The following is a 72,089-nucleotide window of genomic DNA, read 5'->3' on the forward strand; positions in this document are numbered from 1 at the left end:
TTATCTTTACAAAGCGCCCATGGGCGTTAATCGGTGATAATTAGTACAAGACTGACGACAGCAGGAAGACGACATATTTATGCAAGATGTAATCATTCTCCACTTACAAACATTTTTTGACAGCGAAAAATATATGTTTGTCCGCACGTCAATTAGCGGCAACTTTAAAGCCAATATTGGCAAGGTACCCCATGGTCATAAAAAACAGAAATTTAGATGGAAATAAAAACAAAATACCTGTTAATGTAACAGGAACACAACTCGATAAGCTCAAGTAAGCAAGAGAACAAATTGAAAATAATCCATCATTTAAGTCGAAATACAATTGTTTTTTGATTTCCGCCGGTGAACTCGGAATCTTTAAAATCACCTGGGGAGATAGAGAGATAGATAGACACAGCCCAGACCCGGACGCTACTAACGTTTGTGTCCAGGCTAAAACCTCGGAAAATTTCTATTTTTTCGAAAGCCAATTAAGTACTTCGTGTACTCTTCGTGTGGCCAGAACATTCTTACGCTCATGACTCAAAGTGCTAACATTTTGTTGTTTGCCCCTTGCTGGTCTGGTTGGTCGTTGTAGATTTAGTGATACAGCTGGGGGAGCTAAACATTATTCTTTAAATTCGTGTATTTTATCAGGTAAGAATTATTTTATATATAAGTAAGAAAAGTGTGCTGGCTAGCCAGCTATCTCAATTTTTGGTGCTGACTTGGGTCTCCTTTTGATTGGTGTCGACATACCCCACATACAACCCTCTTTATAGTCGTGAAGTTACTTAGCTATCAAGCTAGCTACATAAATAGTGCTTTGTTAGAGTGCCTTTTATTATTAAAGAGCCAGCAATAAAAAGCCTTTGTTCTGCTTTGCATAATATTTCTATGGCTAGACACCGAACTCCTGTTCTTATGGGAAAAAGGGGCTACTTCTATCAGATAAAAAATATATATTCGCACATTCGCACAGGATTTTGTGGTGACAAAAGTTTATTGTTGCTTGCACCGAACAGCCAGGGTGAACTGATGATTAGCAGGTAACAGAATATATAGTTAGTCGATGCAGAATAATTAGACGCTACCGTAAGTATAATTAGCCGTTAAAAGCTTCTTTGTGTTCTTTACAGCTAACTGCGTCTTTTCCACGTTTTTTCTTGAAATCAGGTTAGTGTTGTTGTTTATTAATACAAAATGCTGCTGGCTGCAGTGAAATTAATAACTTTTTGCACAATCGTTTCTTGTTCCTTTTTTGGTTTTAATTAAGGCACAATTTTATGTGGCTAGCGAAAGATCAATAACGAAGAAAAGTGTAACAATTTGTAACGTTTTACCAATGTATACCTTAAAAGTTAAAATTATATTACATTAAAAAAAATATCTATATATATATATACAGATCATCTATTTATCTATGTAGAATAATTATATATACAAAGGCGTACAGTGTAACTAGCCGCTCATACAACTACTTATACGATAGATATTTTTTTACTTAATTAATTAATACAACTAGCTGTTTCCCGTGGAAGAATCCACTGTATTCCATTTAATTTATGTAGCAGATATATGTCCATCAAAAAACAAACAATACAGCAGTGCGCATCTTACATCTGCATTATTATATAAATGACCAAAAAAATTAAAGGTTTTCAACAACTGCAGTATTTATGTGGCATTTAAAATCTAAATCTACTAAAATTACTTGCTCTGACCATCTGACAAATGCGAAAATTATTCGGAAAGAAGTTTCCAAAAGCATTTCAACATACATCTCACCCATAAAATTTAAATCACTCAAAACGCCACATATATACAAAAAAGCTGATCAATGTCAAACACAAATCTCTCTCATTGTATATGTTAAAATCAGTTAGTTTATTGCAAACCCTGCCAAAGGTTGACACACAATGTGAAAAATAAACAATAAATTGTGCCTCTGACAGAATTTTTTATCTAAGGTGTAAAAAAAGGGATTTGCAAGGACAAATTATAATGCAATAAAACATTATTTGATATATTGCATACAGTCCTTCCTCACCAAACTTTAGACAAAATGTCAACAAAATAACGGTGTTTAAATTTAAAATTAATAAAGTCCTTTTAGCAATTTGCATGCTGTTTTACCATCAATAAAGTAAACAAAATTTCAAATCTCACATAGTATTCTGTCACAAATTTTCATAAAATATATATATAAGTCATAATGAGTCATGTTAAACAACAGCAATCAATCTGTATATAAGTTCATTTTATGTCAATTTTTGCACCAATTTTGCAACACAAAATACAAATTCTAAATAATACTAAAATCTCTTTTTTTGGTCCTTCGCATACCGACGGTCTCCCACAAAAGTTTAATCAAAATGTAAAAAATGAGAGGTAACGACAAAATCAAAGTTTGCAAAATTTAACTATTTCAGTACATATCTACTGCATATGCCCTCTAAAACAATATTTTAATCCAAAATGCCAAAGAGAAACAGTTTGCAACAAAAATCAGTTATTTCGATAATATTGCATACACTCTTTCCTCACAAAAGCTTCACAAACTGTAAAAAAAAGAATGGTTGTAGGGAGTGCTTCTGATTCAACAAAAAAAGTTTTTTGACATATTGCATCTAGCCCTTACCCATTAAATCTTACACAAAATTTCCAAAACTATATACGATTTAGAACACATAAAATTTAAATCGAGAAGGATCAGTCATTTCGATATATTGCACGGAGTCCTCCCCAGTAAGAATTTATACAAAATATAGAAAAACAAAGCTTGCAAGGTGTAAAATTGAATTCTTCTTCTGTGTATATATATATGGTCCTTCCTCGCAAAATTAACATAAAATGTCAAAAAGGTTCAGATATAACATCTAACACAACAAAAATCAGTTCTATCAGTATATGTCATGCCATTGTCTTCCACCAAATGTTCCCCTTAAAGTTTCACAGACACAGCCTGTAAATTAAAAACAACTAAGATCAGGTATTTTGGTCTATTTCATACCATTCTGTTCCAAATAACTTATAAAATGTAAAAATTGAGTGGTAAAACAGAAATGTCAAAAAGAAGAAAAAATAGCTTACAAAGAGTATAAAATTAAAATCAACAAAGTAGCTCTTTTGGTGTATTAAATATAAGCCATACGCACAAAAGGGGGATCTTCACGAAGCGAATTGAACGGCGAATTCGATGCCGAATTCGCTTTTTAATTTTCAAGACAAAATAAATAAGGCGCCAAATTCATTGTTTACATTAGTTAACCGCGTTCTGATTGGTCAAAAACTAGCAGCGAAACCTTTAGCCCCTAAAAAGTAGGAACTGTTTCTACTTTTCAGCGAAGCGAATATTTCGATGCAAAATCAAAACAAACAAAACTGCGCATGCTCAGAAGCAATTCGCCGTCGAATTCGCCGTTCAATTCGCTTCGTGAAAATCCCCCTTAAAGTTGAATGCACAGCTTAAATATAGTTACAACAAATATTGAAGTAACTTTTTAACTAGCTAGCTAGCCAAGAATGGGCTTCAACGAGTTTTATATTAACCCGTAACCACAAAGCTGAAGGAACGAATTTGAAAATGGGAGGGGACGTATTTTTTATGATTTCGTCGCCCTGTCGTTAGTATTTTTGATAAAACTGGATATCAGATCATCGTTCTTTATGGACAATGTAGCTAGTTAACTAGCCATGTTGAAGAAGCATGCAGACGGAATGTTGCTGAATGTGGTAATTTTAACTGTTAAACTTGACATTGTTTTGTTTCTGTCCTATGAAAATGTTTTAATCGATAAATGTATTGTAGGAGTTAGATATATAATCATTTCCAATGCTTCTTAAACTTGTTTTTCGTGCTTGTTTACATTTTAAGCTACCATTTTTCTTGACGACGGGCAATACCGCAAAATATCGGCCCGTCGTCAAGAGAACTAAGCCAAGCAGAATGCCTAAAAACCCGTATTTCCCGCTTGAAAATCCAGACGGTTAACAAAACTCAGTATATCTAGTGACATATTTGTTACATGTTTGTTTAAAACGTGTTTGAGAACACCACAGGGGCTTCTTTTTTTCTTGACCTATACATAAAACAAAGTGTCTGAAAGATATTTAATTGGAATATGTTTAAAATGTTCATACGTTGAAACAAAGGCTTTGAATGTGTCAACTTGTTCTGAAAGGTAATTATTCTCGTGGCATGTTTTTGTTGCCGATAGAGAGACTCCAATTTAGTTTTGTGAGTACTACCCCAAACTATGTTTCTATAGTTCAAGTAGCTGTGAATAAAAGAGTAATATAACACCTAGAAATTTGATATTTTTCACGAGGTGAACTTTATCAATTCCTACTGCCTGTTCTGGAAGTAGGTAAAATATATATTTTTTTTGTGTGGTTGATGAAAAAGGATGTTTTTAGTCTTTTTTATATTTAGCGAAAGTTTGTTTGAATCAAACCAGTCCTTTAATTCTTTAACACTTTTTGCTTCATCGTGGCAAAAAGTGTTTCTATGTTATTATGCAAGCAAATTATATTAGTATCGTCCGCGAACATAATCGGCTGGAGTATATTAGAGAAATTTATTAGGTCGTTTACGTATATTAAAAACAAAAGAGGACCGATTACACAAACAAGTAACTTTTAAACAAATCAAAGTCAGATCCATTGATACCATACACTTTCAATTTTCCCAGTAATATATCGTGATCAACAGTGTCAAATGCTTTAGACAGGTCAATGAAAGTATACTGACCATTCTCAAACGAGTTTTGTATGTCATCAATAAGTTTCATTATTGCATGCTCTATGGAGTGCTTATTTCTTAATCCAAACTGTTTTTCGTAAAATATTGCGTGATCAGTAAAATTATCTGTTATACATTATTTTTTCTAAAATTTTTGAAAATGTTAGCAAAATAGAAATTGGCCTATAGTTAATATATCTCAGTATCACATGATTTAAAAATTGGTGTCACTTTTGCAACTTTAAATTTATTAGGAAATACACCCAGTGATATTGACTTACTGAAAATTTGTGGATTACAAGTCTTATTGCTGAAAATGTGTCTATTACGACATTACTGCAAATATTGTCATAGCCAGGTGCTTTATTGCGTTTTAAGCTTTATAAAAGCTGTATCTAATTCATTTATTGGTAACGGGTAATTGTTATGTTTAAATGTACATTTAGTATGTCGTATAGTCTTTATTGTTTCTAATATTTGCTGCTAGACTAGGTCCTACGGTAACAAAGAAATCGTTAAATGCATTAGCAATTTCATTTTCATTTTCTATTACAGTTTCACTCCTATTCACTTTTTCTTGGAAAACGCTTTCAGTACTGTGTCTTTGCTATCACTTCTTTCATTACGGACCATGTCTTTTTGGCAACGGCTTTGTATTTATTTAACAGGTTTGTGTAGTGATTCTTCCTTGAAGATTTTCTCAGTTGTTCAAATAAGTTTTTATAAGTTTTTTAGTTTTCAATATCTTTAAACGACTTACACTGTTTGACATAAAGCTTTTATTTTGATGACTTTATCAAGCCCTTTGTTATCCATGGGGATTGCAGCGATTTGGTTTTAATGCAATTTTTTTTTAGTAATAAAGAATTTTTCACTTTCTTGTGAAAATATATTTAAGAAGAGCGCATATGATTGGTTTACATCCATTGTACTAAATTGGTCAACGTCAGGGAACATTCAAGGAAGTCTGCGCTGATTTTTAGCCATCACACGAATTCTATAAAGCGAAAACTACTCCGTCCAACCCTTTTCTATTTCTCTTTCTTGTGATCATTCTCCAGTTCCAAAAAACAAATGTTTATTCGAGCTTGGTTAGGTAATAAGTCGGTCGTAAAATTGAATTTCCGCGGATTTTTAACGAAATCAGAAGTAGTACAAAACCGTAGAGATAGTAGTCCTTTCTTAGGACAGATCAAGGACACAATAAAAATTGCTCACACTATCCCTGAGTATAAGGTATGTATCAAGTTATGGATTGACTTATTGTTTTCATTGTTTCGCGGTGTAATGAAACCGTTAATGAAACCGTTAGGTATCAAGTTGGAAGACGTAGCACTTGTGAAAAACCAAGAGTTTCCTGATGAAATTTTATGGACAGTCCAAGAAAAAAAAATCTTTTACATAAAAGTTAGAAAGAAAAAAAAACATGGAAAGTTTGTTAGAATTATTTTTTGACTTTCTATCTGGGCATGCTGAGATTACAGACGATGTGCTTTGGAATTACAGGGAAGCCCCTTGGAATTCAAAAAAATTATCTCATCACTCCAATTTTGACTTATGCTGGGTAGATTCGCTTTTTGGACATCATGAATGGGACTGGGATGCTATTTCCGAATCAAAAAATATAGACCATAAGTGGTTTGAAGGTTGCACCAGCCCGAACTATATATAATATTTTGACATTCTTCCTTTGTGTCTATGTACCACTGATCAAAGAGATGCACCTGTGCCTTGTTCTGGTATTGATACAATCTGCACAACCGCTTTTCAAATTGCTGGGTTAATATCTGTATATCCCAGCTTTGTGTTGGTTTCAAAATAACGCGTAAAAGATCATTTTTGGACATCGTTGTGAGATGTATTTTAAATCCCATAGAGCGCCAATACATCGATTCATCCACTTGTAATTAAGCTTTGATAGTAGCGACTTGGTTAACAGCCATAGGCTATGTTTCCTGGGGTTCAGGCTTAAATCCTCCACTTCTCCCCCTCTCCCCTGGCACCCACCGTAAAATGTACGACCCCATGTAAACTGTACACGAAAATATTTTCGCTGTCATAGCAACCACATGACGTCATTAAAATCTACTGCTGCGCATGCGCAAAACCTTCAACGATATCCAACAGATTGTGACGTCATCATGTGCCAATTAAATCAGGGAATCCCCTAATTTAAAATTTTCTGTCCGTTTGTTCGAGGATCCTAATCCAGAATTTTAACAAAAAAACGATAAACATGAGTAGTTGATTCAGAAATATCTTTGCACAATTAATCGAGACGGATCCCCTTCGACTCAAGACACAGGAACTGTGTAATAACGCAATTGAGGCAGATCGAGTACGGTCCGGATCAATTCAAGACCCAGGAAATGTGCAGCAAGGTAGTTGAGGAGTAGCTCTGAATGTTCGAGCATGTTCCGGAGGATCTAAAACACAAGAAATGTGCAACGACGGGGTTGAAGAGGATCCTTGGTTGATCGAGTATGTTCCGGAGCTTCTCATGACTCAGGAAATGTGTAACAATGCAGTTGAATGGAATCCCGATCTGCTCAAGCCAAAGTGAATCCCGGACTAGTTTGTTGCTCCGGATATGTGTAGGAAGGTTGGGGTTGAGTTTGAATTACTCCATGCCTATCGCTAGCGTAAAGCACAGAAGGTTCAAATTAAAAAGGAACTACTTCCGATAACTTGGCATCCAGATCGATATTGGGATTGATACATGCCAGAGGACGAAAAGCAAGTGATTTCCAAATTATTGGAGCCCTAATTCAAAAAAAAAAATATTGATCAAAAAAATTTTAATAAATAAATGAGTGCTTCAGATTTGTCCAGAGAAAAATATAGAAAAATAAAAAACTCCCTGTGTGATCAAGTTCCAGATGAATTCAAGGCGCAGGAAATGTGCATCGAAGTTTTGGAACGTTATTTTTGTATGATCGAGCATGTTCCGGATCGATTCAAGACTCAGGAAATGTGTAATAGGGTAGTTGCAAAAGCTCCCTGTATGATCAAGTATGTTCCAGATGAATTTAAGACGCAGGAAATGTGTCATAGAGCCCTTGAAAAAAATCCACTCCTGCTCAAGTTTGTTCCGGATAAATTCAAGTGCACATACTATTGCCTGAGAGCTGTTGAAGAAGATCCCACTCTGATTGCATATGTTCCAGATTATCTCATGAGTAAATATACATTCACGGGAGTCGTTGAAGATGATAAATAAAATAAATGTGTATCAACCGTAGATTAATTAAAGATTTGGAGGATCGGGCTCGTGATTTAGAATAGAATAGGATTTTATGTATCATTAGAAACATAAAATAAAACAATGAAAGAACAGTGCGATGATTGTGAATATGTGTTTGATGCCTATGATAGATGCAAATGTGGGAGAAAACTTATGGTGCAAGGTAAAATATTATGTTGGCATTGTTATCATGAATATACGTTGTATAACGGTGGTTTTTGTAAGGTTTTTGACGACCAAATAAAAGTATTGATCAAAAAATTTTGTATAAATAAAATAACTGTTAAAGAATGGTATATACCGGAACATCTAAACGCTGAGGAGATGTGCATCATAGCTTTTAAAAAGAACTATCGTATGTTTGAGTATATTCCAGATGACTTCAAAACGCACGACATGTGCATCAGAGCTTTTGAAAATTCAGTCTCAACATGGTTCTGCTCATCATCATGAATTTGTTTCAATGCATCTTGTATTTTTTGTGACCAAAAAATAAAAAGTATTGATCAAATAAAAAATAAAATAAAAGAGATGTTTAAATGTTTAAATTTGGAGATCAAATTATTAAATCAAAAGAATTTTACAATAATGTCACACCCCAAGTGTCGAAGATGTGAACCTTGAAAATCTAGTTGTGAGTGAGTAAATTCCGGCTAACAAAGGTAAAGATGAACGGTTTATGATTGGTTATTATGATCAAGACGCCAAGTGTGTTTTAGTGTGTTGTAATTTATTTGCATTATCTTTATATAGTTGATCAAGAACTATATGAAATAAATGAATGTACTTCGAAAGAGGCAAAAGAATTGAAAGTTCCTCATTATTCTAAACTAAGTAAGGATGTTGAGGCAATTCGCAAAGCTAAGTACAAGGATATTTTAACGCAAGCAGACGGTCCTTATTGCAAACCTTGTGTTGAAATTGCATATGAAAAAAATCTTGAAAAATATTTCCAAGATCTCGCTAAAAAATCGCGATATACGTCAATGGGACATGGTGGGAATCTACGGATCAATGCTGATACTGGTGATGTGATTGGTCATTACGACGTAGATTTTAGGGATGGCATTGTTCGTTAAGTTGGATTTCCATGAGAGTAGTAAACGAAGCTTGTCAGACATTTTCTTGTAAAGACTTATAAAGTGATGTTTTATTGACAAAGTCTGGTCGAGAACAGTCCCAAGATATCGATATTCGGTGGTTGAGTTAATTAGCTTTTCGTGATTTCCAAGTTCAAGGTTGATCCGTTTTTATTTAAATTTTTGCGAGTGCCGAATATCATCGATTCGGTTTTCCCAGCCTTCAGATTTAATACAAGTTCGTTTTCAATGAAGTACCTGTCTACGTTTATTAACTCAGTGTTGAAGCCGATCTTAAGTTGCTGGCTTGTTTTTCGTCCAATGTATAACACGGTATCGTCCGCAAAGTTTAGTACTCTAGAATGTTTCAAACAATTTTCGAAATCATTGAAGTAGATTAAAAAGAGACAGGGTCCAAGAATGGACCCCTGTGGTACACCACAAACAATGGGGTTGGGCTTAGACCATTGACCATTTACTTCACAAATCTGGGCGCGGTTAAACAAGTAGTCTGCGAACCAGTTTAGTGACAAACCTTTGACTCCATAACTTCTTAGTTTTGACAGGAGAATGGAGTGGCTTAAAGTACCGAAAGCCTTCGACAGGTCAACGTAAAGCGCACTTGTTAAAATCCCTTTGTCCATCTCCTTCCTGATTTCCTCTGTCAGATAGAGTGTGGCTAATTCAGTAGATCGTTTTTTCCTGTATTCGTATTGGTTGGGTGTTAAAATTTCATTTTCTTAAAGATAGTTCACAAGTTGAACATAAACAGCTCTCTCCATTATTTTAGATATGACGGGTAGGATGGAGATCGGTCGATAGTTTGACATTTCGTCCATTTTCCCACCCTTGTGGAGTGGGATGACTTTCGCCAACTTCCATTCAGTTGGTATGGTGACTGTTTTAGCGACAAGTTGATGATGAACGATAAGGGACTTGATAACGCTGTGGCTCCGTCTTTCAAAAGTCCTGATGGTATTTGGTCATAACCTGTAGCTTTCTTGCGCTGCAGCTTCTTCAGCTGACTTTCAACAAATACATTTGAATCGTAAGTGAACGCAAAAACAGAATTCGTATTTTCATTCACTTCACTTGGCTTACCCCATATAAATTCCTTCATTAGCAGTGCAACAGATTTAAGTTTATTTGCACATGGGGAAAATATGAACAAAAACTACCAGCTTTTGTTAAGTTTTCTGCAGCCGATGTACATGTCCCATTGTTTTCCGACTTCCCTTTTGTTGGAAAATGCTTTTAATAATTTTCCAAAATTTTCTTGGGTTATTCTTGTTCTCGATAGGGAGGTTTTTGTGAAAACTGTTCTTTGCATTTTTTATCATGTTATTGCATCGGTTCTTTAGGTTTTTATAAAGACGCCAATCAGCACTGTTGCCTGATTTCCGTGCCTTCCTCAAGACAGTATCTCTCCGAGACATAGTTCTCCTAACCTCCTTACCTAACCACGGGCACTAGCCTCCCTTCACTCTCTTTTGCATGAGCGGCGCGTGTTTATCGATTACGGTTAACAAAATATTTTTAAAATAACTCCAAGCACTAATTACATCAGTTAATGTGTACAGATGCTTCCAATTTTGTTTATTTAATTCTTTTAAAAAATCATCATGGTTGTAGTTGGTACAATTACGACAAGTAATTACTTTTTGTGGAAGTTTTGGACCAGTGTGTCTTCGAACGCAAGGGACGCAATCGTGATCGCCAATACTTAAGGTTATAACTTTTGTAGAACGAATTAGCGAGTGATTGTTTGTATAAATCAAATCTATAAGGGTGGTTGATTCCCTTGTTGTTCTCGTAGCCGCTGTTACCAACTGGTTAAATCCCTGGACAGCCATTAGCTCTCTAAATTTTATATGATCATTTTTATTTTTATAGTTAACATTAAAGTCGCCCATAATGATAACTTCTAGCGATAGGTCGTTAACGGTCTCAAGCGTGTATTGAAAATGTTCTTTCCACTTCTTGTGTAAGTGAAGTGAATTGTCCGGGGGTCGGTACATACAGCAGATTAGATAATGTTTTGCTTTTTCCGTGCATATTTCGGATCCAAATGTTTTCTAAAAATTCACATTCAAGGCCTTCTCGTCGTTTCCAGTTTATATTCTCCGATACGTATATAGCAACACCTCCTCCTAGGCCAATTTTTCGTCTCTTTTCTACAAACTGGAACCCCGGAATGCAAAACAAGCTATCTCGCTTTCGTGTACAATATGTGTCTCTGAGAGAGATAAAATTGAGTTTGTCTCTCCCGAAAATAAAGCCGTAAGATTTGGTAAACAATTTGTCAAACCTCTACAGTTTTGGTGAAATAACTTTACTCCTTTTCTGAAAGTAAAATCTGTTAATCTACCAAATTTCCATCGGCTTGTGGTCCTGGGCACGCTTCAATATCTCCGGCTATCAATGAAAGTAGCGGTTAAATCAAACTGCGTTTTACGTAAGCTAAATTCCTGCTCTTTTGATACTACCATAAACAACCAAAAGAAATTGCAGCATCCACTCGTGTTAGATTTGTTGAAACTTCACTATTTGTGAACAGTGGCTTCTTTACAAGTATACCAATAATTAAAACAACAAAAATCTTTGTCAAGATCCAACTTGCGTCCGCTCTGTCTGCCATCATGAATGAATGAAATAATAACAAGATAGCTGTACAGCTATGAAGCTGTGGAACCAATGTTAAAACGGAGCTGGGGTTTTTTTTGTTACTCTAGGATACACAAAGCCCATTTCTAATCATCGACGTATCGCAAGCCAATAAAAAACTTAAGCCCGCTTGCCTAGCATTTCCAACAGGTGATGCTAGACTAATTACTAAATATCGTGTTTTTAAACCTTCTCACAAACGCAAGACTGAAATATAATGAAATAAAGTTACATCATTTTTTGAGTAAATAAGGTTTCTAATAAAAGTTGTACCAATAAAAGCATGTTTTAATAAAACAAAATCCCTGCATAGGAGCTAGTTTATGTCAATAAAGTATATGCAGCACCAAGAAAACATTAAGCATGGAAGATAAGAAATTCATTAAAGCAACAAAAGGTTAGCATTGCAATTTAGGTTGACCACATAGTCCAGTTAAACCATTTCGCACAACCAGTGAGGAGTGCTTCCAGTAAAACATGGAGGTCTGCTATAGCCAAAACTGTCAGACGACATATTTCACTTAATCTGTTTCCCTATAAAGGTTGCAAAACTAATGTTAAACAATGACCGGTCAAGCAGTCAATACAATAAACCACATTAATTACCTCTCACAGACAAGATTGAATATGTATACATACTGTACACGCTGTTTTTTATATATAAGAAACCAGTTTTGGCTACTGAGGCTCAAGTTTCTTATTTTTTTCTGATTTTAAGGCTAAAAGTTTCTTAACAGTTCTTAATTTTGACGACATGGAAGTAGATGAGCTTACCAACGATGAAAACATTTTTGACCTATTTCTTTACAGTTCAAATGATTTTGTTTGTACACAAGTGATATATACTGGTGCTGTGTTAGTAGAATGAATATTGCTTCCTGATAATTCATATCGCTTTTGGAAATGAAGGGTTGTTTCTTTCTTAATATATAGTTCTAGTTTTGTCTGCTATTTGACCAATGCTAAGAGCTCACTGTAATATTTTCTGGAATAGTTTATGGTCTGGAGGAGCTTGAGGTACTGAGCCAAGCTAAGTTTCTTAATATTTTCAAATTTTGAGCCTCGGGTTTCTTATAAGCGTGTTTCTTATAATAAAAAAGTGTGTATCACAAAAAACAGGCTCTATTTGAGCTTACATTGAAAATACTGTATTCATAGCATAACTAATAAAAAATGAGCTTTTGGTACTTGTTTTACAGAAGAAGAATTAAACAGGCTGGCAAAATTGTAGAACCCCTCCTGTTTAGTCATTGAGCAGCAAGCTCAATAATATACGTATTTTATTCAAACTGGTATAGCCGAATTGTCATTTTGTACTAGGACGCCCGAAAAAGGGATGGCAAGTGTAAAAATATCTGAGCCAACCCTTGTTTCATGGGTTGAAGGCTAGTCCAATAGAACGCCCTTTCAGACATGGTCTGCAGAAAATTTCTACAAATCTGAGCAATTTCAGAGTAGTTTCATATATTCCCAAGATCTTTTGTGCAAATCGACAGGCAAAATAAACATGCAATAATCCGTAGACCAACCAGCCTATTACAAACTTTAATTTTGAGTGGAGGTATTTTTTGATCTGGAAATTAAAATCTAGTTGTTGCATTAATTTACAACATACATAAGTGAAAAAATGCTACTAGCCTAACAATTTTTATAATCATAACTTAAACAGTCGGGAAGAACTGATAATTAGCCTTTAAAGGACAGTTAGCCAATATAGGAAATTTTACGGTACACAGTAAAATTAGCCGCTTATGTGGCTAATTATACGGTAGACATCTTATTTCTTCAATGTCTACACTTTTCTTCGATATCGATCTTCCAATAGTCATCTACCTAGTTTCATAGCATGTTATGCTCCAATAAAAAGGAAAATAAGAACAAGAAACGACTGCGCATGAAAGATATATTCATTTTCAAACTAATACCGGCTAATTAACCTTATAAATACGGACTTTCCTGACCTCTGTTCCTTATTTATAGTGTATATTATATAATTAGCTGATTCAATTTATGAATGCTCTTGAAACGACAACGCTGAGTTTATGGAAAAACATTGAAAAGACGTAGTCAGGCGTGGAAAATATGGGGAAGGCATACCCTACAACATCGACATATTGAAGAAAATTGTGGAAATTTAGGCAAAAAAGATCTCCACCGTATTATAGCCTATCCTGTTACAAGCTAATTATCAGTTCTCCCCGACTGTTAATTTTCTTCTTCTATATAGTCTGCATTTTATTATCCCGTCAAAACGTAAACATTGAAACTCTATTGAAACTTTATACCACCGGGATAAAACATTTTATTCTGTTGCTGTGAAGCTAACACTATAAACTATGATGTATGGAAAGATACTTTGTTAAGCAGAGTATTTCAGCTAAAATTTGCAGGGTATTACAAGATTTATAGCTGACCTGAGCTGAAGCTAGCCACAAAAGTAAGGAGGCATTCCTTACTTTTGTGGCTAGCTTCAGGTTGATAAAAGATAACACAAGAAGTAATAACGATGGATAGCACAAAATGCACTTATACCAAACTAAATGAAAAACTTTGGAGAAAAGCACAAAATAGCTATAGCTACTGACACTGACCACGTTAGCTGGCGTGCTATATATATACGCCAATTATAGCCAAGATAATAAAATGTTTTTACTAAGATTCACATAGATGTGATGGTATCTTTATTAGCATATAGAAGCATAGAAAACATAGACAAAAAGATATCTTTTCCAAACCTGAGCTATGCAACTTTTAAAATCGCAGATTAAACGTCATTTTACTAACGGCGTCTGAGATACGCATATCTTCACTTAAATCTCAGATCAGGATTTTGTTCGAGAAACTAGAAGCTGTGTGTTCCACAGCTAATAATAACAACTAACGGTATTGACGTCAAAACGATGTATATAGCGTATTCTAATGTGAAAAGAGCGTAACTCTGCAGCGACTCTGTAATGAGCAGAATTACTACTGCAAAACATTCATCAGTAGGGCAAAACTACTCGTCTCGCAACGGTCCAAACCATGCTCACGTTTCCTTACTGGGTGAAAAACCCAATTTAAATTCTGCTTCGCGATGATAGGAAGATCCCACATCGAAGGGTGAAAATGTGACGACTCCATAAACGCTTGGCTGCCACAAGCCAATTATCCATGTGGTGTTTTCAGTTTTTGTTTAACATGAAAATCAAGATCAAGTGAGCTTTTATACTTTTGTGTGATTTCCATTCACACTGAACTTTTCAAGAAAGCTACGTTATCGCGAATGAAAAAGATTTAATTCTACATTTCAGAAGAATAAGGTGCATTTGGCAATGATTTCAACTCAGTAACAAAATGCGAAATTTAGTTTTTGCAAAAATGTTTAAATTAAGAGTTTGAAAAATGACGAAAAAGCTGCCTTTGTTTTAATAATTTTGTTCATGATTGTAGAAAATATGAGATATCATTTGGGTCAAGTTACGACAAACCTTACGACAAAATGATAAATGGAAGGCATTTTTTAAAATCATGTTCTATACAATATTCTGTTTTGCATGATAAACCGTCAATATGAAAATAGAGTTGTTTTATCACACTTTTGCTTTTAATTAGCGGTCTATATTGAATCGTGCCTTCCATAACGTAAAATTAGAATTAATAATCCTAAGTAACATATATACTAGAAGTCAAAAGGAGAAAACAAATAATAAAATAAAATAAAAAACGTTTACAATATGGACAGCGTGTAAATATAAACTACAAAAAAGAAGGTATTAAAACCACCTGAAAAAATCGATAGGTGCAAAAAAACACTTAGACTTTAATGATTCAACTCTTGTGTCTGAACGTTTCCGATAAAATTCTGTACAATTAAAATTGGTTATTCGGTTTCTCCTACCCACAAAATATTATTAACGCGTTAAAACTTAAATGTAAAAAATACAGAAGCAGTTTCGTACGTTGTTCGGATATCTGCTGGTAAAAATATTCATTCTAGTCAACAATTACATCACAGCACACGATTCTCTCTCCGCACCTGCTCGTCGCTAAAAAACAAAAATAAAATCTAGTAGTTAGGTTTAGGTAAAGTAGGATTTTGTGAGGAATGATAATTGATGTAGCTTGTTAAGTTGAATTAAAACTTTTTCTTTGTACTTTGATTTTTTGTAGGGCCTATCTATTTTATCCTTCGTTGTTCATATTGTAGTACACATATTTAATACAAGCCGCCAGTTTAAACAACCGTATTAAAATCTTGTTTAAGAAGCAACTTTAGTAGAAGTAGGGAATATAACCAACATATAATATATATGAACCCTGAACATATATGAACATAGAATACATTTTGCTAAACTAAAGCTCTCTTTTTTGCTACAGTCAAATTGAGTTAAATATATATCAGCATTACCATAAGGCTAAATAATGCTTATAAAAGATACTTGTGTAATGTAACATTAAACAAGACAATTGCGAGTGAATTCTGTAACTTTCCACAGGGTTTTGATAATCTTCTGAACTGTTCGATTTTCTTGTAAGCAATTGTTAAGCAACAGATCTACCACACAAGTATCAGGTGACATGTCAAGCTGCTTATAAAAACAAATGCTTTTCAATAGAATTTTCTAAATCTTTAACGTCCGTAAAAATGCATCTCGAAAAATGACGCATTAAGACAATTCAAAATCTCGACCATACCTTTCTAGATCTTCTTATATTTGGCCCCGTCTCCTCAGTTACAACAGTCGCAAGTGTATGCTTCGCCACAATCTATAAAAACGAGATAGAATGAACGCGGTTTAAGGTATATTAGTCACCGTTGGAAGATTCACGGGGATTTACCCGTCTCTACTTGCACAGAGAGCATTATACCAAAGATAATCAATCAAGCTACATATTTGCTTCATTTCAGCGAGTCAGAAATGTACATTTGAAGTATATAATAAAGACATTACAATAAAAAACTTAAGAAAACAAGGAAGGATTTAGAAATTGTCGTCAGATTTTTATCGTCGACTAGCAATAATTCAAAAAAAAACCAACGCATCACTCTTCCGCATGCAAGTATCTGGTATCTCATTTAAGTTAAATAAATCTTCTTCAGTTATAGTAAATGCTCACACTACATTTATTATAAATAAAAAATGAACACAGTACAAATAGAGTTAATTGTAACCAATTTCATACTGACCTCACTTTCATTATTGATAACAGAAGTCACAATAGAATTTCCAATAGGCCAGTCGACACTTCTCAATACAAGATCAGTTGGTGCTTTACTTTTCACACCAGTGGAGTTACTCCAAATCTAACAAGAAAACATGCATCTATTGCTGGATCTTTAAAAGTTGCTAACTTTACTGTAATGCACACGAAGTGGGGAAGAGAATTTAAAATAATTTATTTTTGGTTAAGTACAGCTAAAACAACAACAAGAAAGACATACTGTAACACTGTGACCAGCCTTTAACACAAATTTAGGTGTAAACTTGTATTCCACTGCATCGTCTTCCTTACCATCAACAATTCGTTGCACGTGCCATCCTCCTAATGCTTCATCCTAATGTACATCAAAATAATTATGATTATCATGCTCGTACGCAAATCTATTTATTGGAGTGTAAGTATAAAAACATTTTATTTAAAGATTTCAGTCTAACCTGCATAGTCCTTATGTAGCAGGCTAGTTCAAACTTAATTTATTTTATTGTTACATAGGTTCTGCAACTTACTGTCTCACTCTTGTTGTGAAGCTTGATAAATTTGCCTTCTGTATCAGATTCAGCTATTTCAACCCCTCCTGATGAACTGCTCTCAACAGGTTGTACTTCGTATTCGTGACGAGAGCGTTTTGTCCCACGTCGTGACACAGAACGTGTTGCTGTAGGTGAGGAAATGTGCAACCTGTAAAAGATTACGATACGATCAACCACGGCTGGCTAGATTCAACATTTCTTGTCTTTATTAATAACATGTGGAATAACGATGAACTATGGCTAGTTAGATTCAACATTTCTTGTCTATATATTAGCATTTCGAATGACACAACACCGAACTTTCATAAAATAAAGATTAAAAAAGCTACCTCTGTTCTTCCCCTTCAAGCAACTTTCGATAAGCAGCTATTTCCATATCTAGAGCGATTTTGATGCCATAAAGTGTTTCGTATTCTTTTTCTAAATCATCAATCTTGTCACTTAGACTTGTAATTCTTGAATCACGCTCTTGTAATTGACGTTTAAAGTCATCCTTGTCCATTGCTCTTAAACTCTCCAACTCAGTAATTCTTTTCATCAACTGTGTATTCTACAACAAAAGTTTAATAATCTATCTTTCAATAAACACACACAATAATCTTTCTTAATAAACTTACCTTGGCTTCTAGCACACTATAATCTGATTTAAGGTTTTCCAGTTCTGTTTTGATTTCATTATTTCTTTCAATCAACCTTGTAACATGACTGCGATCTCTATCACTAATGCTTCGGAGTTCATCATACTAAATCAAATCAGAATCAATTATGTGAAAATTTCGAACTAAAATGTGTAGTCAAGAAGACACAGGATAGTAAATGAGCAGGATGAAAAACAGGTCTTTATATATTTAAAAGTTAAAGCTGTCTTTGGATCACAAAGAATTTAACCTGCAACTACAACAAAAGCTCCCTTACTTTTTGCTTGTATGCTTCTTCAAGCTCTTGTCTAGCATTCTCAGCTTCCTCTTCAAATTCATCACGGAGTTCTTGAAGTTTGTCACGTAGTAAATTATCATAATCTGAAGCACCATCAGTTTCCATTGTAAATTTCATTTCCTGTTTACTTCGCAATTCATTTAGCTCCTACAAAAAGAATGGATAATTTAACATTAGCACTTTGAATTTTGCAAATGCAATGCCACATGTTAAAAAATTGGGCAGGCAAATAGCATTTTGTGTTTGCATTTTCTAGCTGACATGAAAGAAATTAAATTAGAAATGATGTTTGGAAATTAACTCCTGTTTTAGAAACATAGACAAATCTATTTAAATTGAACTATTGTTCGTAATGGCATTTAGAACCGATTTCAAATGCATATGCCAACCGACTGATAGCCTTGTGGTAGAGCGTTCGCTTTCAGTGCGGGAGGTCTTGGGTTCAAACCCCGGCCGAGTCATGCCAGAGACTATAAAAGTGTGAATCTATCCTTTCTGCCTAGCGCTCAGCATGAGAATAGGATTGATATCTTAGGCGGTTGTCTAGTTGAGCGATTGATGTGCTTCCACGACTTTCGTAGCTCAAATGGGAGCTTTAAATGAGCTAGGACCCCCTTCGCAGGACCCTCGTTGATAGCAGTACCAATAGGAACTGAAGAGGCTATCCTGGGTAAATAATAGTAATAATAATAAAAATAATAATAATTTTTGTGTTCATTTTTATTTAGGGTATTTATGTTTGCTAGGATAAAAACTTTTCATTATATAAGCTTTAAAGTATTGAAATGAATATAGTTGATGTAACAAAATATACCTTTGCATGAACTTGTTTGTAAAAGTCTGCTTCTTCTTGAAGGGTTTGTGCTCTGTTTTCTGCATCAACTCTTCGAATAATCTCTTCTTCCAATCCAGATTTTTGTTTCTCCAATTCATCTTGTAATTGTTTTAACTGTTTTTCTAAATCTTTTACTTGCTGATCAAGCTCTTTGCGTTCCTTAGTGATTACAACTAACAAAGATTCTTTCTCATGCAATCGTCTTTCAATTCGTTTTAATTCATCTTCAGCACGAGAACGTAAAGCACTCTCTTTTTCAAGCCTAATTAAAAATAGAATAGAAATAAAGAAAAAGTAGAAGCACCTCTTATGAACTTTGTATATTATTGTAAGAATATCAGACCAGTTTGCGAGATGTGCAGATTAGTTGCAGTATATATCTGATCTGGGCAAATGCGAATCAATGTTTTTCTTTCCCAAATAATTGAAATTATGAAAAAGTGAAGAGTCAACAAAAGTTCTTTATTATACATTCTGTATCAAAACTATTTTTTAGGGACATAAGCATTTTTTTTGAAATAGTTAACAGTGAATTAAAACATCTAGAGAATGGTTCAAAAGCAATAAACTTTCGTTAAATGTAAATAAAACAAAATACTCCACAAAGCTGCTGAAGTCAAAGACATACCTTTTAAGTTACCTAATTTAATCAAATAACATAAATATTTTAAGGCAATAATCCATGAATTTTTAAGGTATTTTGTTAGATCAAAATTTAACATGGAACAACATATCCAAACTGTTGAAAGTAAAATTTCTAAAAATATCGGATTAATTTTCAAAGCTAAACCCTTTTAATTTTACCTCTTTAAAAAACTTATATTTTTCCTTTGTACATAGTTATATAACGCTTTGTAACATTGTTGGACAAGCAAAAACCGGTCTAAATTGAACAACTCCACAATAAACAGAAACATGCTTGTCGCATAGTGTTCAGTGCAAATAAATACACACCCTCTGACCCTTTATGTAGGAAACTCAGTTTTAAATAACTAAAAACTTTTATGTTAAAGTTTATGTTATCACATGTTTAAGGAAGAATGCTAGACAAGAGCTTTACAAGCAGAATTTAGGCTTATTGCATGCCATAGTAAAAGGTTTTCCAACTTATATATAAAACTAAAATAATTGAAGGAAAAATATTTCAACAATAACGAAAAATACTTTTAGGTAGTGATTTTTATGATTCTTTGTCGGGGTCACACATCATCATTATCATTATCATTCTCGGCTTAACGTCCGTTTTCCATGCTAGCATGGGTTGGACAGGGTATATTAATGACCCTCTTTCAATCTGATTTAGACTGTGTTAGATCACAAAAAAAATTCCTTTTATACTTATTTTGATTTGTTCGCAAGATATTAGTCGTTACAGTTGTAATATATTAGCTGGAGAAGCTTCGTGCCAGTCGCCATCTTGTGTCCTGATTGTAAATAAATGCATTCGCGGGAGGGCTTGTGACATCAACTCCCAGATGATAATTTCGCTGACTCTGCCGTGGCCCAGGTTTTTGTATGTACTAAGCGGTTGTTGTTTTGTTTTTCAATATTGTAATGGGTACTGAAGATGAGTTTGTAACAGGTATATACTGAAGATAAGTAAACACTTGTTTTTTACTCCCCTTTTTAAAACTGAGTTTATGTGAAAAAGCTGTGGGCTTTCTTAGTTTTGAAGTTTCGGCCAGTAAAAAGTCTACAAAACCTGGTAGTCAATCAGACTCTAGCTTGGAAAGCTGGTATGAGGATGAGAATGGAAGTGGAAGCAATAGCTTAGAAGTGAACTGTGGCCTTTTTCGCTATTCCGATGCCCTGAGAACGAGATTGGCTCTTTCCGACTTGTGTAGAGACTCTTACAGAAATGCCCACCACAGAGACGGATTGTGGTGCCGGGAAGTATATTTAAAAGTAAAAAAGAAGCTATTTAGGGTTATCAGAGCAAACCATGGCGGGCAGCATTTAACTCTTTCGTAGCCTATCATACCCCAGAAGAAGAGCAAGCACCTATCCATAATTTGCACATGGCCTAATGCAAAGACAAGTGGACAGAGATTTAGAATTGCCAAAGCCTTTTTTGCCAGCGTTGATCAAAACATTCTAGTGATTAAAACTCGACTTTGAAAGCGTATCGACTCAGTTAATGAGCACACGCAGCTCGTTGTTTCTTGCCTGTTAAGACTGGCGAAGGAATGCTTTCCAGCGCTACTTCTATTATTCTTATTGCAAAAAGGCATAGCACGAAAACACATTTTATAATTATATATTAACAAACTTAATCTTAGTTGCAATAATTTACTCTTCCTCTTCTTCTCAGAGTTATCGTTTTACGGCAACATGTTCAGGGGGCCTTTTTTGCCATCTGGGAGATGACGTCAAACTGGGTTTAATCCGAAAAAAATTATCACAAAATGGCAACTTTTCGAGAAGGAAGCATGCTGTAAATACGAGAAAATGTGGCTTTATATTAGCTTTATTATTTTGAATTTTACTTAATAAATGTTAAAATATAAATTCTCATCATATTATAAACAGAATAAGATGAACTTTTTTGAAGTGGGAGGTAACCTTTAAAAATTTGATAAACAAGTTTTTTAATTTTTTTAAAAAGCTCTTTATGTTTTAAGATATTCACATTTAAAGGGAGCCTGAGGTGTAAAATGATGTTGGACTTATATTATAGAGCTTAAAAAGTTAGTTAACAAGTCTTTTTAAATTTCTTAAAAAGCTCTTTTCGTTCTCAAGATGTTCGCATTTAAAGAATTTCAGATTTAATTATGCTGCATGAATTATGATGTCATATTTCAGTACTAGAAAATTTAGATATTTTCTTTCATCAGTAATTTTAGACCTGTTAAGGGGTGTGCATTCAAATTTACCAACGCATAGATATCATAAAGGTTAATTGATAACAATTTTTTTGCCAAAATGACAATTGTTTGCTCGTCCCAGGCCTCATGTCGGCCTGCAATCAAATTTTGTGAGTAAACATATAGCTTACCCACAAAATTTGATTGCAAACCAAGTTGCAGATCCCAAGTTATTGAGTCATCAGCAAAAAGATAAGAGGCCTGGGATGAGCAAGCGAGGGTCATTTTGGCAAAAAAATTTATGTCAATCAATTAACCTTTATAACATCTATGCATTGATAAAGTTTGAATGCACACCCCTAAAAGGTCTAAAATTAGCAAACTTTTTAAGCTCTATAATATAAGTCCAACTTTATTTTATACCTCAGGTTCCCTTTAAGGGATTTCAGTTTAATTATGCTGCATAAATTATGATGTCATATTTAGTAATAGCATTTTCTGTCATACTTTTAGACCTGTTGAGGGATGTGCATTTAAACTTAATTAAGGCATAGATATTATAAAGGTGAATTGAATAACATAATTTTAACTTGGGATCTGCACATCATAATTTATGCAGCATAAGTTAAAATTTAAACAGAAAGCACATTCAAAGGATACACAACAGTCATACCTATTTCAAAAGAAATGTTTATTTATTCCAATGTTGTCAAGGCTATCAATTAAAACAAGCAGAAAGCTATTGATTGTTAATGATCTCCTGATAATGATAGCAAATACAACAAGATACACCCATGTCCATTTATAATGTTTACTTACACATGCATGTGAATTTTAAATTTTGTTTTTAATTGTAAACATTGCTTATAACAACTTCTGGGAAAATTTAAGCACAAACACAATAAATGTTTTTTTTTGATTGCAGTGTTTTGTATCAAATAATTATCAAAGAACAGACTTTGTGAATCACAATGCAATCTTGGCGAATCATTTTACCAAAAAATAGTTAGTATCATGATGGTTGCCGCAACAAAATAAAATGTTGCAATAATATGTTTCTAATTTGATTATATATAAAATGCTAGGTTACCAATCAGCGCATAAAATTAGGCTGAATTGGCATATGAGCAAAAAAACACAAGTTTGCAACAGCAAAAATGCATTGTTTTAATTTCTAAAATACAACAGCTACGTTTTAGGAACATATTTTCTCTAATAAGCACCTCCTTCCCAGAAAGTCTGCTTCATCTTATTTGCCACTTTGTAATAAATGCCAATTTTGAACGCTAGGTCCAAAAGCTTAAATTTGTAGGGAAAATACAGATAGATGTGGATATTTTACATGGCTAGCCTCACAAATATAGAGGGATATAACCTTTCTATTATTTCCTAGAGGGGCCATGGCTTAAATGGGAAGTCCTAGAGTAGGTATTCAATGCTTCCACCACTTTTTAAGTGGGTCAACACCCCAATTTCTCTCGCATGGCTTTGGTTAACCCAAGCTATGGTAACATTCACTTGCCCATATTAAATTGCCTCTAAGGGGATTCGAATCCGTGTTCTCTAGTAGTAGTAGTAATATTTATCAATAAGTCATACACAATGTAAAACTAAATAAATAATATTTTGTTACAAAAATGCCTAGTGTATGATCCACCAACTCCGTGAATCCAATAACTCCATGAAACTGCTTTCGAAGCCTACAACAACTTACCACAGCTCTGTCTACCATTTTTAATGAATGAATTCGATTCAGGGGGTTTGATACTACCACTTAATCATTTTAGGGGTGTGGGAACTCGCGCAAGACAAAAATTTGGCACTAAGTTCAGCCGGCTACAACTTTTTGTGATTTTCAAGTCAAGCGCGACGGTGGTCATTTTTGATATATATTGTTATCTCAGTTAATTGATTTTAATTATGGTCATGTTATATATACCTTTACTGAGGTTCCAATGATTTGAGAATGTTTTCAAATGAATATTTTAATTTTTAAAATATTTTTGCTAGTCATCAGAAAGCAAACGTGTTTTTCAAATTTCACGGAGTTGAAGGATCCATCACGGCATTATCGGATGATAGTACATGTCGGATCCGGCTTATTTGTCCACAATTAAATGTATTTTTTTTCTTGTCATACCCCCCGAACGGTCCACGACAGATAGCGCTACGATAATAAAAGTTTCAAATAACCGATATGTTGACGATATGGATATAAGGACGTTAAATGTGTTTTTTAGTTAGTTAGCGGATTATACGCTAATTGATAGGAGACACACCTATTAGTTGAAGACTATTCTGAAGGAGGCCACCAGTGTTTAGTAGATAATTAACGTAAATAATTTTAAATCTGATAGTTTAACTTAGTTTTTGGTTTCCTAACCCATCCAGTTCCAGTCTTAACCAAAAACATGGTTTCATCAATAATTTTACAAAACAAAAGATGAAGTATATATATTATAAAATGTATATATAAGCATAGTTAACCCTTAGCTATATTACTTGCATGTTTTATCAATTCCAAGAAATACAAGTCCTCAATGTCTCAACCTTAACCTTATAAAAACTTTAACAACAACAAGAAGGTCATTTATTATGTCACCTCTACTTCAATTAATTAGCTACTTTATTATAATGCTAGCTAGGTTAACTAGCTGGTATAGCTAGCTACATCTTCTAACTATTTGAATTAACTAAGTTTACCTTGAACGCAAATCTTCAACTACACCAGTTAACTTGTTATTTTCTAACTGCAACAAAGCCTTTTCCTTTGCAGTATCGTCCAATAATTTTCTTGCTTCTGCAAGTTCTGTTTCAAACAAGCTTCGAACATTTGCGACTTCCCTAGAAACATTTTCTTTCGAGGTCGATATTTCTGCAGATAGTTTGGTATTTTGGTGCTCCAGATATCTCATACGATCGATGTATGTTGCTAAACGATCATTTAGATCTGAAAGTTCTTCTTTCTCTTGAACTCGTGTTCTTACATTAGGAGACTGAAAAAATGCCCTGCTTGGACTCTTTCGACCTTCCGGTGTGATAGGCATGCCTAAAAAAAGTTGTGTTTATCTGTAATGTATGACTTTTAAAAATAATGCAAATATATACTAGCTATGCCACCACAGAACTTCTTGAACTCAAATCAAGACTCCGGCGAACGTGTTCCAAAAGAGTGCAGATAATGATGACCCATTCAACAACAATAAAGAGCGGCCCGCTTCATACTTACAACGACCCCTATCAATGAGTTGGCGCGAAAAATTAAGGAGGGGCGCGGTATTTAAAAGGTCGACTTTTAATTTCACAGCGGGCGAGCCTGGAGGAGGAGAGGGGGGTATTTATGTATTGTAAAGGTATCACATTATTTTTTTTTGCTAATAACAAAAAGACATTAGTAGTAAAATTAAAATAAAAATCTCGGAGGAAAGTAGACCATGTCTACTCAGTGCAGCCTTCCCCCTCTTCAATTTATCAATATCCTTCTCAAGATCGGTGATATCCATATTCCTTTTCACCCGGCTTTCTGATCGTTTCGATATGTGAACGCTTTCTATCTTTCGAAAATTTTAGAATCAAAGTAAACGGTCAACTAACGAGGACATGCATAAAATGCCTCGATGCTGGCAAGGCCCTCCGGGAACGTAACAGATGCCCCCATGGTTGGCGGGGATCCGCCTGTAAAGAATGCGGTGGTAGAGATATATGCAGGCATGAAAAGGTGAGGGCTTTTGCGATTTGGCCTCATGAAAGACAGAGATCCAGGTGTAAAGAATGCGGGGGGAGTCAAATTTGCCACCATCAGAGGGTGAGATCCACTTGCAAGGAGTTTAAAGGCGGCCAGATTTGTAAACATAAAAGACAGAGAACTCGCTGTAAGGACTGCGGGGTGAGTCAAATTTGCCACCATCAAAAACGAAGGTGGCAATGCCCTATATGCGACCCCGACGGAGATATCGCTGCTGTTGTACGATGTCGAACCCACAAGGCTCTAAAGGGAAACAAGGAGCTCATTTCCCAGGAGTATCTGCGGTATCGCTACCCTGCAGGCCCATATTGAGGCCCAGTTTGTCGGTGGTATGACCTGGGACAATTATGGAGAGTGGCATATCGACCACAGGGTGGCAATTCAATACAAGAAAAATGGGGATGATTCTTCGCTTGCCGAGGTGGCAAAATGGCTGCACTACACCAATACCCAACCTATGTGGGCGAGTGAAAACATGTCAAAATGCAACCGTTTCGTCTCAGAATAAAATGGCTACTCTTATGATCATGGCGGGGGGCGGCGCTAATTAACGCCTTAGCCTTTTCGGGCACTAACTTTCTATTTAGTAAACTGAAGACGACTTGGGTCGTTGTCGCGCATTGAGACTGGAACGACTAGTCCAATGGTAACCTGCGCAGGCAGGTGAAACCACATGATTTACATGTGAGGCCTTTATTAGACTGCAAAAAGCCATATTACAGCCTTTATAGGACTGTGCACGTAGTTAAGAGTGTTGTAAGGCAACGGCGCTAATGAAAACAACTTGGGACGTTGTAGCGCATTGAGACTGGAACGACTAGTCCAATGGCAACTTGTCCAGGCAGGTGAAACCACGTGATTTACGTGTGAGGCCTTTTTAAGACTGCAAAAAGCGATATTACAGCCTTTATAGGACTGTGCACGTAGTTAAGAGTGTTCTAAGGCAACGGCGCTAATGAAGACGACTTGGGTCGTTGTCGCGCATTGAGACTGGAACGACTAGTCCAATGGTAACCTGCGCAGGCAGGTGAAACCACATGATTTACGTGTGAGGCCTTTATTAGACTGCAAAAGGCCATATTACGGTCCTTATAGGACTGTGCACGTAGTTAATAGTGTTCTAAGACGACGGCGCTAATGAAAGCGACTTTGGACGATATAGTGCATTGAGACTGGAACGACTAGTCCAATGGTAACTTGTCCAGGCAGATGGAACCAAGTGATTTACGTGTGAGTCCTTTATTAGACTGCAAAAAGCCATATTACAGCCTTTATAGCACTGTGCACGCACTTAAGAGTGTTCTAAGGCAACGGCGCTAAGGAAAACCATTTGGAACGTTGCAGTGCATTGACTATGGAAGGAATATTCCAATGGTAACCGGCGCAGGCATCTGAAACCACTTGGATTACGTCTGCGGCCTTTATTTGACTGCAAAAGGCCATATTACGGCCTTTATAGGACTGTGCACGCAGTTAATGGTGTTCTAAGGCGACGGCGCTAATGAAAGCGACTTTCGACGATGAAACGCATTGAGACTGGAAAGACTAGTCCAATGGTAACCTGCGCAGGCAGATGGAACCACGTGATTTACGTGTGAGGCCTTTATTAGACTGCAAAAAGCCATATTACAGCCTTTATAGGACTGTGCACGTAGTTAAGAGTGCTGTAATGCAACGGCGCTAATGAAAACGACTTGGGACGTTGTAGCGCATTGAGACTGGAACGACTAGTCCAATGGTAACCTGCGCAGGCAGGTGAAACCACGTGATTTAGGTGTGCGTCCTTTATCAGACTGCAAAAGGCCATATTACGGTCTTTATAGCACTGAGCACGTAGTTAAGAGTGTTCTAAGGCGACGGCGCTAATGAAAACGAGTTTGGACGATGTAGTGCATTGAGACTGGAACGACTAGTCCAATGGTAACCTGCGCAGGCAAATGGAACCACGTGATTTAGGTGTGCGTCCTTTAATAGACTGCAAAAGGCCATATTACAGCCTTTATTGGACTGTGCACGTAGTTAAGAGTGTTCTAAGGCAACGGCGCTAATGAATACGACTTGGGACGTTGTCGCGCATTGAGACTGGATCGACTAGTCCAATGGTAACCTGCGCAGGCATCTGAAACCGCTTGATTTACGTGTGAGGCCTTTATTAGACTGCAAAAAGCCATATTACAGCCTTTATAGGACTGTGCACGTAGTTAAGAGTGTTGTAAGGCAACGGCGCCAATGAAAACGACTTGGGACATTGTAGCACATTGAGACTGGAACGACTAGTCCAATGGCAACTTGTCCAGGCAGGTGAAACCACGTGATTTACGTGTGAGGCCTTTATTAGACTGCAAAAAGCGATATTACAGCCTTTATAGGACTGTGCACGTAGTTAAGAGTGTTCTAAGGCAACGGCGCTAATGAAGACGACTTGGGTCGTTGTCGCGCATTGAGACTGGAACGACTAGTCCAATGGTAACCTGCGCAGGCAGGTGAAACCACATGATTTACGTGTGAGGCCTTTATTAGACTGCAAAAGGCCATATTACAGCCTTTAAAGGACTGTGCACGTAGTTAAGAGTCTTCTAAGGCGACGGCGCTAATGAAAGTGACCTTAGACGTTGTAGCGCATTGAGACTGGAACGACTAGTCCAATGGTAACCGGCGCAGGCATCTGAAACCGCTTGATTTACGTGTGAGGCCTTTATTAGAATGCAAAAAGCCATATTACAGCCTTTATAGGACTGTGCACGTAGTTCAGAGTGTTGTAAGGCAACGGCGCTAATGAAAACGATTTGGGACGTTGTAGCGCATTGAGACTGGAACGACTAGTCCAATGGCAACTTGTCCAGGCAGGTGAAACCACGTGATTTACGTGTGAGGCCTTCATTAGACTGCAAAAATCGATATTACAGCCTTTATAGGACTGTGCACGTAGTTAAGAGTGTTCTAAGGCAACGGCGCTAATGAAGACGACTTGGGTCGTTGTCGCGCATTGAGACTGGAACGACTAGTCCAATGGTAACCTGCGCAGGCAGGTGAAACCACATGATTTACGTGTGAGGCCTTTATTAGACTGCAAAAAGCGATATTACAGCCTTTATAGGACTGTGCACGTAGTTAAGAGTGTTCTAAGGCAACGGCGCTAATGAAGACGACTTGGGTCGTTGTCGCGCATTGAGACTGGAACGACTAGTCCAATGGTAACCTGCGCAGGCAGGTGAAACCACATGATTTACGTGTGAGGCCTTTATTAGACTGCAAAAGGCCATATTACAGCCTTTAAAGGACTGTGCACGCAGTTAAGAGTGTTCTAAGGCGACGGTGCTAATGAAAGTGACCTTAGACGTTGTAGTGCATTGAGACTGGAACGACTAGTCCAATGGTAACCTGCGCAGGGAGATGGAACCCCGTGATTTACGTGTGAGGCCTTTGTTAGACTGCAAAAGGCCATATTTCGGCCCTTATAGGACTGTGCACGTAGTTAATAGTGTTCTAAGGCGACGGCGCTAATAAAAGCGACTTTGGACGATATAGTGCATTGAGACTGGAACGACTAGTCCAATGGTAACTTGTCCAGGCAGATGGAACCAAGTGATTTACGTGTGAGTCCTTTATTAGATTGCAAAAAGCCATATTACAGCCTTTATAGGACTGTGAACGTAGTTAAGAGTGATGTAAGGCAACGGCGCTAATGAAAACAACTTGGGACGTTGTAGCGCATTGAGACTGGAAGGAATATTCCAATGTTAACCTGCGCAGGCATCTGAAACCGCTTGATTTAACTGTGCGTCCTTTATTAGACTGCAAAAGGCGATATTACAGCCTTTATAGGACGATGCACTTAGTTAAGCGAGTTCTAAAGCGACGGCGCTAATGAAAACGACTTGGGACGTTGTAGCGCATTGAGACTGGAAGGACTAGTCGAATGGTAACCTGCGCAGACAGGTGAAAACACGTGATATACGTGTTAGACCTTTATTAGACTGCAAAAGGCCTTATTACGGCCTTTATAGCACTGTGCACGTAGTTAAGAGTGTTCTAAGGCCACGGCGCTAAGGAAAGCGACTTTTGACGATGAAGCGCATTGAGAATGGAACGACTAGTCCAATGGTAACCTGCGCAGGCAGATGGAACCACGTGATTTACGTGTGAGGCCTTTATTAGACTGCAAAAAGCCATATTACAGCCTTTATAGGACTGTGCACGTAGTTAAGAGTGTTGTAAGGCAACGGCGCTAATGAAAACGACTTGGGACGTTGTAGCGCATTGAGACTGGAACGACTAGTCCAATTGCAACTTGTCCAGGCAGGTGAAACCACGTGATTTACGTGTGAGGCCTTTATTAGACTGCAAAAAGCGATATTACAGCCTTTATAGGACTGTGCACGTAGTTAAGAGTGTTCTAAGGCAACGGCGCTAATGAATATGACTTGGGTCGTTGTCGCGCATTGAGACTGGAACGACTAGTCCAATGGTAACCTGCGCAGGCAGGTGAAACCACATGATTTACGTGTGAGGCCTTTATTAGACTTGGGACGTTGTAGCGCATTGAGACTGGAACGACTAGTCCAATGGTAACTTGTCCAGGCAGATGGAACCACGTGATTTACGCGTGAGCCCTTTATTAGACTGCAAAAAGCCATATTACAGCCTTTAAAAGACTGTGCACGTAGTTAAGAGTGTTGTAAGGCTAATGAGAACGACTTGGGACGTTGTAGCGCATTGAGACTGGAACGACTAGTCCAATGGTAATCGGCGCAGGCAGCTGAAACCGCGTAATTCACGTGTTAGGCCTTTATTAGACTGCAAAAGGCCATATTACAGCCTTTAAAGGACTGTGCACGTAGTTAAGAGTGTTCTAAGGCGACGGCGCTAATGAAAGCGATCTTGGACGTTGTAGCGCATTGAGACTGAAAGGAATATTTCAATGGTAAGCTGCGCAGGCATCTGAAACCGCTTGATTTAAGTGTGCGTTCTTTATTAGACTGCAAAAGGCCATATTACGGTCTTTATAGCACTGTGCACGTAGTTAATAGTGTTCTAAGGCGACGGCGCTAATGAAAGCGACTTTGGACGATTTAGTGCATTGAGACTGGAACGACTAGTCCAATGGTAACTTGTCCAGGCAGATGGAACCAAGTGATTTACGTGTGACTCCTTTATTAGACTGCAAAAAGCCATATTACAGCCTTTATAGGACTGTGAACGTAGTTAAGAGTGATGTAAGGCAACGGCGCTAATGAAAACGACTTGGGACGTTGTAGCGCATTGAGACTGGAAGGAATATTCCAATGGTAACCTGCGCAGGCATCTGAAACCGCTTGACTTAAGTGTGAGCCCTTTTATAGACTACAAAAAGCCATATTACAGCCTTTATAGGACTGTGCACGTAGTTAAGAGTGTTGTAAGGCAACGGCGCTAATGAGAACGACTTGGGACGTTGTAGCGCATTGAGACTGGAACGACTAGTCCAATGGTAATCGGCGCAAGCAGATAGAACCACGTGATTTACGTGCGAGGCCTTTATTAGACTACAAAAGGCCATATTACAGCCTTTATAGGACGATGCACGTAGTTAAGCGTGTTCTAAAGCGACGGCGCTAATAAAAACGACTTGGGCCTTGTAGCGCATTGAGACTAGAACGACTAGTCCAATGGTAACTTGTCCAGGCAGATCGAACCACGTGATTTACGTGTGAGGCCTTTATTAGACTGCAAAAGGCCATATTACAGCCTTTAAAGGACTGTGCACGTAGTTAAGAGTGTTCTAAGGCAACGGCGCTAATGAAAGTGAACTTGGACGTTGTAGCGCATTGAGACTGGAAGGACTAGTCCAATGGTAACCTGCGCAAGCAGATAGAACCACGTGATTTACGTGCGAGGCCTTTATTAGACTGCAAAAGGCCATATTACAGCCTTTATAGGACGATGCACGTAGTTAAGCGTGTTCTAAAGCGACGGCGCTAATGAAAACGACTTGGGACGTTGTAGCGCATTGAAACTGGAAGGACTAGTCGAATGGTAACCTGCGCAGACAGGTGAAACCACGTGATTTACGTGTTAGACCTTTATTAGACTGCAAAAAGCCATATTACAGCCTTTATAGGACTGTGCACGTAGTTAAGAGTGTTGTAAGGCAACGGCGCTAATAAGAACGACTTGGGACGTTGTAGCGCATTGAGACTGGAACGACTAGTCCAATGGTAATCGGCGCAAGCAGATAGAACCACGTGATTTACGTGCGAGGCCTTTATTAGACTGCAAAAGGCCATATTACAGCCTTTATAGCACTGTGCACGTAGTTAAAAGTATTCTAAGGCCACGGCGCTAAGGAAAACCACTTGGAACGTTGTAGTGCATTGACAATGGAAGGAATATTCCAATGGTAACCGGCGCAGGTATCTAAAACCACTTGATTTACGTGTGCGGCCTTTATTTGACTGCAAAAGGCCATATTGCAGCCTTTATAGGACTGTGCACGCAGTTAATGGTGTTCTAAGGCGACGGCGCTAATGAAAACGACTTGGGACGTTGTAGCGCATTGAGACTGGAACGACTAGTCCAATGGTAACTTGTCCAGGCAGATGGAACCACGTGATTTACGCGTGAGCCCTTTATTAGACTGCAAAAAGCCATATTACAGCCTTTAAAAGACTGTGCACGTAGTTAAGAGTGTTGTAAGGCTAATGAGAACGACTTGGGACGTTGTAGCGCATTGAGACTGGAACGACTAGTCCAATGGTAATCGGCGCAGGCAGCTGAAACCGCGTAATTCACGTGTTAGGCCTTTATTAGACTGCAAAAGGCCATATTACAGCCTTTAAAGGACTGTGCACGTAGTTAAGAGTGTTCTAAGGCGACGGCGCTAATGAAAGCGATCTTGGACGTTGTAGCGCATTGAGACTGGAACGACTAGTCCAATGGTAACTTGTCCAGGCAGATGGAACCACGTGATTTACGCGTGAGCCCTTTATTAGACTGCAAAAAGCCATATTACAGCCTTTAAAAGACTGTGCACGTAGTTAAGAGTGTTGTAAGGCTAATGAGAACGACTTGGGACGTTGTAGCGCATTGAGACTGGAACGACTAGTCCAATGGTAATCGGCGCAGGCAGCTGAAACCGCGTAATTCACGTGTTAGGCCTTTATTAGACTGCAAAAGGCCATATTACAGCTTTTAAAGGACTGTGCACGTAGTTAAGAGTGTTCTAAGGCGACGGCGCTAATGAAAGCGATCTTGGACGTTGTAGCGCATTGAGACTGGAAGGAATATTTCAATGGTAACCTGCGCAGGCATCTGAAACAGCTTGATTTAAGTGTGCGTTCTTTATTAGACTGCAAAAGGCCATATTACGGTCTTTATAGCACTGTGCACGTAGTTAATAGTGTTCTAAGGCGACGGCGCTAATGAAAGCGACTTTGGACGATTTAGTGCATTGAGACTGGAACGACTAGTCCAATGGTAACTTGTCCAGGCAGATGGAACCAAGTGATTTACGTGTGACTCCTTTATTAGACTGCAAAAAGCCATATTACAGCCTTTATAGGACTGTGAACGTAGTTAAGAGTGATGTAAGGCAACGGCGCTAATGAAAACGACTTGGGACGTTGTAGCGCATTGAGACTGGAAGGAATATTCCAATGGTAACCTGCGCAGGCATCTGAAACCGCTTGACTTAAGTGTGAGCCCTTTATTAGACTACAAAAAGCCATATTACAGCCTTTATAGGACTGTGCACGTAGTTAAGAGTGTTGTAAGGCAACGGCGCTAATGAGAACGACTTGGGACGTTGTAGCGCATTGAGACTGGAACGACTAGTCCAATGGTAATCGGCGCAAGCAGATAGAACCACGTGATTTACGTGCGAGGCCTTTATTAGACTACAAAAGGCCATATTACAGCCTTTATAGGACGATGCACGTAGTTAAGCGTGTTCTAAAGCGACGGCGCTAATAAAAACGACTTGGGCCTTGTAGCGCATTGAGACTAGAACGACTAGTCCAATGGTAACTTGTCCAGGCAGATCGAACCACGTGATTTACGTGTGAGGCCTTTATTAGACTGCAAAAGGCCATATTACAGCCTTTAAAGGACTGTGCACGTAGTTAAGAGTGTTCTAAGGCAACGGCGCTAATGAAAGTGAACTTGGACGTTGTAGCGCATTGAGACTGGAAGGACTAGTCCAATGGTAACCTGCGCAAGCAGATAGAACCACGTGATTTACGTGCGAGGCCTTTATTAGACTGCAAAAGGCCATATTACAGCCTTTATAGGACGATGCACGTAGTTAAGCGTGTTCTAAAGCGACGGCGCTAATGAAAACGACTTGGGACGTTGTAGCGCATTGAAACTGGAAGGACTAGTCGAATGGTAACCTGCGCAGACAGGTGAAACCACGTGATTTACGTGTTAGACCTTTATTAGACTGCAAAAAGCCATATTACAGCCTTTATAGGACTGTGCACGTAGTTAAGAGTGTTGTAAGGCAACGGCGCTAATAAGAACGACTTGGGACGTTGTAGCGCATTGAGACTGGAACGACTAGTCCAATGGTAATCGGCGCAAGCAGATAGAACCACGTGATTTACGTGCGAGGCCTTTATTAGACTGCAAAAGGCCATATTACAGCCTTTATAGCACTGTGCACGTAGTTAAAAGTATTCTAAGGCCACGGCGCTAAGGAAAACCACTTGGAACGTTGTAGTGCATTGACAATGGAAGGAATATTCCAATGGTAACCGGCGCAGGTATCTAAAACCACTTGATTTACGTGTGCGGCCTTTATTTGACTGCAAAAGGCCATATTGCAGCCTTTATAGGACTGTGCACGCAGTTAATGGTGTTCTAAGGCGACGGCGCTAATGAAAACGACTTGGGACGTTGTAGCGCATTGAGACTGGAACGACTAGTCCAATGGTAACTTGTCCAGGCAGATGGAACCACGTGATTTACGCGTGAGCCCTTTATTAGACTGCAAAAAGCCATATTACAGCCTTTAAAAGACTGTGCACGTAGTTAAGAGTGTTGTAAGGCTAATGAGAACGACTTGGGACGTTGTAGCGCATTGAGACTGGAACGACTAGTCCAATGGTAATCGGCGCAGGCAGCTGAAACCGCGTAATTCACGTGTTAGGCCTTTATTAGACTGCAAAAGGCCATATTACAGCCTTTAAAGGACTGTGCACGTAGTTAAGAGTGTTCTAAGGCGACGGCGCTAATGAAAGCGATCTTGGACGTTGTAGCGCATTGAGACTGGAACGACTAGTCCAATGGTAACTTGTCCAGGCAGATGGAACCACGTGATTTACGCGTGAGCCCTTTATTAGACTGCAAAAAGCCATATTACAGCCTTTAAAAGACTGTGCACGTAGTTAAGAGTGTTGTAAGGCTAATGAGAACGACTTGGGACGTTGTAGCGCATTGAGACTGGAACGACTAGTCCAATGGTAATCGGCGCAGGCAGCTGAAACCGCGTAATTCACGTGTTAGGCCTTTATTAGACTGCAAAAGGCCATATTACAGCTTTTAAAGGACTGTGCACGTAGTTAAGAGTGTTCTAAGGCGACGGCGCTAATGAAAGCGATCTTGGACGTTGTAGCGCATTGAGACTGGAAGGAATATTTCAATGGTAACCTGCGCAGGCATCTGAAACAGCTTGATTTAAGTGTGCGTTCTTTATTAGACTGCAAAAGGCCATATTACGGTCTTTATAGCACTGTGCACGTAGTTAATAGTGTTCTAAGGCGACGGCGCTAATGAAAGCGACTTTGGACGATTTAGTGCATTGAGACTGGAACGACTAGTCCAATGGTAACTTGTCCAGGCAGATGGAACCAAGTGATTTACGTGTGACTCCTTTATTAGACTGCAAAAAGCCATATTACAGCCTTTATAGGACTGTGAACGTAGTTAAGAGTGATGTAAGGCAACGGCGCTAATGAAAACGACTTGGGACGTTGTAGCGCATTGAGACTGGAAGGAATATTCCAATGGTAACCTGCGCAGGCATCTGAAACCGCTTGACTTAAGTGTGAGCCCTTTATTAGACTACAAAAAGCCATATTACAGCCTTTATAGGACTGTGCACGTAGTTAAGAGTGTTGTAAGGCAACGGCGCTAATGAGAACGACTTGGGACGTTGTAGCGCATTGAGACTGGAACGACTAGTCCAATGGTAATCGGCGCAAGCAGATAGAACCACGTGATTTACGTGCGAGGCCTTTATTAGACTACAAAAGGCCATATTACAGCCTTTATAGGACGATGCACGTAGTTAAGCGTGTTCTAAAGCGACGGCGCTAATAAAAACGACTTGGGCCTTGTAGCGCATTGAGACTAGAACGACTAGTCCAATGGTAACTTGTCCAGGCAGATCGAACCACGTGATTTACGTGTGAGGCCTTTATTAGACTGCAAAAGGCCATATTACAGCCTTTAAAGGACTGTGCACGTAGTTAAGAGTGTTCTAAGGCAACGGCGCTAATGAAAGTGAACTTGGACGTTGTAGCGCATTGAGACTGGAAGGACTAGTCCAATGGTAACCTGCGCAAGCAGATAGAACCACGTGATTTACGTGCGAGGCCTTTATTAGACTGCAAAAGGCCATATTACAGCCTTTATAGGACGATGCACGTAGTTAAGCGTGTTCTAAAGCGACGGCGCTAATGAAAACGACTTGGGACGTTGTAGCGCATTGAAACTGGAAGGACTAGTCGAATGGTAACCTGCGCAGACAGGTGAAACCACGTGATTTACGTGTTAGACCTTTATTAGACTGCAAAAAGCCATATTACAGCCTTTATAGGACTGTGCACGTAGTTAAGAGTGTTGTAAGGCAACGGCGCTAATAAGAACGACTTGGGACGTTGTAGCGCATTGAGACTGGAACGACTAGTCCAATGGTAATCGGCGCAAGCAGATAGAACCACGTGATTTACGTGCGAGGCCTTTATTAGACTGCAAAAGGCCATATTACAGCCTTTATAGCACTGTGCACGTAGTTAAGAGTATTCTAAGGCCACGGCGCTAAGGAAAACCACTTGGAACGTTGTAGTGCATTGACAATGGAAGGAATATTCCAATGGTAACCGGCGCAGGTATCTAAAACCACTTGATTTACGTGTGCGGCTTTTATTTGACTGCAAAAGGCCATATTACAGCCTTTATAGGACTGTGCACGCAGTTAATGGTGTTCTAAGGCGACGGCGCTAATGAAAACGACTTGGGACGTTGTAGCGCATTGAGACGGGAACGACTAGTCCAATGGTAACTTGTCCAGGCAGATGGAACCACGTGATTTACGCGTGAGCCCTTTATTAGACTGCAAAAAGCCATATTACAGCCTTTAAAAGACTGTGCACGTAGTTAAGAGTGTTGTAAGGCTAATGAGAACGACTTGGGACGTTGTAGCGCATTGAGACTGGAACGACTAGTCCAATGGTAATCGGCGCAGGCAGCTGAAACCGCGTAATTCACGTGTTAGGCCTTTATTAGACTGCAAAAGGCCATATTACAGCCTTTAAAGGACTGTGCACGTAGTTAAGAGTGTTCTAAGGCGACGGCGCTAATGAAAACGATCTTGGACGTTGTAGCGCATTGAGACTGGAACGACTAGTCCAATGGTAACTTGTCCAGGCAGATGGAACCACGTGATTTACGCGTGAGCCCTTTATTAGACTGCAAAAATCCATATTACAGCCTTTAAAAGACTGTGCACGTAGTTAAGAGTGTTGTAAGGCTAATGAGAACGACTTGGGACGTTGTAGCGCATTGAGACTGGAACGACTAGTCCAATGGTAATCGGCGCAGGCAGCTGAAACCGCGTAATTCACGTGTTAGGCCTTTATTAGACTGCAAAAGGCCATATTACAGCCTTTAAAGGAGTGTGCACGTAGTTAAGAGTGTTCTAAGGCGACGGCGCTAATGAAAGCGATCTTGGACGTTGTAGCGCATTGAGACTGGAACGACTAGTCCAATGGTAACCTGCGCAAGCAGATAGAACCACGTGATTTACGTGTGAGGCCTTTATTAGAGTGCAAAAGGCCATATTACAGCCTTTGAAGGACTGTACACGTAGTTAAGAGTGTTCTAAGGCGACGGCGCTAATGAAAGCGACCTTGGACGTTGTAGCACATTGAGACTGGAAGGAATATTTCAATGGTAACCTGCGCAGGCATCTGAAACCGCTTGATTTAAGTGTGCGTTCTTTATTAGACTGCAAAAGGCCATATTACGTCTTTATAGCACTGTGCACGTAGTTAAGAGTGTTTTAAGGCGACGGCGCTAATGAAAACGACTTTGCACGATGTAGTGCATTGAGACTGGATCGACTAGTCCAATGGTAACAGGCGCAGGCAAATGGAACCATGTGATTTACGTGTGAAGCCTTTATTAGGCTGCAAAAGGGCATATCACAGCCTTTGTAGGACTGTGCACGTAGTTAAGAGTTTTCTAAGGCAACGGCGCTAATGAAAACGACTTGGGACGTTGTAGCGCATTGAGACTGGGACGACTAGTCCAATGGTAACTTGTCCAGGCAGATGGAACCACGTGATTTACGCGTGAGCCCTTTATTAGACTGCAAAAAGCCATATTACAGCCGTTATAGGACTGTGCACGTAGTTAAGAGTGTTGTAAGGCAACGGCGCTAATGAGAATGACTTGGGACGTTGTAGCGCATTGAGACTGGAACGACTAGTCCAATGGTAATCGGCGCAAGCAGATAGAACCACGTGATTTACGTGCGAGGCCTTTATTAGACTGCAAAAGGCCATATTACAGCCTTTATAGCACTGTGCACGTAGTTAAGAGTGTTCTAAGGCCACGGCGCTAAGGAAAACCACTTGGAACGTTGTAGTGCATTGACAATGCAAGGAATATTCCAATGGTAACCGGTGCAGGCATCTAAAACCACTTGATTTACGTGTGCGGCCTTTATTTGACTGCAAAAGGCCATATTACAGCCTTTATAGGACTGTGCACTTAGTTAATGGTGTTCTAAGGCGACGGCGCTAATGAAAACGACTTGGGACGTTGTAGCGCATTGAGACTGGAACGACTAGTCCAATGGTAACTTGTCCAGGCAGATGGAACCACGTGATTTACGCCTGAGCCCTTTATTAGACTGCAAAAAGCCATATTACAGCCTTTATAGGACTGTGCACGTAGTTAAGAGTGTTGTAAGGCTAATGAGAACGACTTGGGACGTTGTAGCGCATTGAGACTGGAACGACTAGTCCAATGGTAATCGGCGCAGGCAGCTGAAACCGCGTAATTCACGTGTTAGGCCTTTATTAGACTGCAAAAGGCCATATTACGGTCCTTATAGGACTGTGCACGTAGTTAAGAGAATTCTAAGGTCACAGCACTAAGGAAAACAACTTGGAACGTTGTAGTGCATTGAGACTGGAACGGCAATTCCAATGGTAACTGGCGCAGGCATCTGAAACCGCTTGATTTACGTGTGAGGCCTTCATTAGACTGCAAAAAGCCATATTGCAGCCTTTATAGGAATGTGCACGTAATTAAGAGTGTTGTAAGGCAACGGCGCTAATGAAAACGACTTGGGACATTGCAGCGCATTGAGACTGGAACGACTAGTCCAATGGTAACTTGTCCAGGCAGTTGGATCCACGTGATTTACGCGTGAGCCCTTTATTAGACTGCAAAAAGCCATATTACAGCCTTTATAGGATTGTGCACGTAGTTAAGAGTGTTGTAAGGCTAATGAGAACGACTTGGGACGTTGTAGCGCATTGAGACTGGAACGACTAGTCCAATGGTAATCGGCGCAGGCAGCTGAAACCGCGTAATTCACGTGTTAGGCCTTTATTAGACTGCAAAAGGCCATATTACGGTCCTTATAGGACTGTGCACGTAGTTAAGAGAATTCTAAGGCCACAGCACTAAGGAAAACAACTTGGAACGTTGTAGTGCATTGAGACTGGAACGGCAAGTCCAATGGTAACCGGCGCAGGCATCTGAAACCGCTTGATTTACGTGTGAGGCCTTTATTAGACTGCAAAAAGACATATTGCAGCCTTTATAGGAATGTGCACGTAGTTAAGAGTGTTGTAAGGCAACGGCGCTAATGAAAACGACTTGGGACGCTGCAGCGCATTGAGACTGGAACGACTAGTCCAATGGTAACTTGTCCAGGCAGATGCATCCACGTGATTTACGCGTGAGCCCTTTATTAGACTGCAAAAAGCCATAATACAGCCTTTATAGGACTGTGCATGTAGTTAAGAGTGTTCTAAGGCAACGGCGCTAATGAAGACGACTTGGGACGTTGTAGTGCATTGAGACTGGAACGACTAGTCCAATGGTAACCTGCGCAGGCAGATGGAACCACGTGATTTACGTGTGAGGCCTTTATTAGACTGCAAAAAGCCATATTACAGCCTTTATAGGACTGTGCACGTAGTTAAGAGTGTTGTAAGGCAACGGCGCTAATGAAAACGACTTGGGACGTTGTAGCGCATTGAGACTGGAACGACTAGTCCAATGGTAACTTGTCCAGGCAGATGGAACCACGTGATTTACGCGTGAGCCCTTTATTAGACTGCAAAAAGCCATATTACAGCTTTTAAACGACTGTGCACGTAGTTAAGAGTGTTCTAAGGCGACGGCGCTAACGAAAGCGACTTTCGACGATGAAGCGCATTGAGACTGGAACGACTAGTCCAATGGTAACCTGCGCAGGGAGATGGAACCCCGTGATTTACGTGTGAAGCCTTTGTTAGACTGCAAAAGGCCATATTACAGCTTTTAAACGACTGTGCACGTAGTTAAGAGTGTTCTAAGGCGACGGCGCTAACAAAAGCGACTTTCGACGATGAAGCGCATTGAGACTGGAACGACTAGTCCAATGGTAACCTGCGCAGGGAGATGGAACCCCGTGATTTACGTGTGAAGCCTTTGTTAGACTGCAAAAGGCCATATTACGGTCCTTATAGGACTGTGCACGTAGTTAATAGTGTTCTAAGGCGACGGCGCTAATGAAAGCGACTTTGGACGATACAGTGCATTGAGACTGGAACGACTAGTCCAATGGTAATCGGCGCAGGCAGCTGAAACCGCGTAATTCACGTGTTAGGCCTTTATTAGACTGCAAAAGGCCATATTACGGTCCTTATAGGACTGTGCACGTAGTTAAGAGAATTCTAAGGTCACAGCACTAAGGAAAACAACTTGGAACGTTGTAGTGCATTGAGACTGGAACGGCAAGTCCAATGGTAACTGGCGCAGGCATCTGAAACCGCTTGATTTACGTGTGAGGCCTTCATTAGACTGCAAAAAGCCATATTGCAGCCTTTATAGGAATGTGCACGTAATTAAGAGTGCTGTAAGGCAACGGCGCTAATGAAAACGACTTGGGACATTGCAGCGCATTGAGACTGGAACGACTAGTCCAATGGTAACTTGTCCTGGCAGTTGGATCCACGTGATTTACGCGTGAGCCCTTTATTAGACTGCAAAAAGCCATATTACAGCCTTTATAGGATTGTGCACGTAGTTAAGAGTGTTGTAAGGCTAATGAGAACGACTTGGGACGTTGTAGTGCATTGAGACTGGAACGACTAGTCCAATGGTAATCGGCGCAGGCAGCTGAAACCGCGTAATTCACGTGTTAGGCCTTTATTAGACTGCAAAAGGCCATATTACGGTCCTTATAGGACTGTGCACGTAGTTAAGAGAATTCTAAGGCCACAGCACTAAGGAAAACAACTTGGAACGTTGTAGTGCATTGAGACTGGAACGGCAAGTCCAATGGTAACCGGCGCAGGCAGGTGAAACAACCTGATTTACGTGTGAGGCCTTTATTAGACTGCAAAAGGCCATATTACAGCCGTTAAAGGACTGTGCACGTAGTTAATAGTGTTCTAAGGCGACTGCGCTAATGAAAGCGACTTTGGACGATATAGTGCATTGAGACTGGAACGACTAGTCCAATGGTAATCGGCGCAGGCAGCTGAATCCGCGTGATTCACGTGTTAGGCCTTTATTAGACTGCAAAAGGCCATATTACGGACCTTATAGGACTGTGCACTAGTTTAGAGAATTCTAAGGCCACAGCACTAAGGAAAACAACTTGGAACGTTGTAGTGCATTGAGACTGGAACGGCAAGTCCAATGGTAACCGGCGCAGGCATCTGAAACCGCTTGATTTACGTGTGAGGCCTTTATTAGACTGCAAAAAGCCATATTACAGCCTTTATAGGACTGTGCACGTAGTTAAGAGTGTTCTAAGGCGACGGCGCTAATGAAAGTGACCTTAGACGTTGTAGCGCATTGACAATGGAAGGAATATTTCAATGGTAACCGGCGCAGGCATCTAAAACCACTTGATTTACGTGTGCGCCTTTATTTGACTGCAAAAGGCCATATTACAGCCTTTATAGCACTGTGCACGTAGTTAAGAGTGTTCTAAGGCAACGGCGCTAATGAAGACGACTTGGGTCGTGGTCGCGCATTGAGTCTGGAAGGACTAGTCGAATGGTAACCTGCGCAGACTGGTGAAGCCACGTGATTTACGTGTTAGACCTTTATTAGACTGCAAAAGTCCTTATTACGGACTTTATAGCACTGTGCACGTAGTTAAGAGTGTTCTAAGGCCACGGCGCTAAGGAAAACCACTTGGAACGTTGTAGTGCATTGACAATGGAAGGAATATTCCAATGGTAACCGGCGCAGGCATCTAAAACCACTTGATTTACGTGTGCGGCCTTTATTTGACTGCAAAAGGCCATATTACAGCCTTTATAGCACTGTGCACGTAGTTAAGAGTGTTCTAAGGCCACGGTGCTAAGGAAAACCACTTGGAACGTTGTAGTGCATTGACAATGGAAGGAATATTCCAATGGTAACCGGCGCAGGCATCTAAAACCACTTGATTTACGTGTGCGGCCTTTATTTGACTGCAAAAGGCCATATTACAGCCTTTATAGGACTGTGCACTTAGTTAATGGTGTTCTAAGGCGACGGCGCTAATGAAAACGACTTGGGACGTTGTAGCGCATTGAGACTGGAACGACTAGTCCAATGGTAACTTGTCCAGGCAGATGGAACCACGTGATTTACGCGTGAGCCCTTTATTAGACTGCAAAAAGCCATATTACAGCCCTTAAAAGACTGTGCACGTAGTTAAGAGTGTTGTAAGGCTAATGAGAACGACTTGGGACGTTGTAGCGCATTGAGACTGGAACGACTAGTCCAATGGTAATCGGCGCAGGCAGCTGAAACCGCGTAATTCACGTGTTAGGCCTTTATTAGACTGCAAAAGGCCATATTACAGCCTTTAAAGGACTGTGCACGTAGTTGAGAGTGTTCTAAGGCGACGGCGCTAATGAAAGCGATCTTGGACGTTGTAGCGCATTGAGACTGGAACGACTAGTCCAATGGTAACCTGCGCAAGCAGATAGAACCACGTGATTTACGTGCGAGGCCTTTATTAGACTGCAAAAAGCCATATTACAGCCTTTATAGGACTGTGCACGTAGTTAAGAGTGTTGTAAGGCTAATGAGAACGACTTGGGACGTTGTAGCGCATTGAGACTGGAACGACTAGTCCAATGGTAACCTAGGCAAGCAGATAGAACCACGTGATTATCGTGCGAGGCCTTTATTAGGCTCCAAAAGGGCATATCACAGCCTTTGTAGGACTGTGCACGTAGTTAAGAGTGTTCTAAGGCAACGGCGCTAATGAAAGCGAACTTGGACGTTGTAGCGCATTGAGACTGGAAGGACTAGTCCAATAGTAACCTGCGCAGACAGGTGAAACCACGTGATTTACGTGTTAGACCTTTATTAGACTGCAAAAGGCCTTTTTACGGCCTTTATAGCACTGTGCACGTAGTTAAGAGTGTTCTAAGGCCACGGCGCTAAGGAAAACCACTTGGAACGTTGTAGTGCATTGACAATGGAAGGAATATTCCAATGGTAACCGGCGCAGGCATCTAAAACCACTTGATTTACGTGTGCGGCCTTTATTTGACTGCAAAAGGCCATATTACAGCCTTTATAGGACTGTGCACGCAGTTAAAGGTGTTCTAAGGCGACGGCGCTAACGAAAGCGACTTTCGACGATGAAGCGCATTGAGACTGGAACGACTAGTCCAATGGTAACCTGCGCAGGCAGATGGAACCACGTGATTTACGTGTGAGGCCTTTATTAGACTGCAAAAAGCCATATTACAGCCTTTATAGGACTGTGCACGTAGTTAAGAGTGTTGTAAGGCAACGGCGCTAATGAGAACGACTTGGGACGTTGTAGCGCATTGAGACTGGAACGACTAGTCCAATGGTAATCGGCGCAGGCAGCTGAAACCGCGTGATTCACGTGTTAGGCCTTTATTAGACTGCAAAATGTTATATTACTGTCCTTATAGGACTGTGCACGTAGTTAAGAGAATTCTAAGGCCACAGCACTAAGGAAAACATCTTGGAACGTTGTAGTGCATCGAGACTGGAACTTCAAGTCCAATGGTAACCTGCGCAGGCAGGTGAAACCACGTGATTTACGTGTGAGGCCTTTGTTAGACTGCAAAAAGCCATATACGGTCCTTATAGCACTGTGCACGTAGTTAAGAGTGTTCTAAGGCGACGGCGCTAATGAAAGCGACTTTGGACGATGTAGTGCATTGAGACTGGAACGACTAGTCCAATAGTAACCTGCGCAGGCAAATGGAACCATGTGATTTACGTGCGAGGTCTTTATTAGGCTGCAAAAGGGCATATCACAGCCTTTGTAGGACTGTGCACGTAGTTAAGAGTGTTCTAAGGCAACGGCGCTAATGAAGGCGACTTGGGACGTTGTTGTGCATTGAGACTGGAACTACTAGTCCAATGGTAACCTTCGCAGGCAGGTGAAACCACGTGATTTGCGTGTGAGGCTTTTATTAGACTGCAAAAGGCCATATTACAGCTTTTAAACGACTGTGCACGTAGTTAAGAGTGTTCTAAGGCGACTGCGCTAATGAAAGGGACTTTAAACGTTGTAACGCATTGAGACTGGGACGACTTGTCCAATGGTAACCTGCGCAGGCAGATAGAACCACGTGATTTGCGTGCGACGCCTTTATTAGACTGCAAAAAGCCATATTACAGCCTTTATAGAACTGTGCACGCACTTAAGAGTGTTCTAAGGCAACGGCGCTAAGGAAAACCACTTGGAACGTTGCAGTGCATTGAGACTGGAACGACTAGTCCAATGGTAACTTGTCCAGGCAGCTGAAACCGCGTGATTCACGTGTTAGGCCTTTATTAGACTGCAAAAGGCCATATTACGGTCCTTATAGGACTGTGCACGTAGTTAAGAGAATTCTAAGGCCACAGCACTAAGGAAAACATCTTGGAACGTTGTAGTGCATCGAGACTGGAACTTCAAGTCCAATGGTAACCTGCGCAGGCAGGTGAAACCACGTGATTTACGTGTGAGGCCTTTGTTAGACTGCAAAAAGCCATATACGGTCCTTATAGCACTGTGCACGTAGTTAAGAGTGTTCTAAGGCGACGGCGCTAATGAAAGCGACTTTGGACGATGTAGTGCATTGAGACTGGAACGACTAGTCCAATAGTAACCTGCGCAGGCAAATGGAACCATGTGAATTACGTGCAAGGTCTTTATTAGGCTGCAAAAGGGCATATCACAGCCTTTGTAGGACTGTGCACGTAGTTAAGAGTGTTCTAAGGCAACGGCGCTAATGAAGGCGACTTGGGACGTTGTTGTGCATTGAGACTGGAACTACTAGTCCAATGGTAACCTTCGTAGGCAGGTGAAACCACGTGATTTGCGTGTGAGGCTTTTATTAGACTGCAAAAGGCCATATTACAGCCTTTAAACGACTGTGCACGTAGTTAAGAGTGTTTTAAGGCGACTGCGCTAATGAAAGCGACTTTAAACGTTGTAACGCATTGAGACTGGAACGACTTGTCCAATGGTAACCTGCGCAGGCAGATAGAACCACGTGATTTACGTGCGACGCCTTTATTAGACTGCAAAAAGCCATATTACAGCCTTTATAGAACTGTGCACGCACTTAAGAGTGTTCTAAGGCAACGGCGCTAAGGAAAACCACTTGGAACGTTGCAGTGCATTGAGACTGGAACGACTAGTCCAATGGTAACTTGTCCAGGCAGCTGAAACCGCGTGATTCACGTGTTAGGCCTTTATTAGACTGCAAAAGGCCATATTACGGTCCTTATAGGACTGTGCACGTAGTTAAGAGAATTCTAAGGCCACAGCACTAAGGAAAACAACTTGGAACGTTGTAGTGCATTGAGACTGGAAGGAATATTCCAATGGTAACCGGCGCAGGCATCTAAAACCACTTGATTTACGTGTGCGGCCTTTATTTGACTGCAAAAGGCCATATTACAGCCTTTATAGGACTGTGCACGCAGTTAATGGTGTTCTAAGGCGACGACGCTAATGAAAACGACTTTTGACGATGAAGCGCATTGAGAATGGAACGACTAGTCCAATGGTAACCTGCGTAGGCAGATGGAACCACGTGATTTACGTGTGAGGCCTTTATTAGACTGCAAAAAGCCATATTACAGCCTTTAAAAGACTGTGCACGTAGTTAAGAGTGTTGTAAGGCTAATGAGAACGACTTGGGACGTTGTAGCGCATTGAGACTGGAACGACTAGTCCAATGGTAATCGGCGGAGGCAGCTGAAACCGCGTAATTCACGTGTTAGGCCTTTATTAGACTGCAAAAGGCCAAATTACAGCCTTTAAAGGACTGTGCACGTAGTTAAGAGTGTTCTAAGGCGACGGCGCTAATGAAAGCGATCTTGGACGTTGTAGCGCATTGAGACTGGAACGACTAGTCCAATGGTAATCGGCGCAAGCAGATAGAACCACGTGATTTACGTGCGAGGCCTTTATTAGACTGCAAAAGGCCATATTACAGCCTTTATAGCACTGTGCACGTAGTTAAGAGTGTTCTAAGGCCACGGCGCTAAGGAAAACCACTTGGAATGTTGTAGTGCATTGACAATGGAAGGAATATTCCAATGGTAACCGGCGTAGGCATCTAAAACCACTTGATTTACGTGTGCGGCCTTTATTTGACTGCAAAAGGCCATATTACAGCCTTTATAGGACTGTGCACTTAGTTAATGGTGTTCTAAGGCGACGGCGCTAATGAAAACGACTTGGGACGTTGTAGCGCATTGAGACTGGAACGACTAGTCCAATGGTATCTTGTCCAGGCAGATGGAACCACGTGATTTACGCCTGAGCCCTTTATTAGACTGCAAAAAGCCATATTACAGCCTTTATAGGACTGTGCACGTAGTTAAGAGTGTTGTAAGGCTAATGAGAACGACTTGGGACGTTGTAGCGCATTGAGACTGGAACGACTAGTCCAATGGTAATCGGGGCAGGCAGCTGAAACCGCGTAATTCACGTGTTAGGCCTTTATTAGACTGCAAAAGGCCATATTACGGTCCTTATAGGACTGTGCACGTAGTTAAGAGAATTCTAAGGTCACAGCACTAAGGAAAACAACTTGGAACGTTGTAGTGCATTGAGACTGGAACAGCAAGTCCAATGGTAACCGGCGCAGGCATCTGAAACCGCTTGATTTACGTGTGAGGCCTTCATTAGACTGCAAAAAGCCATATTGCAGCCTTTATAGGAATGTGCACGTAGTTAAGAGTGTTGTAAGGCAACGGCGCTAATGAAAACGACTTGGGACATTGCAGCGCATTGAGACTGGAACGACTAGTCCAATGGTAACTTGTCCAGGCAGTTGGATCCACGTGATTTACGCGTGAGCCCTTTATTAGACTGCAAAAAGTCATATTACAGCCTTTATAGGATTGTGCATGTAGTTAAGAGTGTTGTAAGGCTAATGAGAACGACTTGGGACGTTGTAGCGCATTGAGACTGGAACGACTAGTCCAATGGTAATCGGCGCAGGCAGCTGAAACCGCGTAATTCACGTGTTAGGCCTTTATTAGACTGCAAAAGGCCATATTACGGTCCTTATAGGACTGTGCACGTAGTTAAGAGAATTCTAAGGCCACAGCACTAAGGAAAACAACTTGGAACGTTGTAGTGCATTGAGACTTGAACGACTAGTCCAATGGTAACCTGCGCAGGCAGGTGAAACCACGTGATTTACGTGCGAGGCCTTTATTAGAGTGCAAAAGGCCATATTACAGCCTTTGAAGGACTGTGCACGTAGTTAAGAGTGTTCTAAGGCGACGGCGCTAATGAAAGCGACCTTGGACGTTGTAGCGCATTGAGACTGGAACGACTAGTCCAATGGTAACCTAGGCAAGCATATAGAACAACGTGATTTACGTGCGAGGCCTTTATTAGACTGCAAAAGGCCATATTACGGTCTTTATAGCACTGTGCACGTAGTTAAGAGTGTTCTAAGGCGACGGCGCTAATGAAAACGACTTTGGACGATGTAGTGCATTGAGACTGGAACGACTAGTCGAATGGTAACCTGCGCAGACAGGTGAAACCACGTGATTTACGTGTTAGACCTTTATTAAGCTGCAAAAGGGCATATCACAGCCTTTGTAGGACTGTGCACGTAGTTAAGAGTGTTCTAAGGCAACTGCGCTAATGAAAACGACTTGGGACGTTGTAGCGCATTGAGACTTGGACGACTAGTCCAATGGTAACTTGTCCAGGCAGATGGAACCACGTGATTTACGCGTGATCCCTTTATTTGACTGCAAAAGGCCATATTACAGCCTTTATAGGACTGTGCACGCAGTTAATGGTGTTCTAAGGCGACGGCGCTAACGAAAGCGACTTTCGACGATGAAGCGCATTGAGACTGGAACGACTAGTCCAATGGTAACCTGCGCAGGCAGCTGAAACCGCGTGATTCACTTGTTAGGCCTTTATTAGACTGCAAAAGGCCATATTACGGTCCTTATAGGACTGTGCACGTAGTTAAGAGAATTTTAAGGCCACAGCACTAAGGAAAACATCTTGGAACGTTGTAGTGCATCGAGACTGGAACTTCAAGTCCAATGGTAACCTGCGCAGGCAGGTGAAACCACGTGATTTACGTGTGAGGCCTTTGTTAGACTGCAAAAGGGCATATCACAGCCTTTGTAGGACTGTGCACGTAGTTAAGAGTGTTCTAAGGCAAGGGCGCTAATGAAAACGACTTGAAACGTTGTAGCGCATTGAGACTGGAAGGAATATTCCAATGGTAACCTGCGCAGGCATCTGAAACCGCTTGATTTAAGTGTGCGTCCTTTATTAGACTGCAAAAGGCCATATTACGGTCTTTATAGCACTGTGCACGTAGTTAAGAGTGTTCTAAGGCGACGGCGCTAATGAAAGCGACTTTGGACGATGTAGTGCATTGAGACTGGAACGACTAGTCCAATAGTAACCTGCGCAGGCAAATGGAACCATGTGATTACCGTGCGAGGTCTTTATTAGGCTGCAAAAGGGCATATCACAGCCTTTGTAGGACTGTGCACGTAGTTAAGAGTGTTCTAAGACAACGGCGCTAATGAAGGCGACTTGGGACGTTGTTGTGCATTGAGACTGGAACTACTAGTCCAATGGTAACCTTCGCAGGCAGGTGAAACCACGTGATTTACGTGTGAGGCTTTTATTAGACTGCAAAAGGCCATATTACAGCCTTTAAACGACTGTGCACGTAGTTAAGAGTGTTCTAAGGCGACTGCGCTAATGAAAGCGACTTTGAACGTTGTAACGCATTGAGACTGGAACGACTTGTCCAATGGTAACCTGCGCAGGCAGATAGAACCACGTGATTTAGGTGCGAGGCCTTTATTAGACTGCAAAAAGCCATATTACAGCCTTTATAGGACTGTGCACGCACTTAAGAGTGTTCTAAGGCAACGGCGCTAAGGAAAACCACATGGAACGTTGCAGTGCATTGAGACTGGAACGACTAGTCCAATGGTAACTTGTCCAGGCAGCTGAAACCGCGTGATTCACGTGTTAGGCCTTTATTAGACTGCAAAAGGCCATATTACGGTCCTTATAGGACTGTGCACGTAGTTAAGAGAATTCTAAGGCCACAGCACTAAGGAAAACAACTTGGAACGTTGTAGTGCATTGAGACTGGAACGGCAAGCCCAATGTTAAACGGCGCAGGCATCTGAAACCGCTTGATTTACATGTGAGGCCTTTATTAGACTGCAAAAAGCCATATTACAGCCTTTATAGGACTGTGCACGTAGTTAAGAGTGTTGTAAGGCAACGGCGCTAATGAAAACGACTTGGGACGTTGTAGCGCATTGAGACTGGAACGACTAGTCCAATGGTAACTTGCGCAGGCAGGTGAAACCACGTGATTTAGGTGTGCGTCCTTTTTTAGACTGCAAAAGGCCATATTACAGCCTTTATTGGACTGTGCACGTAGTTAGGAGTGTTCTAAGGCAACGGCGCTAATGAAGACGACTTGGGACGTTGTCGCGCATTGAGACTGGAACGACTAGTCCAATGGTAACCTGCGCAGGCAGGTGAAACCACCTGATTTACGTGTGAGGCCTTTATTAGACTGCAAAAGGCCATATTACAGCCGTTAAAGGACTGTGCACGTAGTTAATAGTGTTCTAAGGCGACGGCGCTAATGAAAGCGACTTTGGACGATATAGTGCATTGAGACTGGAACGACTAGTCCAATGGTAATCGGCGCAGGCAGCTGAATCCGCGTGATTCACGTGTTAGGCCTTTATTAGACTGCAAAAGGCCATATTACGGACCTTATAGGACTGTGCACTAGTTTAGAGAATTCTAAGGCCACAGCACTAAGGAAAGCAACTTGGAACGTTGTAGTGCATTGAGACTGGAACGGCAAGTCCAATGGTAACCGGCGCAGGCATCTGAAACCGCTTGATTTACGTGTGAGGCCTTTATTAGACTGCAAAAAGCCATATTACAGCCTTTATAGGACTGTGCACGTAGTTAAGAGTGTTCTAAGGCGACGGCGCTAATGAAAGTGACCTTAGACGTTGTAGCGCATTGACAATGGAAGGAATATTTCAATGGTAACCGGCGCAGGCATCTAAAACCACTTGATTTGCGTGTGCGGCCTTTATTTGACTGCAAAAGGCCATATTACAGCCTTTATAGCACTGTGCACGTAGTTAAGAGTGTTCTAAGGCAACGGCGCTAATGAAGACGACTTGGGTCGTGGTCGCGCATTGAGACTGGAAGGACTAGTCGAATGGTAACCTGCGCAGACAGGTGAAGCCACGTGATTTACGTGTTAGACCTTTATTAGACTGCAAAAGTCCTTATTACGGACTTTATAGCACTGTGCACGTAGTTAAGAGTGTTCTAAGGCCACGGCGCTAAGGAAAACCACTTGGAACGTTGTAGTGCATTGACAATGGAAGGAATATTCCAATGGTAACCGGCGCAGGCATCTAAAACCACTTGATTTACGTGTGCGGCCTTTATTTGACTGCAAAAGGCCATATTACAGCCTTTATAGCACTGCGCACGTAGTTAAGAGTGTTCTAAGGCCACGGCGCTAAGGAAAACCACTTGGAACGTTGTAGTGCATTGACAATGGAAGGAATATTCCAATGGTAACCGGCGCAGGCATCTAAAACCACTTGATTTACGTGTGCGGCCTTTATTTGACTACAAAAGGCCATATTACAGCCTTTATAGGACTGTGCACTTAGTTAATGGTGTTCTAAGGCGACGGCGCTAATGAAAACGACTTGGGACGTTGCAGTGCATTGAGACTGGAACGACTAGTCCAATGGTAACTTGTCCAGGCAGCTGAAACCACGTGATTCACGTGTTAGGCCTTTATTAGACTGCAAAAGGCCATATTACAGCCTTTAAAGGACTGTGCACGTAGTTAAGAGTGTTCTAAGGCGACGGCGCTAATGAAAGCGATCTTGGACGTTGTAGCGCATTGAGACTGGAACGACTAGTCCAATGGTAACCTGCGCAAGCAGATAGAACCACGTGATTTACGTGCGAGGCCTTTATTAGACTGCAAAAAGCCATATTACAGCCTTTATAGGACTGTGCACGTAGTTAAGAGTGTTGTAAGGCTAATGAGAACGACTTGGGACGTTGTAGCGCATTGAGACTGGAACGACTAGTCCAATGGTAATCGGCGCAGGCAGCTGAAACCGCGTAATTCACGTGTTAGGCCTTTATTAGACTGCAAAAGGCCATATTACAGCCTTTAAAGGAGTGTGCACGTAGTTAAGAGTGTTCTAAGGCGACGGCGCTAATGAAAGCGATCTTGGACGTTGTAGCGCATTGAGACTGGAACGACTAGTCCAATGGTAACCTGCGCAAGCAGATAGAACCACGTGATTTACGTGCGAGGCCTTTATTAGACTGCAAAAAGCCATATTACAGCCTTTATAGGACTGTGCACGTAGTTAAGAGTGTTATAAGGCTAATGAGAACGACTTGGGACGTTGTAGCGCATTGAGACTGGAACGACTAGTCCAATGGTAACCTAGGCAAGCAGATAGAACCACGTGATTTTCTTGCGAGGCCTTTATTAGGCTCCAAAAGGGCATATCACAGCCTTTGTAGGACTGTGCACGTAGTTAAGAGTGTTCTAAGGCAACGGCGCTAATGAAAGCGAACTTGGACGTTGTAGCGCATTGAGACTGGAAGGACTAGTCCAATAGTAACCTGCGCAGACAGGTGAAACCACGTGATTTACGTGTTAGACCTTTATTAGACTGCAAAAGGCCTTTTTACGGCCTTTATAGCACTGTGCACGTAGTTAAGAGTGTTCTAAGGCCACGGCGCTAAGGAAAACCACTTGGAACGTTGTAGTGCATTGACAATGGAAGGAATATTCCAATGGTAACCGGCGCAGGCATCTAAAACCACTTGATTTACGTGTGCGGCCTTTATTTGACTGCAAAAGGCCATATTACAGCCTTTATAGGACTGTGCACGCAGTTAAAGGTGTTCTAAGGCGACGGCGCTAACGAAAGCGACTTTCGACGATGAAGCGCATTGAGACTGGAACGACTAGTCCAATGGTAACCTGCGCAGGCAGATGGAACCACGTGATTTACGTGTGAGGCCTTTATTAGACTGCAAAAAGCCATATTACAGCCTTTATAGGACTGTGCACGTAGTTAAGAGTGTTGTAAGGCAACGGCGCTAATGAAAACGACTTGGGACGTTGTAGCGCATTGAGACTGGAACGACTAGTCCAATGGTAACTTGTCCAGGCAGATGGAACCACGTGATTTACGCGTGAGCCCTTTATTAGACTGCAAAAAGCCGTATTACAGCCTTTATAGGACTGTGCACGTAGTTAAGAGTGTTCTAAGGCAACAGCGCTAATGAATGCGACTTGGGACGTTGTTGTGCATTGAGACTGGAACTACTAGTCCAATGGTAACCTTCGCAGGCAGGTGAAACCACGTGATTTGCGTGTGAGGCTTTTATTAGACTGCAAAAGGCCATATTACAGCCTTTAAACGACTGTGCACGTAGTTAAGAGTGTTCTAAGGCGACTGCGCAAATGAAAGCGACTTTAAACGTTGTAACGCATTGAGACTGGAACGACTTGTCCAATGGTAACCTGCGCAGGCAGATAGAACCACGTGATTTACGTGCGAGGCCTTTATTAGACTGCAAAAAGCCATATTACAGCCTTTATAGAACTGTGCACGCACTTAAGAGTGTTCTAAGGCAACGGCGCTAAGGAAAACCACTTGGAACGTTGCAGTGCATTGAGACTGGAACGACTAGTCCAATGGTAACTTGTCCAGGCAGCTGAAACCGCGTGATTCACGTGTTAGGCCTTTATTAGACTGCAAAAGGCCATATTACGGTCCTTATAGGACTGTGCACGTAGTTAAGAGAATTCTAAGGCCACAGCACTAAGGAAAACAACTTGGAACGTTGTAGTGCATTGAGAATGGAACGGCAAGTCCAATGTTAACCGGCGCAGGCATCTGAAACCGCTTGATTTACATGTGAGGCCTTTATTAGACTGCAAAAAGCCATACAACACTCTTAACTACGTGCACAGTCCTTTAAAGGCTGTAATATGGCCTTTTGCAGTCAAATAAAGGCTGCACACGTAAATCAAGTGGTCTTAGATGCCTGCGCCGGTTACCATTGAAATATTCCTTCCATTGTCAATGCACTACAACGTTCCAAGTGGTTTTCCTTAGCGCCGTGGCCTTAGAACACTCTTAACTACGTGCACAGCGCTTTAAAGGCCGTAATAAGGCCTTTTGCAGTCTAATAAAGGCCTCGCACGTAAATCACGTGGTTCTATCTGCTTGCGCAGGTTACCATTGGACTAGTCGTTCCATTCTCAATGCGCTACAACGTCCAAGTTCGCTTTCATTAGCGCCGTCGCCTTAGAACACTCTTAACTACGTGCACAGTCCTTTAAAGGCTGTAATATGGCCTTTTGCAGTCTAATAAAGGCCTCACACGTAAATCACGTTGTTCCATCTGCCTGGACAAGTTACCATTGCACTAGTCGTTCCAGTCTCAATGCGCTACAACGTCCCAAGTCGTTTTCATTAGCGCCGTTGCCTTAGAACACTCTTACCTCGTGCACAGTCCTACAAAGGCTGTGATATGCCCTTTTGCAGCCTAATAAAGGCCTCGCACGTAAATCTCATGGTTCCTTTTGCCTACGCAGGTTACCATTGGACTAGTCGTTCCAGTCTCAATGCACTATATCGTCCAAAGTCGCTTTCATTAGCACCGTCGCCTTAGAACACTATTAACTACGTGCGCAGTCCTATAAGAACCGTAATATGGCCTTTTGCAATCTAACGAAAGCCTCACACGTAAATCACGAGGTTGCATCTCCCTGCGCAGGTTACCATTGGACTAGTCGTTCTAGTCTCAATGCACTACATCGTCCAAAGTCGTTTTCAATAGCGCCGTCGCCTTAGAACCCTCTTAACTACGTGCACAGTGCTATAAAGACCGTAATATGGCATTTTGCAGTGTGATAAAGGCCTCACACGTAAATCACGGGGTTGCATCTCCCTGCGCAGGTTACCATTGGACTAGTCGTTCCAGTCTCAATGCACTACATCGTCCAAAGTCGTTTTCATTAGCGCCGTCGCCTTAGAACCCTCTTAACTACGTGCACAGTGCTATAAAGACCGTAATATGGCCTTTTGCAGTCTGATAAAGGCCTCACACGTAAATCACGTGGTTTCACCTGCCTGCGCAGGTTACCATTGGACTAGTCGTTCCAGTCTCAATGCGCGACAACGTCCCAAGTCGTCTTCATTAGCGCCGTTGCCTTAGAACACTCTTAACTACGTGCACAGTCGTTTAAAGGCTGTAATATGGCCTTTTGCAGTCTAACAAAAGCCTCACACGTAAATCACGTGGTTTCACCTGCCTGCGCAGGTTACCATTGGACTAGTCGTTCCAGTCTCAATGCGCTACAACGTCTAAGGTCGCTTTCATTAGCGCTGTCGCCTTAGAACACTCTTAACTACGTGCACAGTTCTTTAAAGTCTGTAATATGGCCTTTTGCAGTCTAATAAAGGCCTCACACGTAAATCACGTGGTTCCATCTGCCTGGACAAGTTACCATTGGACTAGTCGTTCCAGTCTCAATGCGCTACAACGTCTAAAGTCGCTTTCATTAGCGCCGTCGCCTTAGAACACTCTTAACTACGTGCACAGTTCTTTAAAGTCTGTAATATGGCCTTTTGCAGTCTAATAAAGGCCTCACACGTAAATCACGTGGTTCCATCTGCCTGGACAAGTTACCATTGGACTAGTCGTTCCAGTCTCAATGCACTATATCGTCCAAAGTCGCTTTCATTAGCGCCGTCGCCTTAGAACACTATTAACTACGTGCACAGTCCTATAAGGACCGTAATATGGCCTTTTGCAGTCTAACAAAGGCCTCACACGTAAATCACGGGGTTCCATCTCCCTGCGCAGGTTACCATTGGACTAGTCGTTCCAGTCTCAATGCGCTACAACGTCTAAGGTCGCTTTCATTAGCGCCGTCGCCTTAGAACACTCTTAACTACGTGCACAGTCCTTTAAAGGCTGTAATATGGCCTTTTGCAGTCTAATAAAGGACTCACACGTAAATCACGTGGTTTCACCTGCCTGCGCAGGTTACCATTGCACTAGTCGTTCCAGTCTCAATGCACTACATCGTACAAAGTCGTTTTCATTAGCGCCGTCGCCTTAGAACACTTTTAACTACGTGCACAGTGATATAAAGACTGTAATATGGCCTTTTGCAGTCTGATAAAGGACGCACACCTAAATCACGTGGTTTCACCTGCCTGCGTAATATGGCCTTTTGCAGTCTAATAAAGGCCTAACACGTGAATCACGCGGTTTCAGCTGCCTGCACCGATTACCATTGGACTAGTCGTTCCAGTCTCAATGCGCTACAACGTCCCAAGTCGTTCTCATTAGCGCCGTTGCCTTACAACACTCTTAACTACGTGCACAGTCCTATAAAGGCTGTAATATGGCTTTTTGCAGTCTAATAAAGGGCTCACGCGTAAATCACGTGGTTCCATCTGCCTGGACAAGTTACCATTGGACTAGTCGTTCCAGTCTCAATGCGCTACAACGTCCCAAGTCGTTTTCATTAGCGCTGTTGCCTTACAACACTCTTAACTACGTGCACAGTCCTATAAAGGCTGTAATATGGCCTTTTGCAGTCTAATAAAGGCCTCGCACGTAAATCACGTGGTTCTATCTGCCTGCGCAGGTTACCATTGGACAAGTCGTTCCAGTCTCAATGCGTTACAACGTCCAAGGTCGCTTTCATTAGCGCAGTCGCCTTAGAACACTCTTAACTACGTGCACAGTCCTTTAAAGGCTGTAATATGGCCTTTTGCAGTCTAATAAAGGCCTCACACGTAAATCATGTGGTTTCACCTGCCTGCGCAGGTTACCATTGGACTAGTCGTTCCAGTCTCAATGCACTACATCGTCCAAAGTCGTTTTCATTAGCGCCGTCGTCTTAGAACACTTTTAACTACGTGCACAGTGCTATAAAGACTGTAATATGGCCTTTTGCAGTCTGATAAAGGACGCACACCTAAATCACGTGGTTTCACCTGCCTGCGTAATATGGCCTTTTGCAGTCTAATAAAGGCCTCACACGTAAATCACGTGGTTTCACCTGCCTGGACAAGTTACCATTGGACTAGTCGTTCCAGTCTCAATGCGCTACAACGTCCCAAGTCGTTTTCATTAGCGCTGTTGCCTTACAACACTCTTACCTACGTGCACAGTCCCATAAAGGCTGTAATATGGCCTTTTGCAGTCTAATAAAGGCCTAACACGTGAATCACGCGGTTTCAGCTGCCTGCACCGATTACCATTGGACTAGTCGTTCCAGTCTCAATGCGCTACAACGTCCCAAGTCGTTCTCATTAGCGCCGTTGCCTTACAACACTCTTAACTACGTGCACAGTCCTATAAAGGCTGTAATATGGCTTTTTGCAGTCTAATAAAGGGCTCACGCGTAAATCACGTGGTTCCATCTGCCTGGACAAGTTACCATTGGACTAGTCGTTCCAGTCTCAATGCGCTACAACGTCCCAAGTCGTTTTCATTAGCGCTGTTGCCTTACAACACTCTTAACTACGTGCACAGTCCTATAAAGGCTGTAATATGGCTTTTCGCAGTCTAATAAAGGCCTCACACGTAAATCACGTGGTTCCATCTGCCTGCGCAGGTTACCATTGGACTAGTCGTTCCAGTCTCAATGCGCTTCATCGTCGAAAGTCGCTTTCATTAGCGCCGTTGCCTTACAACACTCTTAACTACGTGCACAGTCCTATAAAGGCCATAATATGGCCTTTTGCAGTCTAATAAAGGCCTCACACGTAAATCACGTGGTTTCACCTGCCTGGACAAGTTACCATTGGACTAGTCGTTCCAGTCTCAATGCACTATATCGTTCAAAGTCGCTTTCATTAGCGCCGTCGCCTTACAACACTCTTAACTACGTGCACAGTCCCATAAAGGCTGTAATATGGCCTTTTGCAGTCTAATAAAGGCCTAACACGTGAATCACGCGGTTTCAGCTGCCTGCACCGATTACCATTGGACTAGTCGTTCCACTCTCATTGCGCTACAACGTCCCAAGTCCTTCTCATTAGCGCCGTTGCCTTACAACACTCTTAACTACGTGCACAGTCCTATAAAGGTTGTAATATGGCTTTTTGCAGTCTAATAAAGGGCTCACGCGTAAATCACGTGGTTCCATCTGTCTGGACAAGTTACCATTGGACTAGTCGTTCCAGTCTCCATGCGCTACAACGTCCCAAGTCGTTTTCATTAGCGCTGTTGCCTTACAACACTCTTAACTACGTGCACAGTCCTATAAAGGCTGTAATATGGCCTTTTGCAGTCTAATAAAGGCCTCGCACGTAAATCACGTGGTTCTATCTGCCTGCGCAGGTTACCATTGGACAAGTCGTTCCAGTCTCAATGCGTTACAACGTCCAAGGTCGCTTTCATTAGCGCAGTCGCCTTAGAACACTCTTAACTACGTGCACAGTCGTTTAAAGGCTGTAATATGGCCTTTGGCAGTCTAACAAAAGCCTAACACGTAAATCACGTGGTTTCACCTGCCTGCGCAGGTTACCATTGGACTACTCGTTCCAGTCTCAATGCGCTACAACGTCTAAGGTTGCTTTCATTAGCGCCGTCGCCTTAGAACACTCTTAACTACGTGCACAGTTCTTTAAAGTCTGTAATATGGCCTTTTGCAGTCTAATAAAGGCCTCACACGTAAATCACGTGGTTCTATCTGCCTGGACAAGTTACCATTGGACTAGTCGTTCCAGTCTCAATGCACTATATCGTCCAAAGTCGCTTTCATTAGCGCCGTCGCCTTAGAACACTTTTAACTACGTGCCCAGTCCTTTAAAGGCTGTAATATGGCCTTTTGCAGTCTAATAAAGGACTCACACGTAAATCACGTGGTTTCACCTGCCTGCGCAGGTTACCATTGCACTAGTCGTTCCAGTCTCAATGCGCCACAACGTCCCAATTCGTCTTCATTAGCGCCGTTGCCTTAGAACACTCTTAACTACGTGCACAGTCCTATAAAGGCTGTAATGTGGCCTTTTGCAGTCTAATAAAGGACGCACACCTAAATCACGTGGTTTCACCTGCCTGCACAGGTTACCATTGGACTAGTCGTTCCAGTCTCAATGCGCTACAACGTCCCAAGTCGTTTTCATTAGCGCCGTTGCCTTACAACACTCTTAACTACGTGCACAGTCCTATAAAGGCTGTAATATGGCCCTTTGCAGTCTAATAAAGGCCTCACACGTAAATCACGTGGTTTCACCTGCCTGGACAAGTTACCATTGGACTAGTCGTTCCAGTCTCAATGCACTATATCGTCCAAAGTCGCTTTTATTAGCGCCGTCTCCTTAGAACACTATTAACTACGTGCACAGTCCTATAAGGACCGTAATATGGCCTTTTGCAGTCTAACAAAGGCCTCACACGTAAATCACGGGGTTCCATCTGCCTGGACAAGTTACCATTGGACTAGTCGTTCCAGTCTCAATGCGCTACAACGTCCCAAGTCATTTTATTAGCGCTGTTGCCTTACAACACTCTTAACTACGTGCACAGTCCTTTAAAGGCTGTAATATGGCCTTTTGCAGTCAAATAAAGGCTGCACACGTAAATCAAGTGGTCTTAGATGCCTGCGCCGGTTACCATTGAAATATTCCTTCCATTGTCAATGCACTACAACGTTCCAAGTGGTTTTCCTTAGCGCCGTGGCCTTAGAACACTCTTAACTACGTGCACAGCGCTTTAAAGGCCGTAATAAGGCCTTTTGCAGTCTAATAAAGGCCTCGCACGTAAATCACGTGGTTCTATCTGCTTGCGCAGGTTACCATTGGACTAGTCGTTCCATTCTCAATGCGCTACAACGTCCAAGTTCGCTTTCATTAGCGCCGTCGCCTTAGAACACTCTTAACTACGTGCACAGTCCTTTAAAGGCTGTAATATGGCCTTTTGCAGTCTAATAAAGGCCTCACACGTAAATCACGTTGTTCCATCTGCCTGGACAAGTTACCATTGCACTAGTCGTTCCAGTCTCAATGCGCTACAACGTCCCAAGTCGTTTTCATTAGCGCCGTTGCCTTAGAACACTCTTACCTCGTGCACAGTCCTACAAAGGCTGTGATATGCCCTTTTGCAGCCTAATAAAGGCCTCGCACGTAAATCTCATGGTTCCTTTTGCCTACGCAGGTTACCATTGGACTAGTCGTTCCAGTCTCAATGCACTATATCGTCCAAAGTCGCTTTCATTAGCACCGTCGCCTTAGAACACTATTAACTACGTGCGCAGTCCTATAAGAACCGTAATATGGCCTTTTGCAATCTAACGAAAGCCTCACACGTAAATCACGAGGTTGCATCTCCCTGCGCAGGTTACCATTGGACTAGTCGTTCTAGTCTCAATGCACTACATCGTCCAAAGTCGTTTTCAATAGCGCCGTCGCCTTAGAACCCTCTTAACTACGTACACAGTGCTATAAAGACCGTAATATGGCCTTTTGCAGTGTGATAAAGGCCTCACACGTAAATCACGTGGTTTCACCTGCCTGCGCAGGTTACCATTGGACTAGTCGTTCCAGTCTCAATGCGCGACAACGTCCCAAGTCGTCTTCATTAGCGCCGTTGCCTTAGAACACTCTTAACTACGTGCACAGTCCTATAAAGGCTGTAATATGGCATTTTGCAGTCTAATAAAGGACGCACACCACAAATCACGTGGTTCCATTTGCCTGCGCAGGTTACCATTGGACTAGTCGTTCCAGTCTTAATGCGCTGGAACGTTCCAAGTGGTTTTCCTTAGCGCCGTTGCCTTAGAACACTCTTAAGTGCGTACACAGTGCTATAAAGGCTGTAATATGGCCTTTTGTAGTCTAATAAAGGCCTCGCACGTAAATCACGTGGTTCTATCTGTTTGCGCAGGCTACCATTGGACTAGTCGTTCCATTCTCAATGCGCTACAACGTCCAAGTTCGCTTTCATTAGCGCCGTCGCGTTAGAACACTATTAACTACGTGCGCAGTCCTATAAGAACCGTAATATGGCCTTTTGCAATCTAACGAAAGCCTCACACGTAAATCACGGGGTTGCATCTCCCTGCGCAGGTTACCATTGGACTAGTCGTTCCAGTCTCAATGCACTACATCGTCCAAAGTCGTTTTCATTAGCGCCGTCGCCTTAGAACCCTCTTAACTACGTGCACAGTGCTATAAAGACCGTAATATGGCCTTTTGCAGTCTGATAAAGGCCTCACACGTAAATCACGTGGTTTCACCTGCCTGCGCAGGTTACCATTGGACTAGTCGTTCCAGTCTCAATGCGCGACAACGTCCCAAGTCGTCTTCATTAGCGCCGTTGCCTTAGAACACTCTTAACTACGTGCACAGTCGTTTAAAGGCTGTAATATGGCCTTTTGCAGTCTAACAAAAGCCTCACACGTAAATCACGTGGTTTCACCTGCCTGCGCAGGTTACCATTGGACTAGTCGTTCCAGTCTCAATGCGCTACAACGTCTAAGGTCGCTTTCATTAGCGCCGTCGCCTTAGAACACTCTTAACTACGTGCACAGTTCTTTAAAGTCTGTAATATGGCCTTTTGCAGTCTAATAAAGGCCTCACACGTAAATCACGTGGTTCCATCTGCCTGGACAAGTTACCATTGGACTAGTCGTTCCAGTCTCAATGCGCTACAACGTCTAAAGTCGCTTTCATTAGCGCCGTCGCCTTAGAACACTCTTAACTACGTGCACAGTTCTTTAAAGTCTGTAATATGGCCTTTTGCAGTCTAATAAAGGCCTCACACGTAAATCACGTGGTTCCATCTGCCTGGACAAGTTACCATTGGACTAGTCGTTCCAGTCTCAATGCACTATATCGTCCAAAGTCGCTTTCATTAGCGCCGTCGCCTTAGAACACTATTAACTACGTGCACAGTCCTATAAGGACCGTAATATGGCCTTTTGCAGTCTAACAAAGGCCTCACACGTAAATCACGGGGTTCCATCTCCCTGCGCAGGTTACCATTGGACTAGTCGTTCCAGTCTCAATGCGCTACAACGTCTAAGGTCGCTTTCATTAGCGCCGTCGCCTTAGAACACTCTTAACTACGTGCACAGTCCTTTAAAGGCTGTAATATGGCCTTTTGCAGTCTAATAAAGGACTCACACGTAAATCACGTGGTTTCACCTGCCTGCGCAGGTTACCATTGCACTAGTCGTTCCAGTCTCAATGCACTACATCGTACAAAGTCGTTTTCATTAGCGCCGTCGCCTTAGAACACTTTTAACTACGTGCACAGTGCTATAAAGACTGTAATATGGCCTTTTGCAGTCTGATAAAGGACGCACACCTAAATCACGTGGTTTCACCTGCCTGCGTAATATGGCCTTTTGCAGTCTAATAAAGGCCTAACACGTGAATCACGCGGTTTCAGCTGCCTGCACCGATTACCATTGGACTAGTCGTTCCAGTCTCAATGCGCTACAACGTCCCAAGTCGTTCTCATTAGCGCCGTTGCCTTACAACACTCTTAACTACGTGCACAGTCCTATAAAGGCTGTAATATGGCTTTTTGCAGTCTAATAAAGGGCTCACGCGTAAATCACGTGGTTCCATCTGCCTGGACAAGTTACCATTGGACTAGTCGTTCCAGTCTCAATGCGCTACAACGTCCCAAGTCGTTTTCATTAGCGCTGTTGCCTTACAACACTCTTAACTACGTGCACAGTCCTATAAAGGCTGTAATATGGCCTTTTGCAGTCTAATAAAGGCCTCGCACGTAAATCACGTGGTTCTATCTGCCTGCGCAGGTTACCATTGGACAAGTCGTTCCAGTCTCAATGCACTACATCGTCCAAAGTCGTTTTCATTAGCGCCGTCGCCTTAGAACACTTTTAACTACGTGCACAGTGCTATAAAGACTGTAATATGGCCTTTTGCAGTCTGATAAAGGACGCACACCTAAATCACGTGGTTTCACCTGCCTGCGTAATATGGCCTTTTGCAGTCTAATAAAGGCCTCACACGTAAATCACGTGGTTTCACCTGCCTGGACAAGTTACCATTGGACTAGTCGTTCCAGTCTCAATGCGCTACAACGTCCCAAGTCGTTTTCATTAGCGCCGTTGCCTTACAACACTCTTACCTACGTGCACAGTCCCATAAAGGCTGTAATATGGCCTTTTGCAGTCTAATAAAGGCCTAACACGTGAATCACGCGGTTTCAGCTGCCTGCACCGATTACCATTGGACTAGTCGTTCCAGTCTCAATGCGCTACAACGTCCCAAGTCGTTCTCATTAGCGCCGTTGCCTTACAACACTCTTAACTACGTGCACAGTCCTATAAAGGCTGTAATATGGCTTTTTGCAGTCTAATAAAGGGCTCACGCGTAAATCACGTGGTTCCATCTGCCTGGACAAGTTACCATTGGACTAGTCGTTCCAGTCTCAATGCGCTACAACGTCCCAAGTCGTTTTCATTAGCGCTGTTGCCTTACAACACTCTTAACTACGTGCACAGTCCTATAAAGGCTGTAATATGGCTTTTCGCAGTCTAATAAAGGCCTCACACGTAAATCACGTAACTTGTCCAGGCAGGTGAAACCACGTGATTTACGTGTGAGGCCTTTATTAGACTGCAAAAGGCCATATTACGCAGGCAGGTGAAACCACGTGATTTAGGTGTGCGTCCTTTATCAGACTGCAAAAGGCCATATTACAGTCTTTATAGCACTGTGCACGTAGTTAAAAGTGTTCTAAGGCGACGGCGCTAATGAAAACGACTTTGGACGATGTAGTGCATTGAGACTGGAACGACTAGTCCAATGGTAACCTGCGCAGGCAGGTGAAACCACATGATTTACGTGTGAGGCCTTTATTAGACTGCAAAAGGCCATATTACAGCCTTTAAAGGACTGTGCACGTAGTTAAGAGTGTTCTAAGGCGACTGCGCTAATGAAAGCGACCTTGGACGTTGTAACGCATTGAGACTGGAACGACTTGTCCAATGGTAACCTGCGCAGGCAGATAGAACCACGTGATTTACGTGCGAGGCCTTTATTAGACTGCAAAAGGCCATATTACAGCCTTTATAGGACTGTGCACGTAGTTAAGAGTGTTGTAAGGCAACAGCGCTAATGAAAACGACTTGGGACGTTGTAGCGCATTGAGACTGGAACGACTAGTCCAATGGTAACTTGTCCAGGCAGATGGAACCACGTGATTTACGCGTGAGCCCTTTATTAGACTGCAAAAAGCCATATTACAGCCTTTATAGGACTGTGCACGTAGTTAAGAGTGTTGTAAGGCAACGGCGCTAATGAGAACGACTTGGGACGTTGTAGCGCATTGAGACTGGAACGACTAGTCCAATGGTAATCGGTGCAGGCAGCTGAAACCGCGTGATTCACGTGTTAGGCCTTTATTAGACTGCAAAAGGCCATATTACGCAGGCAGGTGAAACCACGTGATTTAGGTGTGCGTCCTTTATCAGACTGCAAAAGGCCATATTACAGTCTTTATAGCACTGTGCACGTAGTTAAAAGTGTTCTAAGGCGACGGCGCTAATGAAAACGACTTTGTACGATGTAGTGCATTGAGACTGGAACGACTAGTGCAATGGTAACCTGCGCAGGCAGGTGAAACCACGTGATTTACGTGTGAGTCCTTTATTAGACTGCAAAAGGCCATATTACAGCCTTTAAAGGACTGTGCACGTAGTTAAGAGTGTTCTAAGGCGACGGCGCTAATGAAAGCGACCTTAGACGTTGTAGCGCATTGAGACTGGAACGACTAGTCCAATGGTAACCTGCGCAGGGAGATGGAACCCCGTGATTTACGTGTGAGGCCTTTGTTAGACTGCAAAAGGCCATATTACGGTCCTTATAGGACTGTGCACGTAGTTAATAGTGTTCTAAGGCGACGGCGCTAATGAAAGCGACTTTGGACGATATAGTGCATTGAGACTGGAACGACTAGTCCAATGGTAACTTGTCCAGGCAGATGGAACCACGTGATTTACGTGTGAGGCCTTTATTAGACTGCAAAAGGCCATATTACAGACTTTAAAGAACTGTGCACGTAGTTAAGAGTGTTCTAAGGCGACGGCGCTAATGAAAGCGACTTTAGACGTTGTAGCGCATTGAGACTGGAACGACTAGTCCAATGGTAACTTGTCCAGGCAGATGGAACCACGTGATTTACGTGTGAGGCCTTTATTAGACTGCAAAAGGCCATATTACAGACTTTAAAGAACTGTGCACGTAGTTAAGAGTGTTCTAAGGCGACGGCGCTAATGAAAGCGACCTTAGACGTTGTAGCGCATTGAGACTGGAACGACTAGTCCAATGGTAACCTGCGCAGGCAGGTGAAACCACGTGATTTACGTGTGAGGCTTTTGTTAGACTGCAAAAGGCCATATTACAGCCTTTAAACGACTGTGCACGTAGTTAAGAGTGTTCTAAGGCAACGGCGCTAATGAAGACGACTTGGGACGTTGTCGCGCATTGAGACTGGAACGACTAGTCCAATGGTAACCTGCGCAGGCAGGTGAAACCACGTGATTTACGTGTGAGGCCTTTATCAGACTGCAAAAGGCCATATTACGGTCTTTATAGCACTGTGCACGTAGTTAAGAGGGTTCTAAGGCGACGGCGCTAATGAAAACGACTTTGGACGATGTAGTGCGTTGAGACTGGAACGACTAGTCCAATGGTAACCTGCGCAGGGAGATGCAACCCCGTGATTTACGTGTGAGGCTTTCGTTAGATTGCAAAAGGCCATATTACGGTTCTTATAGGACTGCGCACGTAGTTAATAGTGTTCTAACGCGACGGCGCTAATGAAAGCGAACTTGGACGTTGTAGCGCATTGAGAATGGAACGACTAGTCCAATGGTAGCCTGCGCAAACAGATAGAACCACGTGATTTACGTGCGAGGCCTTTATTAGACTACAAAAGGCCATATTACAGCCTTTATAGCACTGTGTACGCACTTAAGAGTGTTCTAAGGCAACGGCGCTAAGGAAAACCACTTGGAACGTTCCAGCGCATTAAGACTGGAACGACTAGTCCAATGGTAACCTGCGCAGGCAAATGGAACCACGTGATTTGTGGTGTGCGTCCTTTATTAGACTGCAAAATGCCATATTACAGCCTTTATAGGACTGTGCACGTAGTTAAGAGTGTTCTAAGGCAACGGCGCTAATGAAGACGACTTGGGACGTTGTCGCGCATTGAGACTGGAACGACTAGTCCAATGGTAACCTGCGCAGGCAGGTGAAACCACGTGATTTACGTGTGAGGCCTTTATCACACTGCAAAAGGCCATATTACGGTCTTTATAGCACTGTGCACGTAGTTAAGAGGGTTCTAAGGCGACGGCGCTATTGAAAACGACTTTGGACGATGTAGCGCATTGAGACTAGAACGACTAGTCCAATGGTAACCTGCGCAGGGAGATGCAACCTCGTGATTTACGTGTGAGGCTTTTGTTAGACTGCAAAAGGCCATATTACAGCCTTTAAACGACTGTGCACGTAGTTAAGAGTGTTCTAAGGCAACGGCGCTAATGAAGACGACTTGGGACGTTGTCGCGCATTGAGACTGGAACGACTAGTCCAATGGTAACCTGCGCAGGCAGGTGAAACCACGTGATTTACGTGTGAGGCCTTTATCAGACTGCAAAAGGCCATATTACGGTCTTTATAGCACTGTGCACGTAGTTAAGAGGGTTCTAAGGCGACGGCGCTAATGAAAACGACTTTGGACGATGTAGTGCATTGAGACTGGAACGACTAGTCCAATGGTAACCTGCGCAGGGAGATGCAACCCCGTGATTTACGTGTGAGGCTTTCGTTAGATTGCAAAAGGCCATATTACGGTTCTTATAGGACTGCGCACGTAGTTAATAGTGTTCAAACGCGACGGCGCTAATGAAAGCGAACTTGGACGTTGTAGCGCATTGAGAATGGAACGACTAGTCCAATGGTAGCCTGCGCAAACAGATAGAACCACGTGATTTACGTGCGAGGCCTTTATTAGACTACAAAAGGCCATATTACAGCCTTTATAGCACTGTGTACGCACTTAAGAGTGTTCTAAGGCAACGGCGCTAAGGAAAACCACTTGGAACGTTCCAGCGCATTAAGACTGGAACGACTAGTCCAATGGTAACCTGCGCAGGCAAATGGAACCACGTGATTTGTGGTGTGCGTCCTTTATTAGACTGCAAAATGCCATATTACAGCCTTTATAGGACTGTGCACGTAGTTAAGAGTGTTCTAAGGCAACGGCGCTAATGAAGACGACTTGGGACGTTGTCGCGCATTGAGACTGGAACGACTAGTCCAATGGTAACCTGCGCAGGCAGGTGAAACCACGTGATTTACGTGTGAGGCCTTTATCACACTGCAAAAGGCCATATTACGGTCTTTATAGCACTGTGCACGTAGTTAAGAGGGTTCTAAGGCGACGGCGCTATTGAAAACGACTTTGGACGATGTAGTGCATTGAGACTAGAACGACTAGTCCAATGGTAACCTGCGCAGGGAGATGCAACCTCGTGATTTACGTGTGAGGCTTTCGTTAGATTGCAAAAGGCCATATTACGGTTCTTATAGGACTGCGCACGTAGTTAATAGTGTTCTAAGGCGACGGTGCTAATGAAAGCGACTTTGGACGATATAGTGCATTGAGACTGGAACGACTAGTCCAATGGTAACCTGCGTAGGCAAAAGGAACCATGAGATTTACGTGCGAGGCCTTTATTAGGCTGCAAAAGGGCATATCACAGCCTTTGTAGGACTGTGCACGAGGTAAGAGTGTTCTAAGGCAACGGCGCTAATGAAAACGACTTGGGACGTTGTAGCGCATTGAGACTGGAACGACTAGTGCAATGGTAACTTGTCCAGGCAGATGGAACAACGTGATTTACGTGTGAGGCCTTTATTAGACTGCAAAAGGCCATATTACAGCCTTTAAAGGACTGTGCACGTAGTTAAGAGTGTTCTAAGGCGACGGCGCTAATGAAAGCGAACTTGGACGTTGTAGCGCATTGAGAATGGAACGACTAGTCCAATGGTAACCTGCGCAAGCAGATAGAACCACGTGATTTACGTGCGAGGCCTTTATTAGACTGCAAAAGGCCTTATTACGGCCTTTAAAGCGCTGTGCACGTAGTTAAGAGTGTTCTAAGGCCACGGCGCTAAGGAAAACCACTTGGAACGTTGTAGTGCATTGACAATGGAAGGAATATTTCAATGGTAACCGGCGCAGGCATCTAAGACCACTTGATTTACGTGTGCAGCCTTTATTTGACTGCAAAAGGCCATATTACAGCCTTTAAAGGACTGTGCACGTAGTTAAGAGTGTTGTAAGGCAACAGCGCTAATAAAATGACTTGGGACGTTGTAGCGCATTGAGACTGGAACGACTAGTCCAATGGTAACTTGTCCAGGCAGATGGAACCCCGTGATTTACGTGTGAGGCCTTTGTTAGACTGCAAAAGGCCATATTACGGTCCTTATAGGACTGTGCACGTAGTTAATAGTGTTCTAAGGAGACGGCGCTAATAAAAGCGACTTTGGACGATATAGTGCATTGAGACTGGAACGACTAGTCCAATGGTAACTTGTCCAGGCAGGTGAAACCACGTGATTTACGTGTGAGGCCTTTATTAGACTGCAAAGGGCCATATTACAGCCTTTATAGGACTGTGCACGTAGTTAAGAGTGTTGTAAGGCAACGGCGCTAATGAAAACGACTTGGGACGTTGTAGCGCATTGAGACTGGAACGACTAGTCCAATGGTAACCTGTGCAGGCAGGTGAAACCACGTGATTTAGGTGTGCGTCCTTTATTAGACTGCAAAAGGCCACATTACAGCCTTTATAGGACTGTGCACGTAGTTAAGAGTGTTCTAAGGCAACGGCGCTAATGAAGACGAATTGGGACGTTGTGGCGCATTGAGACTGGAACGACTAGTGCAATGGTAACCTGCGCAGGCAGGTGAAACCACGTGATTTACGTGTGAGTCCTTTATTAGACTGCAAAAGGCCATATTACAGCCTTTAAAGGACTGGGCACGTAGTTAAAAGTGTTCTAAGGCGACGGCGCTAATGAAAGCGACTTTGGACGATATAGTGCATTGAGACTGGAACGACTAGTCCAATGGTAACTTGTCCAGGCAGATAGAACCACGTGATTTACGTGTGAGGCCTTTATTAGACTGCAAAAGGCCATATTACAGACTTTAAAGAACTGTGCACGTAGTTAAGAGTGTTCTAAGGCGACGGCGCTAATGAAAGCGACCTTAGACGTTGTAGCGCATTGAGACTGGAACGACTAGTCCAATGGTAACCTGCGCAGGCAGGTGAAACCACGTGATTTACGTGTTAGGCTTTTGTTAGACTGCCAAAGGCCATATTACAGCCTTTAAACGACTGTGCACGTAGTTAAGAGTGTTCTAAGGCGACTGCGCTAATGAAAGCGACCTTGGACGTTGTAACGCATTGAGACTGGAACGACTTGTCCAATGGTAACCTGCGCAGGCAGATAGAACCACGTGATTTACGTGCGAGGCCTTTATTAGACTGCAAAAGGCCATATTACAGCCTTTATAGGACTGTGCACGTAGTTAAGAGTGTTGTAAGGCAACAGCGCTAATGAAAACGACTTGGGACGTTGTAGCGCATTGAGACTGGAACGACTAGTCCAATGGTAACTTGTCCAGACAGATGGAACCACGTGATTTACGCGTGAGCCCTTTATTAGACTGCAAAAAGCCATATTACAACCTTTATAGGACTGTGCACGTAGTTAAGAGTGTTGTAAGGCAACGGCGCTAATGAGAAGGACTTGGGACGTTGTAGCGCATTGAGAGTGGAACGACTAGTCCAATGGTAATCGGTGCAGGCAGCTGAAACCGCGTGATTCACGTGTTAGGCCTTTATTAGACTGCAAAAGGCCATATTACAGCCTTTATGGGACTGTGCACGTAGTTAAGAGTGTTGTAAGGCGACGGCGCTAATGAAAGCGACTTTGAACGATATAGTGCATTGAGACTGGAACGACTAGTCCAATGGTAACTTGTCCAGGCAGGTGAAACCACGTGATTTACGTGTGAGGCCTTTATTAGACTGCAAAAGGCCATATTATGGCCTTTATAGGACTGTGCACGTAGTTAAGAGTGTTGTAAGGCAACGGCGCTAATGAGAACGACTTGGGACGTTGTAGCGCATTGAGACTGGAACGACTAGTCCAATGGTAATCGGTGCAGGCAGCTGAAACCGCGTGATTCACGTGTTAGGCCTTTATTAGACTGCAAAAGGCCATATTACAGCCTTTATGGGACTGTGCACGTAGGTAAGAGTGTTGTAAGGCAACGGCGCTAATGAAAACGACTTGGGACGTTGTAGCGCATTGAGACTGGAACGACTAGTCCAATGGTAACTTGTCCAGGCAGGTGAAACCACGTGATTTACGTGTGAGGCCTTTATTAGACTGCAAAAGGCCATATTACGCAGGCAGGTGAAACCACGTGATTTAGGTGTGCGTCCTTTATCAGACTGCAAAAGGCCATATTACAGTCTTTATAGCACTGTGCACGTAGTTAAAAGTGTTCTAAGGCGACGGCGCTAATGAAAACGACTTTGGACGATGTAGTGCATTGAGACTGGAACGACTAGTCCAATGGTAACCTGCGCAGGCAGGTGAAACCACATGATTTACGTGTGAGGCCTTTATTAGACTGCAAAAGGCCATATTACAGCCTTTAAAGGACTGTGCACGTAGTTAAGAGTGTTCTAAGGCGACTGCGCTAATGAAAGCGACCTTGGACGTTGTAACGCATTGAGACTGGAACGACTTGTCCAATGGTAACCTGCGCAGGCAGATAGAACCACGTGATTTACGTGCGAGGCCTTTATTAGACTGCAAAAGGCCATATTACAGCCTTTATAGGACTGTGCACGTAGTTAAGAGTGTTGTAAGGCAACAGCGCTAATGAAAACGACTTGGGACGTTGTAGCGCATTGAGACTGGAACGACTAGTCCAATGGTAACTTGTCCAGGCAGATGGAACCACGTGATTTACGCGTGAGCCCTTTATTAGACTGCAAAAAGCCATATTACAGCCTTTATAGGACTGTGCACGTAGTTAAGAGTGTTGTAAGGCAACGGCGCTAATGAGAACGACTTGGGACGTTGTAGCGCATTGAGACTGGAACGACTAGTCCAATGGTAATCGGTGCAGGCAGCTGAAACCGCGTGATTCACGTGTTAGGCCTTTATTAGACTGCAAAAGGCCATATTACGCAGGCAGGTGAAACCACGTGATTTAGGTGTGCGTCCTTTATCAGACTGCAAAAGGCCATATTACAGTCTTTATAGCACTGTGCACGTAGTTAAAAGTGTTCTAAGGCGACGGCGCTAATGAAAACGACTTTGTACGATGTAGTGCATTGAGACTGGAACGACTAGTGCAATGGTAACCTGCGCAGGCAGGTGAAACCACGTGATTTACGTGTGAGTCCTTTATTAGACTGCAAAAGGCCATATTACAGCCTTTAAAGGACTGTGCACGTAGTTAAGAGTGTTCTAAGGCGACGGCGCTAATGAAAGCGACCTTAGACGTTGTAGCGCATTGAGACTGGAACGACTAGTCCAATGGTAACCTGCGCAGGGAGATGGAACCCCGTGATTTACGTGTGAGGCCTTTGTTAGACTGCAAAAGGCCATATTACGGTCCTTATAGGACTGTGCACGTAGTTAATAGTGTTCTAAGGCGACGGCGCTAATGAAAGCGACTTTGGACGATATAGTGCATTGAGACTGGAACGACTAGTCCAATGGTAACTTGTCCAGGCAGATGGAACCACGTGATTTACGTGTGAGGCCTTTATTAGACTGCAAAAGGCCATATTACAGACTTTAAAGAACTGTGCACGTAGTTAAGAGTGTTCTAAGGCGACGGCGCTAATGAAAGCGACTTTAGACGTTGTAGCGCATTGAGACTGGAACGACTAGTCCAATGGTAACTTGTCCAGGCAGATGGAACCACGTGATTTACGTGTGAGGCCTTTATTAGACTGCAAAAGGCCATATTACAGACTTTAAAGAACTGTGCACGTAGTTAAGAGTGTTCTAAGGCGACGGCGCTAATGAAAGCGACCTTAGACGTTGTAGCGCATTGAGACTGGAACGACTAGTCCAATGGTAACCTGCGCAGGCAGGTGAAACCACGTGATTTACGTGTGAGGCTTTTGTTAGACTGCAAAAGGCCATATTACAGCCTTTAAACGACTGTGCA

At 42.0% G+C, this 72,089-nt stretch overlaps 2 protein-coding genes across 2 annotated transcripts; one reads left to right on the forward strand and one right to left on the reverse strand.

Annotated features, from left to right (window-relative positions):
- Positions 1–15,198: 15,198 nt before the first annotated feature.
- LOC130645684 (prelamin-A/C-like) lies at positions 15,199–25,215 on the reverse strand. The gene is made up of 10 exons (XM_057451756.1): positions 24,727–25,215; positions 19,199–19,481; positions 18,364–18,531; positions 18,066–18,191; positions 17,778–17,998; positions 17,425–17,596; positions 17,139–17,252; positions 16,884–17,000; positions 16,391–16,462; positions 15,199–15,741 (listed from the first exon to the last, which is right to left on the reverse strand). Exons 1-10 carry the CDS (start codon positions 25,068–25,070, stop codon positions 15,700–15,702), a joined length of 1,659 nt encoding a protein of 552 aa, XP_057307739.1. The 5' UTR covers positions 25,071–25,215; the 3' UTR covers positions 15,199–15,699.
- Positions 25,216–25,266: 51 nt separating this feature from the next.
- LOC130612161 (uncharacterized) lies at positions 25,267–26,080 on the forward strand. Its single transcript, XM_057433493.1, has 2 exons — positions 25,267–25,370; positions 25,594–26,080. Exons 1-2 carry the CDS (start codon positions 25,267–25,269, stop codon positions 26,078–26,080), a joined length of 591 nt encoding a protein of 196 aa, XP_057289476.1.
- Positions 26,081–72,089: the final 46,009 nt, after the last annotated feature.

The sequence above is a fragment of the Hydractinia symbiolongicarpus genome, chromosome 1 (assembly GCF_029227915.1).
Source record: "Hydractinia symbiolongicarpus strain clone_291-10 chromosome 1, HSymV2.1, whole genome shotgun sequence".
Classification (NCBI taxonomy): domain Eukaryota; kingdom Metazoa; phylum Cnidaria; class Hydrozoa; order Anthoathecata; family Hydractiniidae; genus Hydractinia; species Hydractinia symbiolongicarpus.

Coding starts and splice junctions, on each gene's coding strand:
- LOC130645684 (XM_057451756.1), bottom strand. CDS start 25,070: ATGCCTATCACACCGGAAGGTCGAAAGAGTCCAAGCAGGGCATTTTTT. Junction 17,999..18,065: donor ATAGTGTGCTAGAAGCCAAG/GTAAGTTTATTA, acceptor CTTTTGTTGTAG/AATACACAGTTGATGAAAAG. Junction 15,742..16,390: donor ATATAAGAAGATCTAGAAAG/GTATGGTCGAGA, acceptor TTTGTTTTTTAG/CGACGAGCAGGTGCGGAGAG.
- LOC130612161 (XM_057433493.1), top strand. CDS start 25,267: ATGAGTTGGCGCGAAAAATTAAGGAGGGGCGCGGTATTTAAAAGGTCG. Junction 25,371..25,593: donor GAGGGGGGTATTTATGTATT/GTAAAGGTATCA, acceptor CGAAAATTTTAG/AATCAAAGTAAACGGTCAAC.